This window comes from Paroedura picta, chromosome 3, assembly GCF_049243985.1.
Source record: "Paroedura picta isolate Pp20150507F chromosome 3, Ppicta_v3.0, whole genome shotgun sequence".
NCBI lineage: Eukaryota > Metazoa > Chordata > Lepidosauria > Squamata > Gekkonidae > Paroedura > Paroedura picta.
Window position 1 is genome coordinate 142,979,206 of NC_135371.1, and position 72,089 is coordinate 143,051,294.

The 72,089-nt window shown below is 43.5% G+C and overlaps 1 long non-coding RNA gene across 1 annotated transcript; it reads left to right on the forward strand.

The window, feature by feature from the left end:
• Positions 1-27,049: 27,049 nt before the first annotated feature.
• Positions 27,050-30,216, forward strand: LOC143831340 (uncharacterized). The gene is made up of 3 exons (XR_013228836.1): positions 27,050-27,153; positions 28,283-28,356; positions 30,018-30,216. It is a non-coding gene; the product is annotated as an uncharacterized LOC143831340 (long non-coding RNA).
• The last annotated feature ends 41,873 nt before the right edge of the window (positions 30,217-72,089 follow it).

Consider the following 72,089-nt stretch of genomic DNA (forward strand, 5'->3'; position numbering starts at 1 on the left):
ACAAATGTATCTGGGGTTTTTTTTGTTTTTTTTTAGAAGAACAGTTGCATTTCCAGGAAACCCAAAAACAGCAGATGGGCTGGAGCAGATTGCTCCCAGCAGTTGACTGTTTTTAGCCTTCTTCTGCTGTCCCTTCGAAAAGGTAGGCGATTAAGATTCAATTTGACCAATTCATGCACGGATCAGGGCTGATTGTTGCAAAAATCAGTCGCCAAATCCAAATCTGTATTTCCCGTAAGTTTAAATGGTCAAATTGCTGTTGTCTGATTCACCCAAATCGCAAAAACAATCTTTGGACCCGCAGGACCCCACCAGCTACTGCCCAGTTTCGCATCTTGTGTTTCTGGGCAAGGTGGTAGAGCGGGCCGTGGCGGACCAGCTCCTAGCATTCTTGGAAGAAACTTCAGCCCTCGACCCATATCAGTCTGGCTTTCGTCCTGGCCATGGGGTGGAGACTGCGCTTGTTGCTCTGATGGATGATATCCGGCGCCAGCTGGACTGAGGCGGCTCCCCCATCCTTGTGCTTTTAGATCTGTCGGCCACATTTGATGTGGTCAGCCATGAGATATTGGTACACCGCCTTGCTGGGACCGGAATTAGGGGGACTGCACTTCAATGGCTGGTCTCCTTTCTCCGGAACCGGACACGGACGGTTGCAGTGGGGGAAGAATTGTCGGACCCCTTTTGTCTGATTCTAGGTTGCTTGCATTTGTCTTGCAGAATCCTTGCTTTGGTGGTGGACCTGTTTTTCTGGTCTGGTTGCTAGGCTACAGTGCACATCATTTTTGTGAATTATTTGGCTCTCTTACCTGATTTTGGTATAGTTCGATTGTGTTTTTTGATTAAAAAAATAATTTTAAATGCTGTTTTAACTGTTCTGATGTTTTTATTTATGCTTCTTTTTGTGACCCTAATCAGATATTTTAAATAAAATGTTTTAAATAAAATAGTAGTACTACATTGTCATAGCTAAGGATCAAGGAGTCACAAATTTATATCCTGTTCATGATATAAGTTGTCCTGCACTACCATTGGTCCACACTACCTTAATTCCTGCTATGACAACTTTGCCCTCTTTACTCCCTCAGACTCAAGATTTTCCCTTAATTTTTCTCTTCCTTTCTGATTGAGTAGCCCTTTCCCCTATTTTTTCCCCATTTCCTGAAGATCTATGGCTATTCCACCCTGTCGTATTATTATAGCCCAGAAGATTACGTTTCCTAACTTAAGCTTAAGCTTCTGAAATGGCATGTGAGAAGTTGTATAACATTCAAAAATAAAATCTTTTATTTAACTCAGTGGGGGAAAAGTCAGATGACCTCAGGGGCAAAAGATCTGAGGTAGCTCAATAACAATTCTGAGGTGATATTTTCACAACTTAGAGCCTCTTGTGGCGCAGAGTGGTAAGGCAGCCGTCTGACAGCTTTGCCCATGAGTCTGGGAGTTCAATCCTAGCAGCCGGCTCAAGGTTGACTCAGCCTTCCATCCTTCCGAGGTCGGTAAAATGAGTACCCAGCTTGCTGGGGGGTAAACTGTCATGACTGGGGAAGGCACTGGCAAACCACCCCGTATTGAGTCTGCCATGAAAACGCTAGAGGGCGTCACCCCAAGGGTCAGACATGACTCGGTGCTTGCACAGGGGATACCTTTACCTTTACCTTATTTTCACAAACTATAATTCATGGGTTTCTAGTAATTGAGAGTTTTAAACTTATCATACATCTTAGAATCTCTGAGATGAGAGAGTTTTGTTATAGTGTTTCCTAAATGCTCTAGTAAACTTTATTGAGTTTAATTGACTCTTCAGGTTTCAGAACCCAGGGATACACTACCAAGCACCCAAATTCCTTCTCTGAGCACACTAGGGATCACTCCATCTTGAGGGCAATCTCTCTGTCAACTGGGAAGGAATCTTCTCTAACATGGGGATTTCAGTGATCCATCTACTCCTCTTTGCAATCCTTCCCTGTCCTCAGTCAGTATAGACTGTTTTTAGTTTCAGTCTCCTCAATAAGAGTTAAACTTACATAAGCAGGGTTAAATTCAAACTGAGTTCCCTTCAATGGTCTATTCCAAGTCTTTTCTGTTCAACGGATGCTAATCAATCAAATTATTTTGAGTAGCTTGTCACTCAGAGTTCTCTGGCTCAGTGATGCATTAACCCTTTACAGTCCATTACATGTTTATACAGCACCTATGAGCTCTTAAAGTATAATTTGTCACACCTGCTCGCAATCAATATTTTCAATATACTTTATGATAGGGATAGGTGGTTTGGCGAAGCTGAAAAATACCCATATCAATGCTGATTTGGGTACATTTATGGTTCTTCTGAGCCAAACTGCCCATTCCCTGCATTTAAATCGTCCAAATCAGGGTGGCTGAATCACAGGGCCTCTGTCATCATCAACCATTCAGCACACTGCCTGCTCTCTTTAAATGTGTCCAGTGTTCTTAATAGCTGATGATGAAAGGTGTCCTGCCCATTCCCTTTAAATCCCTCCCCACCTATCAACACCAGCTTTTTAGTGTACTGTATAAGACTTTATTGTTTCCAGCCATAGGGCATTACAATGCCAGCAATATCATATCAGTTGATATAAAAAAATCAGTAAAAGAATTAGAACAATATATGCAGTAGTCCATATATGCAAATAATGAAACAAAACTAATTAGAGGGTTGGTATCTGAAAATAAAAAGACCATTTTGTCCAAATTCGCAGGGAAGTTCTGGCCATTCAAAAATCTCTCAATATATTTGGTTCTCGGCTCCAAGTATAGTGGACAATCCAAAACATAATGATAGAGGTCTTCTACAGCAGGTTCTCCACAAATACATAGGCGAAGATCAAAAGGTACACTAGAAAAACAGCCTGAGAGTTGGGCTGATGGCACAGCTTGAAGGCATAAATATGCAAACAACATTTTAAGTTTTCGTACAGAGATGTTTACTAAATAATCAGATCTGCAATGGACTGTTTTGAATAATTTAAACAAAGGGGGAAAATTAGATTTTATTATTGTTTGACTATCCAATATGGCATCCAGTCTCTCATATTAGACCCATTAACTTGTGCTCTTAATAAATCATCTGGGATGGAATACCGTGATCCTATTTTATCATAGCATGCAAGTCGAAAAGGATCAATATTCAGGGCTAGCTCAAAACATTGGTTGAATATTAAATTGGTAGTGTTTTTTCCATGTTTTGTCCAAAATTTTAACAAAGCTAAGTGGATTCCAGCCCTGATCGATGGAAGTCCTAACTCTGCATGCATATGTGCGGCAGGAGTTCCTCTAGGTAAGGCCAAAATATGTCTAAGGTTCTGAATTGCTTCCAAACTAGAAATCATGTGATCCCTTCCATTCCCAAACTTCGATACCCTAGAGGAGATGGGCAGCTTTTTAATGGGTACTCTCTTCTTTCCTTCTCAGGCAGCATAGATGCTGCTGCCTGGGAAGAGGGTTGAAACAGAAACTTGTACACAAAAAGCCCTTAAATGTTTTGCATTCGGCCAAATCAATTTGGCTGAATCCAAAAAAGTGACGGGGTATTGGTGCATTTCAGATTTCCCTCCCACCTCCGAAATGAGAGCAATTTTGTGATGGAAATATCCAGGTTAATGAAGAAAACACAGTGGGGTCACTCAGGAAAGAGGACAGGACTATCTGGTCTTATCTGGCAACCTAATGGTTACAACAACTCAGTGAGAAAGCTGGGGAGGAAGACTAGTTGTCCCCTATAATTCTCTGTATCGGAGTCAGAGTTACAGGCAGCAAAAGCAAGGAGTACAAAGGAGGGACAGGAAGTGATTAGGAGACCAAAAAAGGATTTGGGGGAGGGGCTATGATGTTCTGGACCTAATACAACATTCTGTTTAACTTAAGCTGAGTCACTCTTTTCTGAGTCAGTGATACCACAAAAAAATATTGTTCTTACCTATCTGCATTTCCATTACCAAGCACAGCCATAGCTGATTTTTCATTTATTTATTTTATTATTTATTTTCTTATCATCTATCTTTCTCACTGAGACTCAAGCTGAGACTCAGGATAAAGCAATCCCTTTGAAGAAGAAGAAGAATTGGTTCTTATATGACACTTTTCTCAAAGCGGCTTACATCCGCCTTCCCTTTCTTCTCCCCACAACAGACACCCTGTGAGGTGGGTGAGGCTCAAAGAGCCCTGATATCACTGCTTGGTCAGAACAGCTTTATCAGCGTCGTGGCAAGCCCAAGCTGGCTGCATGTGGAGGAGTGCAGAATCGAACCTGGCTTGCCAGATTAGAAGTCTGCACTCCTAACCACTACACCAAACTGGCTTTGGGTGAATGAAGAGTTTGGCAAAATAATTTAAACCTGTATTCTTCTTAATAGGCGGTAAGTGTTAAAATTAGGTTTCCCATATATTTTTATTTATGTTATTTGTATTCTGCCTTTTTCACTGGGACACAGAGTGATATGAGATCAACACCATAATAAATGACTCTTTTCCAGTGAGTTCCCAATAGTTGCCTTTGTGTTAGCACAAGCATCTCAATTTGTACAACTTCCCCTGTATTTTACAACCCCAAGTTTTCAAACTCCTCTTTTGTTGAGTGTGTGCTCACCCAATCTGTTTTCTGAATTATTTGAGGGCTTACTTGTGGGGGAGATAATTTGTCATCTCTGTGACTGCGGCTTGTTGCCTTGGAATCCATCTCTAGTCACGATATAATCCATTCCTTGTTCCTTGGCTGTGACTTCAAAGAAGAAAAAGAGTAAGGATGAGTGTTTTGAGTGAACATTGTTAATGGGTGGAGCAGTTGTTGTCCATAGTTATATTTCCCTTTGCTATCCATTTTCTTCTAAAATGAATAGTGAGAGCCTACTTAAGATATGGTGGGATTTTTTTCCTACACATATTCCCCCTTGCATTTAGTGGGAAGTTACACATGGTTCTGAACGGGGATTTTTCACTCTAACTGCTTCAGTTCTTTGTTTTCAATTGAGTTTTGTAGATTCATTTTGACATATTGTATGGTTTTATAGATTGTTTATATGGCATTCTGTGTGCAATATATTATCTAATCAAGTCAAGATTATTGTATGTGGCCAGAGACCATCACATAACCAGACAGACATACATATCTTTATTATAGTCATAGACCAGCAAAACCAGAAGAAAAAGGAGAAAGTAGATCAAAACATCAAGATGCTGTCTGTTCCACTTAATATTTCTGTTAAGGCCTTGGAGGAGGAGCATGTCTCATGGCTTAAGAGCCACTCAGCGGCACTATCAGTCTAGCATATCAGTCTGGCTTCTGTCCTGGCCACGGGGTGGAGACGGTACTGGTCACCCTGCTGGATGACCTCCGTCGCCAGCTAGATAGAGGCAGGTCAGCCGTGCTGGTCCTATTGGACCTCTTAGCGGCCTTTGACATCGTGGACCATGAGATCTTGGTCCACCGCCTTGCTGCCACGGGGATAGGGGGCACAGCCTTGCGCTGGATACGCTCCTTCCTCCAAGACCGGACCCAGAGAGTTGCAGTGGGGGAAGAGTTCTCACGTCCTTATAGACTCCCTTGCGGGGTTCCCCAGGGCGCAGTTCTCTCCCCTAACTTGTTCAACATCTTTATGAGCCCTCTGGCCCAGCTAGTGTGGAGAGCAGCCAGAGCAGTATTTTAAGTGAGAAGGGGCTTTTCTGTGGCCTCCCTGTCAGCCAACTGCTTGGCAGAAGGGGAAAGTTCCCCCCCTCAAAAGGAATGCTCTCAGGCTCCCCTCAGTCAGGGCCTGTCAGAGACTCTTTCCCAGCAGTCCTGAAGAGAGGGAGAGGGAGGGAGCACACTCACCAGCCACCTGCCAGCTCCGTCAGGGTTCTGAGCAAAGTTACAGTTGGACATGACAGTTAGGACAGCCTTGGGGCGAAAAGGGCTGGCACAGCCTGTCCAAGCCTCTGTTCTCATTCCCCTTTGCAGCCCTACTGACCTCCTCTCCCTGTGGTGGTCAGGAGCAGACTGGCAGCCATGTCTCCAGATTGCCCTGGAACTCTGGTCTGTCCTGGTGAGGGCCCAATTGGAAGGTGCTTCGCACCTTTCGATTGGCCCCTCCGCTTGTCAGTCCAGAGCCAAGGGGCCGATCCGGGAGTTTTGATCATGGACACAGCCCACCCCAACACCCCTTACTGTTTTATTAAGAGGGAACAGATTGTTTTTTTTGGGGGGGGGGAGTTCTCAGTTCAGTTCTGCCTCTTGTTTCACCATGCTGATCTGCTCTTTTCTACTGCTCCAGAATGACGAACGGTCTGTCTTGATCTACCTCACAAGGCTGTTGTGTGTTGACTGCAGGAGGAGTGACAATCGTGACGGCACTCCCCTGGCCAAGCTGCTTGCCCTTCCGTGACCCCTGTGAAAGGGTCATTCGACCACCCCAAAGTGTTACAACCCCCAGGTTCAGAACCACTGCTCTAATACATTAGTTTCTGATTGGAGTAGAGCTGATCAATTAGCATTTAAATTTTTATGTCCAACAAGGCTTGAGTCACTATGTTTAGTAACTGCTCTGTCCACTTATGCCACCTGAATCCAGAAGATATATAAATAATGGATTCTAAGGTAGGATCACAACAATTCCACCATCAGAATTTAAAGGGCAATGGTCACTTTCTGTATTATAACCAACCTTGAAATAGTTTACTTGATGAGACAGCAAGGTGGAAGAAATAGTTATATAATCAATTATGCTAGCAGAAGAGGAGAAATATGTGTAAATAATACCTCCCAACTTGTCAAACTTAGTCCCATGCAGAAAGTCTTATTTCTGCAGATCCTATACATTCTGTCCTATATTTTTACAATTCACTAATGGAATCTCTCTGTCCATTAGCTAAACCCCCAAAGGCTAAAACCAATAAATCCACTTGGTTCAATAAGGACTATCTAACCAAAAAAGCAAGCATTATGATACTCATTAATATCCAAGGGGCAAGTGGATCAAGATCTTTATCTTAGAGCTAAAAAGGAATATGATTCGTTAGTTAGAACCAAAAAATAACTTCTATAAAAGAACTGGAAAGCATTAAATGAAATATTAAAGTCACCGGATAGTTGCATTTTTTGGAAAGCACTTACTAAAGCCCTTAACAACAATAATAGCAGTCCTGAATATTCCATCACAGCACTTACACGGGAAGAGTACTTCGTTAAACTGTTCTCAGGCCCAAACTTGGATGAAACACCTTTGCCTGAAAATGTACAGTGTATTATGCCCACTTGGAGAAAGGTGGATCCAGCTGAGATCTCATAACTGATTAAAAATGTGTTACTTCAAAAATCATCTGAAGTTACTTCAAAAATCATCTGAAGTTACCACCACAGTTACTTATTCAATTTGCAGATCGGTGGGCATCACCACTGGCAAATTTATTAACATTAATAAACTCATCAGACCAAATTCCAGAACCCTAGTTCAATTCCACTATTTCTCCCATACGTAAAAAAGGAAATATCAATTCTCCAAGAATTTGCCATCCAATTAGTTTATTATCCATAATAATAGAAAAATTGTATGTAAAGCACCTGTCCATTAAACACTCAATAATATATTGTGACTAGAACAAATAGGATTCTAGAAGGGCTGCACTATGCTCCATCATAGCATTGTTATTCACTTGTTATTCACATTGTTCACATTGTTCACATTATTCACATTGTTATTCACGCTGGGAAATACTCAAACCCAAAGAGGAAAATTATTTGTTGCATCCATAGATGTCAAAATGGCTTTTTATTCAATCCCAAGAGATAAATAATGGCTGAAACTTGCCAATTTAAATATGGATTACCATCTCTTGTATCTACTAAAACAACTGGACTGCAACAAATTTTGCCAAATCAAATATACAAAAGAGGGGGAATTAACTCCTAAAATCCCTATTAACATTGGGGCGAAACAAGGATGCATTCTTGCCCCTCATTTATTTAATCTTTCTCAGTGACCTCCCTGTCTACGTCAAAAAAGTAAATAGCCATCCCCGACTAGTGGTTAGTAGATGTAAACCACATTTATTATATGTGGATGATATTGTTATCTTATCAAGAAGTTGAGTAGGCTTAATCAGATATCACAAGACTTTCATAGAAAATAACCTCAAAATAAACTATGAAAAACTTAGATCCTGGTTTTTACCAAGATCCATTATGCATGGGGGGAATAGCGTGCATTCAGGGTGGAATGGCGGCGACTAAAATCACTGATAACGCACAGAGCTGGCTGCAACCGGCCGCAGATTCGGTGCATGCCGCCGAAAAAGCCGCCTTAGCGAAATGTGGAAGAAAGCACAGCTTCCCGGGTGACCAGGGCGCAACCAGAAGCGGCACCGGGGTGACCGTGTGCATAATTGGGGAGGCCAGAGGGTCGAAGGCGGCGCGACCGCACAAAGTGGCTGCCGGAACGAACGGCGGCGCAGGCCAGGGGGAACCCAAGGGAACACGGACGGAAAGGCAGCCGGAGAGCTCACAGTGGAGAGTGGCCAGGGGATCGCCATGGCTAAGGATGGCAGAGAGGCTGGCCACCCATCTCTTACCCATCCCCAAACCCACCCCCCAACCACAAACGAGAACGGAGGCGAGGTCTCTAGGAAAATACAAAAACTTTATAAAACAGTGTAAAACAGTGAGGAACAAAGCAGAAATATACAACAAAGGCAAAGCATAACAATACAAAACAGCTTAAATGTAGGGGGAAAAATATAAAAGGGGAAACCTATTGGGCAGAGGAACCGGGGCAGCAAAGAAGGGGAGGGGTGAACTGGGAGTAAACTGATGGGAAGGGGGAACATGGGCCAAACAAATCCCCCCCCAAAGTCCAGCCTTGCGGAGGCAGCATCTGCAGCGGGACCTCACATAGGCGCTGAAGATGGGCCGGCATCCGTGCAGTCTGTCGAGGCATTGCAAGGGGGGAAGAAATGGATTCCATGAGGGCGATGGCTGGAGCTAGAGGGCCATGACAGCATGGCGCCACAGCACACCCAGGCCAGCAGCCCGGGGCCTGGGTTCGCGCAGCTGACGTATGCCGCCATACACATCCTCCTGCCAATGCAGCATCCATGTGGGTGCTCCTGCATCTGCACACATTAGGTCCAGGAGGTCACCGTGCGGTGGGGGTGGCCCCAGGGTGTCCACCTGGATGGCGCGGAGGGTGGCAAAAAAGGACACCTGGAGCCGCTCAAACTTTTCCTGGCATTGCCGGGGCATCCAGGAGTACCCGGTCACCTCTAGATATTCTGAGGCCTCCCGGAAGATAGCAATTGACCAGCTAGTTGGTTATCAAGCGGCGTGCGTGACCCATGGACAGGCAGTGGAGCAGAAAGAGCTCCACTGCTCGACATTGCCAGCGAGTCCTGTCATGCCGCTCTCGCCAGGTACGCAGCATGGTTGAAAGTGACCAGCCGCCCCATGGCGTCCGGCCCAGACTCTCGCGAGGGGCACCGGGACTGCCCCCATGTTCCCTGAAAAGCTGGCAGCCCCCAGACGCAACGACGCCTAGGCGGCACGCCCATCACAACCACGCCGCCTGAGCAGATAGTCGACCACGTATAGACCATGGCAACGCCCTGTCCGAGGACACCCGCCCCACCAGCTGAGGGTCCCCCTGCCCTGGTGGACGACTACCCGATGCCCAGCTCATCAGCACCGGCGAGCAGGGGGGACGGGGCCGTAGCTGGAGGGAGCACGAGGTCGTGGCCCTGCTGGAAGTCTGGAGCACCCCAGACATCCAGGAGGCCCTGCACGCATCCCACAGAAACCGGGAGGTCTTTGAACGCATCTCCAGGGACCTCTGGGCACGATAGCCTGTCTGCAGCGCCTTGGAATGCCGGACCAAGACCAAGGTGCTGTAGCAGGAGTACTTTCGTGTCTGCAAGCACAACAACCGGATGGGAGCCAAGCTCTCCACATGCCTGCACTACTGGAGGCTGGCCAATATCTTGGGGACGCGGGGCAGTGGGCGGCCGCGACGGGTGGCACGGAGCCTCAGTGTGCAGCGGGTTCCCCAGCAGGCCGAGACAGTGAGGCTGAGTGGGTGGCCCGAGGCCGGCCGCCAAAGAGACCAGCCTCCGCCAGCAGGGTCCATCCTCCGCCAAGTGCGCCCTATAGGCTGTGGGAGGTACCACTCCTGGGTGGGAGGGCGACTGGGCATTGGGGCCGGGTCGGCTGCCACACGCTGCCAACCCATCCCCTTTCTCTGATGCCCACCAGGGCCATCTACGGCGGTGGCGGCGCCTGGGAGTGACAGCGACCATGGCAGGCAGACGGACGAGGAGTCGGCTGGAACCCAGGAGACCATGGGTACTGGGGGGCGCGATGCAGAGGGAAGATGGGTGGTTTGGAGTCCCCCGGTGCCCAGGGGCTATGGCGGCCTGCTACCCCGGGCCAAGGGTCCGCCTTTTATGTTGCCCGCAGGTGCGGTGTTTGGGGACAGCCCGGACGGGAGCCCATTTTCCCCGGACGTCGCCTCTGAGTGCAAGCGGCAGGGGGAGGACTCTGCAGGTGCATGGCCCGGCGCAGGGTTCCAGGGAGGGGGGCAGACGGGACAGCCACTGGCCAGCAACCCAACCCTATTTGCATGCAGTGGACAGCGGTGGGGATGGCGGCGACGAAGGGGAGGGGCCGGGCCTGGACCTTAGGGCGCTCTCAGTCAAGGAGCGTCTGCAACGGGAGCGGAGATGCCGCCACCGCGTCGCACTCCTCACCAGTCAGGGAACGGCTATTGGAGCAAGGGCGGGAGGAACGCTTCAGTCTGGGTAGAAACAGGAATGTATCCTGTCCAGACCAGAATATGGATATGTACGTCAATGTACTGGTTAAAATTGCTTTTTTCCACAAAGGGTTTGCTTTACCTAATGATGTCTGAATCATTGATTGTGTCGTGGATATCCACTCTTGAGAAAAAACTTTGCTCATATGGTCTATCCAAACAGTTAATACTGTCTCTGGGTTTCAACCGAGCAAAGGAAATGATAAAACAAAGAATCCTAGATATCCATCGCCAACAGGATTTCAATCAAGTAACAAATCCACTTTTTCCAATGCCTCCACTTAATAATTTGAGGCCATTACCTTATTTATCTAATCTTGTTTTCCCATAACATAGGAGATCATTTACTCTCTTACGATATAACATGCTCCCATCCACTTTTAGGGAAGGCTAATTAAAAAAAACACCCATCTGTGATCGTTTATGCATCGGCCAGGATGGGAGCATTGAGACATCTGAACATGTATTACTCCAATGTAGGCTATACGATCAATTCAGGGGAGAACTTATATCTTCCCTACAGAATAAGCCCAACTCAGAGGCAATCACAGACACGTTGTCAGACAAAAGCACAGAAATAACTTCTGTTGTGGCCAGATTTGCTTGGAGAGCAATCAAAACAAGGAAGAGCTGGTTGGATTCAGAGCAACTTAGGTAGAGATAGTCTCAATTAGGGTTGTGCGATTTGGCTGCCGAAGCGGCCGGACGGAACGGCCGCTTTGGCAGCCGAATCGCACAACCCTAATCTCAATTGCTTGAGATAATGCTTGTGAGTTTTAAAACCAGAATGATTCTTATAGCTGGAATGTTTTTACCTTTTATAATATTTAAGTTATCAATGATTCTTTTATCTTGTTAATGCCAAATGTTTTTATGTACCTTGTAATTTGCCTACTGGTCTAATACCGTAATAATAAAGACTTGACTTTAGGAACTGGCCGAGCAGCGCCGTTTCGAGACTGCCCTGCTCAAGCTCAGAAGGGCGCAGGATGAGCGGGAATGGCAGGAGTGGGCAGAGTTCCAAGAAACAATGGCTGGTCCAGCAGCCTCCCTCGCGAAAGCAGAGGTGGCCCTGGAACGCATTGCGACAGCTCTAGAGCGGATCGCTCCCATGAGCGCTGACCCTGCCGCCGCCGCTGACATTGCACCAGCCGAGGCACCCCCTGCAGCTCCCATTGCAGGGCTTGCAGAGGCTCCGGTTGCCATGGCACAGGGGGAGGAGGAGGCAGAAGGCGAGGGAGCTCCTGGGGACCCCCCTCCACAGTGCAGGGCACGGGTGGCCGGCGGGTGTCGCGGACAGGGCGTGGGCAGCGACAGCTGTAATCGGCGCGCCACACAAATAAATCGTCCTCCCGTCAGTGGGGTGGCCCTTTACTTCACTTGTCATTCGCTCCTGTCATTCACCTGGCGCCCCTTCAAGGCCTACGCTCAAACATGTAGGTAGCCACGGCGTCCCTGACATGTTGACCCTGCGGCTGTGTGTACAGGCAGTCCTGCCGACTGGGCAGCCCCTCCTCCGTGACCTTGATGGTCTCCCTGGGTGGCATTTCCAAACAGAGTTCATGGCCATGTGCCTCACAGATGTTGTGCAGGATGATGCAGGCTATAATCTGTGGGATCACGTTCGCAATGACGGCCTGCAGGCAGGACAAAACAGTCACCTTAAAAGAACTTGCCCCCCCCCGGGTTTTGCGGTCCTCCACCAACCCCAGGTCCATAGTAGGGGAGGGGGTGGCAATCTTGATCCAGGAGGCTTTCTCTTACAGGGCTCTCCCAGCTTCTGACATCCGGGGAGTGGAGTGTGTCAATATTGAGTTGGACTCAGTCAAGAGCTTGGACATCTGGTCTGTATACCGCCCGCCCAACGCACCACCAGATGCCCTGCTTTGCAGTTCCCCAGGCTTATAATCTTGGGGGACTTCAATGTTCATGCAGACGCGCCGTCCCCAGGACTTGGCTCGGACCTAGTGTCATTCATGGAGACACTGGGGCTCTCACAACTTGTTGCCGGGCCCACCCATCAGGCCGGCCACACCCTCGACCTAATTTTCAGGGCTGCGATAGAGGTGGTTCTGGATACGGCCTTGGCTGTACCATGGTCAGACCACTGCGCCCTGCAGGCTCGGATCAAGACTCCACCCCCTCCCCAGTTGGGCGGTGGGCGTAGTTTTGCCCGCCCAAGGAGACTTATGGATCCAATTGGTTTCCAGAATTCTCTGTGGGACCTGAAACCTCCTGGCATCTCGCTGGTGGCCATGGTGGAGGACTGGCATTGTATTAATTGTATCATGTTTTATTGTAATAATAATAATAATAATAATAAAAGGTTAATAATGAAACAGAAAGTTCAGTTGATTTTGGATATTTTGCTTCTTATTTCCTTACTGTTCTGTCAGAGATAAAGTTATAGAGATATTGCTAAGCATTGGTTATAAGACAACAAGGGAGTATTGGTTAACTATTCATAGCTAAAGTTAGTCAGTCTGGATTGACAGCGCTTAAATTAATTGTTGACACCTAGTTAATTTTGTGGGCAGTTTATGCAGAAAAAGAAAAGGAAGGAAAGGAAGATACGCAAGACAATAAGATCACCTGTCAAAAAATTAACAACAGATATTATAACTTTTTGGAAAAGGAAAAGGGAGATGGCGGGAGCTGCTAAAACCAAAAAAAAAATAAAAGAGTTTAAAGAAAAGACAAAGAAGGTTGAGGGAATTGAGGTGGCAACAGAGGAAGAAGATTCAGAAGAAGAGAGATTATTGGGAATGTCACAATTGATTAGACTACTAGAAAAACAAAGTAAGGATATAAAGACCTCAACAGAGAACTTGCTAAAACAACAATCCAAAGAAATCCTTAAAGAAATACAAAACTGTAGACAAGAGCTAACTGAGAAGATTGAGGGACTGAAAGTGGTAGTTGAGGATAATACAAAGAAATTAGAAGAACAGGAGAAAGAGATTGAAAGCCTACAATCCTGAAATCGGTAGAGGAAAAGCTGGAGATTTTAGAAGTGGAGAACAGATCTAGAAATTTGAGATTCAGAGGAATTAAAGAATCCTTTGGAAGGCAAGATTTGAGATCAGAACTTACAAACGAATTACAAGAATATTTATCAGGGGAAGAAATCTCTCTGGATAAGATTTATAGGATTAATTACAAGGGAGAAAAACGGAATGACCAGCCAAGGGATATACTGATTAGTTTTATTTGTATTAAGACTAAAAATGCATTCCAACTGAAAAATTATACAGAACCATTTAAGATAAATTTTAAAAAATACAAAAGTTCCAGGATCTTCCAGCTGAAACGCTACGTAACGAGAGCTCAATATTATTTCTTAAGACAAATCTTAACAAGTAAGAATATAAAGTATTTTTGGAGAATTCCATGTGCTTTGGAGGTGATATTGCCATCGGGTAGGGAAACTATAGAAATGATTCAGCAAGCACAAGACCTGGCAGATACTTTTTCTTTGACAAAGATCAACAACAAACACAACAACGACCAGCAAAATAAAAGTATAAATAGTAGTGAGATCCTTTGGGTACAGTAGATTATTGAACTGTATAAAATTTGTTATTGAATATGGAAATGTTGAAAATTATTTCTGTTAATGTTAATGTTTTGAATATTTCAAATAAAAGACAGAAAATTTTTAACCAGCTTAAAAGATTCAAACCGGATATTATATGCTTACAAGAGATGCACATGAATATTAAATATCAACATTTATTAAAATCGAAAAAACTAGGACAAGAATTTATAGCCTTAGCAAATGAAAAGAAAAGAGGAGTAGTAACATATCTAGCAAACTCAAACTTGAAAGCAGAAATTTTCTGTCAAGATAGAGGGCCATTTTATATTGTTAAAGATTACCTTAATAGACGGTCAAAAGTTAATATATATGGCCCAAATAATAAAAAAGATAAGTTTTATGAGGATTTTTTTCACAACACTCAGAGATTGTAGAGAACAATCTGCTTATTATTGGAGATTTTAACGGAATTTGGGATCCAAATCTAGATAAATCCAAGAAGAAAGCCGGTTCAAAATTCCCAAAAGCAGCTCTGAGGAATTTCTCACAATTTGGATTAATAGATGTCTGGAGAGCAAGACATCCAAAGAAACGGGAATATACATTTTTTTTCTCATAGACACTCTACATACTCCAGAATAGACCAATGTTGGTCTTCAGCACATTTACTGCCAAAAATATCCAGAAAAGAAATATTAGCCAATATGTTTGCTGATCATAATCCTATTTGGATGGAGTATGTATATAAGAGGACAGGGAGAAGGAGATGGAAAATGGACCATTTTATTTTGGAAGACTCCAAGATTAGGGAAAAATGTGAAGCAAACTTGCAGGAATTTTTTCATTTGAATATTACTCCAGAAATGTCATTGGCAACTGTGTGGGATACAAGTAAGGCCTTTATGAGAGGCATTTTATCTCATGCAAATACAAAAAGGCTTTTAAAAAGGAAGATCTGGAGAGGATCTCAAAAACTCTTAGGAAACTAGAACAAGAACATCAGGTACGAAAAACAAAGAAAATTGCCAAGCAGATAAGATTACTTAGGTTACAAAGAGATCATATTGAAATGGAAGACATGAGAAAAAAATTGTAGTATCTGAAACAAAAAGAATTTGAGTGGGGAGACAAACTAGGTAGATGGCTGGTGCAGAAGTTAAGAGTGAAATCACTAAAGCAAAGTATAAACAAGCTAAAAATTGAAAGAAATGAGTACATGAATGAACTTGCAATACAACAATGCCTTACCAAATTTTTCCAGCAGCTGTATCAGCAAGAAGAAAATCGGATAATGCTATATACTGTAGAAATATACCAATAAATCAATTTATGGATTATTATAAAAGAATCTTAAATCAGAAGATAACAACTCAAGAAATACATGAAGCAATAAAGTCAACTAAAGTCCAAAAAGCGCCAGGGCCAGATGGTCTAGCATCAAACTATTATAAGAAATTTGCACATGTGGTTACTCCAATACTGCTACAATTGTTAAATGAAGTAATTGAGGAAAGAAATAAAAAATTACCAGAATCATGGAATCAAGCTTCCATTTCACTAATTTTTAAAGAAGGTGGAGATCAATTTTCACCTCATTCATACAGGCCTATATCGCTGTTAAACAATGATTATAAAATCTTCACTAAAATATTAGCAGAAAGATTTTAAAAATGTATTGGAGAAGTGGTGAATCCAGATCAAACGGGCTTTATGCCCAGAAGATTAATGAGGCACAATATAAAATTTGTTTTAAGTGCAATGGATTTTGCCAAACAGCAAAAACGTCAGGTTGCATTTCTTTTTCTAGATGTTGAAAAAGCATTTGATAATGTTCTCTGAAATTCTTAATGGGGACGTTGCAAAGAATGGACTGTGGAGATATTTTTTTGAAGCAAGAATTCTAGTAAATGGCATGCTGATTCTAGTAAATGGCATGCTGATGGAAGATATCATTGAAATCAAGAGGGACAAGACAGGGCTGCCCACTATCACCGTTACTGTTTAATTTAATTTTGGAAATGCTAGCAACAAAAATATGTTTATCTGATGATATAAAAGGGCTTAAAGTAGGAAACGAAGAGTTCAAACTAAAATGCTACGCTGATGATGTGGTGTGTGTTGTAACTGATCCCATGACTTTGATTCCAGCATTGTTTGATTTACTAAATTTATTTGGTAGACATGTGGGATATAAGATCAACAGGTCCAAGACTAAAATATTTCTACAAGGAATGACGGAAGATGAAAAAGACCTCATTAAACAAATATCTAGATATGAAATTAACCCAAAATTGATACAATATCTGGGGATATATCTAGATAAAGGTTTGGCTGATTTGATGAAAAATAACTATGAAAGAACATGGAAAACGGTTCAAAGCGACTTGGAAAGGTGGGCAAAGATGAAGATCTCGTGGTCAGCTCGCATGGCGATAGTAAAAATGAACACACTCCCAAAACTTAATTTCTTATTCCAAGTTTTGCCTATAGCGCTGGGCGACAAACAGATAAATAAATGGCAATCAGAACTACATAATTTTGTCTGGGCGAATAAAAAAGTTCATTCTAGATTTAAAACAGATTTTAAAATGCAGGATAGTATAAAAATGGAATACACAGAATTTGAGGAAATTATTCTGCAACAGAAATCGCACCTACAAGGCCACAAGATATTTGTTATATTGTGTTATATTATTACAATACTAGGAAATATGAAATGCTATGGAATGTATTCACATGTTGATATTTATAATGATAACAATAAATATTATTATCTGTAAAAAAATGAATAACTGGTTGACAAATCGTACCCAGAGGGTACTTGATAATGGTGGAAAAGACTGACAAGTGGAGTACCCCAAGGATTTGGCCTGGGGCCTGTGTTGTTCAACATATTTATAAATGATTTAGATGAGGGATTAGAGAGGATACTTATTAAATTTGCCGATGATACTAAACTGGGAGGGGTACCAAACACAACTGAAGACAGCAACAGAATACAGGATGGTCTTGATAGGCTTGAGAAGTGGACTAAACTGAATAAAATGAAGTTCAATAGGGACAAATGTAAAGTTCTGCATTTAGGTAGGAAAAAAACAAATACACCAATATAAGATGGGGGAGACTTGTCTTGGCAGTAGCATGTGCGAAAAGGATCTAGGATTCTTAGTAGACATTGAACATGAGTGAGCAGTGTGACTCTGTGGCGGAGAAGGCAAATGGGATTTTGGGCTGTATCAAACGGAGTATCGTGTCCAGATCACGGGAGGTGATGTTACCGCTGTACTCGCTCTGGTTCGGCCTCACTTGGAGTACTGTGTTCAGTTTTGGGCGCCCCAGTTGAAGAGGGATGTTGACAAACTGGAACGTGTCCAGAGGACAGTAACAAAGATGGTGAGGGGTTTGGAGACTAAGACGTATGAAGAAAGGCTGGGGGAACTTGGTCTGTTTAGCCTAGAGAGGAGATGACTGAGAGGGGATCTGATAACCATCTTCAAGTATTTAAAAGGGTGCCATGTGGAGGAGGGAGCAGAATTGTTCTCTCTTGCCCTAGAGGGACAGGCCAGAATGAATGGGATGAAATTAATTCAAAAGAAATTCCATCTAAACATCCCGAAGACATTCCTGACAGTTAGAGAGGTTCTCGGTGGAACAGGCTTCCTTGGGAAGTGGTGGGTTCTCCATCTTTGGACATTTTTAAACAGAGGCTAGATAGCCATCTGACGGAGAGGCTGATTCTGTGAAGACATAGTGAAGGGGGTTGGACTAGATGACCCATGAGGTCCCTTCCAACTCTATGATTCTATGAACTGGTCTAGGTTTAAAATGTTTTGGCTGGCTTCCTTCCTTCATATATAAGCTAGCTTTAATGCATTTTAAAGTCCCCAGTCCCTCTGGAAACACTGCAGAATGAACACCTAGGATTTTTTTTACTGCTGGCATTCTCTTCAGGTCCAAGTTACATGTTTATTCCCAATCAATTCTCAGTTCCTTCAACCAGTTCCTGCCTAGTAAATTTGGTCTATTCCCCTTTATGACCACAGCTTGTAAATCCCGCTGTTGTCCTTTATACTTCACTGGGATCCACACTGACCCTACTACAGGAATATTTCCCCCAGTGTATGTCTGCAATTTTTCCAAGGCCTTGAGTCTTACTTTCCTCTGTTGGCAAGTCTTTTCATTAATTACTGTCACTGAAGCCTCTGTATCTATTTCCATGGACACAGGTTCACTATTCAAGTCCACAGTGACTGTATAGGATGCTACTCTTTGTGCCTTAATACAGGGGTAGTCAACCTGTGGTACTCCAGATGTTCATGGACTACAATTCCCATGAGCCCCTGCCAGCATTAGCTGAACACCTGGAGGACCACAGGTTGACTACGCCTGCCTTAATAGAATACAGTGTATGGACCAGGCCTTCTTCCTTTTCAGCCTCTTCCAAATAACAAGCTTCCAGCTTCTTCCCCTTCTCGTTAGGAATGGATAAGTCATTCTGTGTGCTTTGTTGAACCCTCTGAAATCTTGCCCTACATTGTCTGGGTAGATGCCCCACCTTCAAACTGTTGTGGCACTGGGAAACTTTATGCTGGCAAACCAAGGCTGAGTGATTCCCTCCACACCAGAAACATCCCCCTTGGGCTTGAGGCTCTTGCTTCTGAGTTTGTATTTTATGTAAAGAGTCCATCTGCACCTTTTGGGTGTTAAGTTGTAAATCCTTGACATTTTTCATTACAGCCTCCATGGCTGTTGCCAGTTCTACAACTTTGAGCCAAGTCAGATTGTTTTCTGACAATAACTGCCATTGAATTTTCTCATCCTGCACTCCACACACAAGTCTATCTCTAAACATATCCTCCAAAACATTTCCAAAGGAGCAATGTTCTGTAAGTTTTCTGAGCTCAGCTATATAGCCTAATATAGATTCGCTTTCTTTCCTCATTCTGTTATGGAATTTAAAACTTTCCACAATGATATTAGGCCTTGGGGTATAAGGTTCAGTCAAAACCTTTTGCAAATCTGGGAGACTTTTGTCTCCAGGCTTCTCAGGATGCACAAGGCCTTGCAAGAGGGAATAAGTATTGCTGGAACAGACACCGGGAGATATTGCTTTCTCTTTAGCAGCATCTGTGATTCCATTAGCCAAAAATAGTAATCTAATCATTCCATATATAGTTGCCATTCCTCCTTTTCTGACTCAGACTCCTCAATTTTGCCATGTGAAGCCCTGTTTGCACCCTCGTCTATACTCACAGGAGCTGCAGAACACAACATCTTTATTTGCAACCTAGCTCCAACTAACTTAGGAAAGTGAAAGCAAGGAAAAAGAATAAATTGAGGGGTGGAGTTTCCCTCCACTCCTAATAAGGTTTCAGTTAACTCTTTACTATCTAGCTTACTACGCAAACTTGTGTGATTGCAGAGCCAAATTGTAGGATGTATTACTTTCATTTTATTACTATCCTTTTCGTACTTCACTTCAGTGAAGTGTTTCTAAATTGGTTTGGGACCGAGTAAAAAATTAGCTTTGCCACCATGCTAGTAAATTGATCCATAGTAATGCTAATTTCACATAGTGATTTAATGATAATGTCCACTGTATTTGCTGTCAGTGAAGAAAGTTTTCAGTGCATTGTTGCTGTCAGCCTCTCCTGAACTGAGCAATAGGAAAATTGACAGGTTCTTCAACACAGCTTTCTTGAGGGGTAAGAGGCTCAACCGGGGGGGGGGGGGTGTATTGGTTTACCATAGCAATGTTAAATGCAGTTAAATGCAGTTAAATTACATGATCTTTTTTTTTTTTTTTGCTTACTAGCAGAAGAAATTACTGAGTACTCACGGTGCATTGTGTTTTTTTTCCCCATTACACAGCTGAATTGAGTTGAAGATAGACAAGTGTAACCCATTTAACCAACTGGCAAGAAATTCTTCCAATATCAGATGAGATTTAAAAGTTTGGAGTTCGAGAGATTACAAAAAGTTAACAGCCTCTATAATTATATTTTTGCGGCTGTTGCATTTGGCTTTTACAGCAGTCAGCTGTTGCTGCAATTTATCAGTGGTCCTTAAGTAATTATAGCCATATAGCAGTATATCATTACTTTCAGAATCCACTTTTTTAGAAACAGTCTGCAGCAATTAGTGAGAAGGCATGAGAAGACCAAAGGTGATAAAAGTGAAGAGAATACAAATAAAAGATACTTGCAAAGAGAATCACAGCCACAGCATCTGCTTTGTTGCCAATATGCTATTTATTTAATAGCAAATCTAATTTGGGGTGGATTAAAAAATCTGTAAGAGGAAGAAGTATATGTTTCTCAAAAGCTTTAAAAATGTCAAAAACCTGAAAGGATAGAAAGAACCCAAGCAGTTAAAGTGACATCTGTAAACATGTTGACATCACAGGAAAAACAAGTGAATGGCATTTCAAAATCCTATAGAAACTCAACAGTGAAAGATGGTTAACAGGAAGAATATCAGGAGTGGAGAGGGAGGAAAGAGGAAGGAAGGAGAAATGTATGTGGGGGGGGGAGCTGATGACTGCAAAGAAATAGCAGGTGAGGGGAAGGACATACCACGTGAGTAGTTAGGTGGGGGGTGGGGGCTTAAAGCATGGAATGATTGTGCCTAGTGAAGGAATAGATATGGAGAGTGTTAAGTGACTGAAAACAAAAGAAAATTCATGGAGCTGAGAGCGAGAGTGACATCCTCCTCTTTCATCAGAAGTTCAATATGGAGAAAGGACATATGGAGGGAGGCCTAGTGAAGGTCGCTGGGAAGAGGACTGTGATTTCTCCTGGGGAGGTCATGGTTTCTCTTCAGATCGGACCCTGGCAAAATGCTGAAGGTTCCAAAGCCTCCTATTGGTGGAATATCCCCCACTCAGGGCTTATTGCTGCTCTTGCTCAGGATACCACACCCTCCCTTCCTTTCAGGCCTGCTGTGAAGGAAGCCTCTCACAGCCCCTGACTGAGAGAAATGCAGGGGAATCTGTGGGCACGCATGTGCATCCCTTTTGAGGGGGGGAAACTTTCCTCTTCTGCCTAACCGTTGGCTGACATGGATGCCACAAAAAAAGCCTCTTCTCACAGTAATGCTGTGGCCAGCCTCGCTGCTGGAGGGAAGATGCAGCCAAGCCATGTGTATCTCTTTTCCAGCACTTTCTGAACATTTGAAGCCTACCACATAAGGTTGCTGTGCAGATGAAAAATAAGGCCCTACTGCACAGGGTTGTTGTGCAGATGAAACGGTTAGGGAGGGTACTTTTGCCTCCTATTTCATCTGCACAACAACCCTGTGCAGTAGGCCTCAAGTGTTTTATCTCCACAACAACCTTTGTGGAAGACCTCAAATTTTGCACGACAACCATGTCCAGCCTCCAAACAGTAGTTTCTGCCTAGGAACTGATCTTTATAGATGAGCAGTAATCCCAGGAGATCTCCTGGCCGCACCTGGCGGTTGGCTACCTCTGAGTTGTAAATATTCCTTGAGGTTTGAAAGTGGGGTCTCAAAAGGGGTAATGCCTCCGCAGCCACCCAAACAGCCACATAGTGCCCCCAGCCTATTTCAGCTCAAGAAAACATTGCAGAGATGAGATAAGTTTGCCAGATAGGTTTAGGTTCGTGTTCTGGAATTCCTCACTTCTTAGATGTTCTTGCACCTGACTTGGGTCAGGACTGTGGTACATAGAGAGACCTCCTCTTAGGGTTGCCAACTTCCAAGTGAGGCACAATGTAGAATCATAGAGTTGGAAGGGGCCATACAGGCCATCTAGTCCAACCCCCTGCTCAACACAGGATCAGCCCTAAGCATCCTAAAGCATCCAAGAAAAGTGTGTATCCAACCTTTGCTTGAAGACTGCCAGTGAGGGGGAGCTCACCACCTCCTTAGGCAGCCTATTCCACTGCTGAACTACTCTGACTGTGAACATTTTTTTCCTGATATCTAGCCTATATCGTTGTACTTGAAGTCTAAACCCATTACTGCGTTCCTCTGCAGCCAACAGAAACAGCATCCTGCCCTCCTCCAAGTGACAACCTTTCAAATACTTAAAGAGGGCTATCATGTCCCCTCTCAACCTCCTTTTCTCCAGTCTGAACATTCCCAAGTCCCTCAACCTATCTTCATAGGGCTTGGTCCCTTGGCCTCAGATCATCTTTGTCGCTCTCCTCTGTACCCTTTCAATTTTATCTATGTCCTTCTTGAAGTGAGGCCTCCAGAACTGCACACAGTACTCCAGGTGTGGTCTGACCAGTGCCATATACAATGGGACTATGACATCTTGTGATTTTGATGTGATGCCCCTGTTGATACAGCCCAAAATGGCATTTGCCTTTTTTACCGCTGCATCACACTGCCTGCTCATGTTTAGTTTACAATCCACAAGTACCCCAAGGTCTCGTTCACACACAGTGTTACCTAGAAGCCTATCCCCCATCCAGTAGGCATGCTTTTCATTTTTCTGACCCAGATGCAGAACTTTACATTTATCTTTATTAAACTGCATCTTGTTCTCATTTGCCCATTTTTCCAGTGTGTTCAGATCTCTTTGAACTCTGTCTCTATCTTCCGGAGTATTTGTCATTCCTCCCAATTTGGTGTCATCTGCAAACTTGATGAGTAGTCCCTCTACCCCCTTATCTAGATCATTAATAAATATGTTAAAAAGTACCGGGCCGAGCCCCGAGCCCTGAGGTACCCCGCTACTCACCTCTCTCCAGTCTGATGAAACACCATTGACAACAACTCTTTGAGTGCGGTTCTCTAACCAATTCCCTATCCACTTAACTATCTGAAAATCCAGATTGCAGTCCTTCAACTTATCCATCAGAACATCATGGGGAACCTTGTCAAAAGCTTTACTAAAATCCAAGTAAACGGCATCAACCGAATTTCCCCCGATCCAGCAAACCTGTTATTTGGTCAAAAAAGGAAACCAGGTTGGTCTGGCAGGACCTGTTGGAGACAAATCCATGCTGACTTCCTTGGATCACCAAATTGTCCTCCAGATGTTTGCAGATCGCTCCCTTTAATATCTGCTCCATTATCTTCCCCACAACAGAGGTCAGACTCACTGGTCTGTAGTTTCCCGGGTCATCCTTCCTCCCTTTTTTGAAGATCGGAATAACGTTTGCTCTCTTCCAGTCCTCCGGGACATCTCCAGTCCTTAAAGAGGTTCCGAAGATGATGGACAAGGGCTGTGCAAGTTCTCTGGAAAGTTCTTTGAGCACTCTCGGGTGCATTTCATCCGGACCAGGGGATTTGAACTCATCCAGTGCAGCTAAATGCCTCTCGACAACCTCTCTATCCATGTTAACCTGCCACTCAGACACTATCCTTTGGCTACGGCCATCTCTAGATGTGCCTAAACACTTTGACCTCTGGGAAAAAACAGATGTAAAATAGCCTTTCTGCTTTTTCTGCATCCTCCGTTAGAGTTTGTCCATCCGCACCCAACAGTGGGCCTATTGCCTCCTTTACTTTACATTTGCTCCTCACATAACTGAAAAATCTTTTCTTGTTACAATAGGCTTCCCTGGCCAATCTTAGCTCACTCTCAGCTTTGGCCTTTCTTATGATTGATCTACAGTGCCTAGTAACCTGTAGGTACTCTTCCTTAGAGCTCTGTCCTTCCCTCCATTTCCTGAACATTTTCCTTTTCTTTCTTAGTTCCTCTTGAAGTTCTCTGTTCATCCAAATAGGCTTCTTAGAGCTCCTGCAGTGTTTTCGTCTTTCAGGGATAGTCATTGATTGAGCATGCAATAGCTCTTGTTTGAGTACCGCCCACCCTTCACATGCTCCCTTCCCTTCCAGCATTCTCGTCCATGGTATGACACTCATCATGTCTCTGAGTTTATTAAAGTTTGCCCTACGAAAATCCAACATCCGCGTCTGGCTACAAGCTTCCTTGGCTTCCCATCTCAAAAGGAATTCTATGAGGACATGGTCACTTCCCCCTAGGGTCCCCACCTCCTTCACCTCATCCACCAACTCTTGCCTGTTGGTCAGTATTAAGTCTAGTATGGCTGAACCTCTTGTGGGTTCATCTACCATTTGATAAATGAAATTGTCAGCCAGGCAGGTCAGAAACTTGCATGACTGAGGATGCTTCGCAGAGTTTGTTTCCCAGCACACATCCGGGAAATTGAAGTCACCCATGATGACAAGGTCCTGCCGCTTGGATATTTTCTCAAGCTGCTCACAAAGTGCAGCATCCACATCCTCTCATTGGTCAGGCGGTCGGTAGCAGACACCAACCACCACACTGTTTGTTTTCCCCTCGCTTATTTTCACCCAGATGCTTTCCACTGTAGATATGCTCTCCTTCACTAGAATTTCCTGACAGGTAAGCCCTTTCCTCACATACAGTGCCACTCCTCCACCTCTTCGATCTATTCTGTTTTTTTTCTGAACAGTTCATATCCATCCACCATTACATTCCATTGTATTAGTTTCCTTTGTGTGTCAGGGCTAAGTATCATTTTGGGCCAGCTTCCATAAAGACTTATGAAATTACATACAATTCTTTCTTAATTTTTTAAAATTGTTTTCTTCCCAAATGCATCCCTCCAGCATCATAGTCATTTCAGGTAGTGGAAAAACACAAATGAAACATAAGCATTCCATTATAGAAATAAATAGATCCAAAACATCATTTCTCCTGCCGCCCCCCCCCCAAAAAAAAAGAATCTGGTACTGCAGAACAACAACAACAACAACAATAAAAACAGATGGTTATGACTAGTTTTTGACTGATCATTACTGCAGCTAGGTATTCTCCAGCTTTCAGTGGATATAATTTTGGATGAATAAGAAGTGTTTAACTTCAACACTAATCAGTATTGTTTGTTTAACAAATAACCCACATATTGAACTACAGTTCTTATTCAAAAACTCTTGACAGGCTGGCTATGATTGTGGTCAATCTATCTTGGGATGAAAACTGAATTGTGCTATAGTTCAAACTAAATTTAGAAGGATCATGGGGGAAATACATGGTGGCTAATGCTGGTGGATTGACTCCAGATATTATTTTTTATAATCTTGTTTTCTGACAAATAATTATTTCAGTTGTCTTTTGAAAATAGAGATATATCCAATTTCGTGGTAAACCTTGTGACCAGAGCTTAAAGCCTCATTCTGGCAATTTGGCATGCTGACACCATGATGACATTTGAACTGTGTTGTTGGAATATTGAGCTCTCATTCTATGGATTATTATTGTGGATTCAGACCTAGATCTTCCACTCCAACACAATCCATTCCAATGTCTTGACTTTCAGAAGCATAGAAGGCCAACTGTACAATAATCTTTAACAGCTCCTCATGGAGCGGATAAAATAAAACAGTAAGGGCTCCGTCGGCGGGCCCTGTCCGGAATGAGGAAGGGTGCTGGTAGGCCCCTTCCACCAGACTGACAATCGGAGGGCCCTCCAATTGTCAGTCCGGCAGCAAGGGACCAATTGCGAGCCGCGCAGAGCGCGGCTCACAATTGGTCCCTTGCCACCAGGCTGACGAATTGGGAGGAGCAAAGTGCCTCCCGATCCTCCCCCCTCCGCGTTCACCCACAGCCACCCGCCCCCATTGCCTGCCTCACCTTGGACAGAACAGGTCGCCGCGTCGCAGGACCCACCAACGGTGGCAGCGGAGCTATCGGCGGCTGCGCCTGTGAACAGGACGCCTCGCCGCTGCCCCACGCACGCTGGAGCACCGCCGGAGGCAGCCGGCACCGGGGCACACGCCAGTGGCGGCACTGGCACCGCCGCCCACTTAAACACCACCTCTGCCGCCGCCCCACACAGCCAGCAGCGGCTGGCGACCCCAGGTCTGCAAGTGGCGGCAGCCGGCACCTGTGCACGCTCCAGCGCCGCCGCTGCCTCCTGCTGTCCCGCCCGCTCACTACACACATTGCCCACTGCCCCACACTGCCAGGAGCGTCCAACATCTGAGGCACTGGCCGCGGCGCAGCCGGCACCCTCAGCCACAGCGACGGGGGAGATGCCGCCAGAAGAAGACCGGCCCAAAGCTAAGTAGGTAGCCAGCGAGCCAGGGGGGCGGGGGAGCTGCTGCCACCTCACGGGACGCCTTACGGCCAACCGCAGGTGCGGGTGCAGGGCGCGAACACCCTAGAGACGCCCCACCCAACTCACCAGGCCTGCTAGCGTCCGCTGCATTTACCCTGCAGCAGGCTTTATTTCTAGTACTGTACATAATACAGGGAGCTTGTGAGTAATGTCAGGTTTTTTTCCTTGTTTGTTTACTTGTTCATCTTAATTAGTATCCTAGCTTTTCACTGTTAGATAGTCCTCATTACATTTTTTTTTAAGAATCTGTTCCACTATATATTCCTGGTAAGGCCTTGGAGGAGGAGTGTGTTTCCTGGCTTAAGTGCCACTCAGCGCTTCATTCATTCATTCATTCATTCAATACATAGCAGAGAAGCAACATTCATGTTCACAGGCAAAGGCAAAATGGGCCAGAGTATTTAAAATGCCCCATGATGTGCAGCAGAAGAATACTGTCATCTCTTTTGGATATGGCTAGTGTCAAACTTGTCAAAATATTTGGCCAAGACTGAAAAAAATGATGTGTTTCCCTAATGGTTGTTACTATTCTCCACAATGTTAGTAACATTACAGTTAAATCTAGTTAAGGAAGCAAAGCTTTCAAAGTACGTTTCTTCTGATTGGTGCTTTCTGCTCTTCATCTGTCGACCCAGGTTATATTAAAAACTGCATGAACTGACCTCCAAGCAACTGTCTAGCACTGGGTGGGAACGATGAGAAAACAAAGCATTTTCTCTCAGATCGCAACCAAAAGCATGTAAGCTCCAGTTTATATTCCTTAATAATCTCCAATAGTTAAAGTTTTGTTAATGTTTTCATTTTTGGCCCCTCTACATGCTGAGAGTGAAGAAAAAGACAGTTTTTAAAGTGTATTTTAGCCACAGCTGTTTCCTTCTTCCTTCTGATAATGATTAAACACCTTGTAACACAGGCAAGGGAAGAATGAGGTCTTCCAAATAAAATATCTCCTGTCTGAAACTCTACAGTAAAAATGATAGTTACTCACTCAAACAAGTTCTTAGTATTGTCAGCAAATCAAATTGAAACCATACATGGGGAGATGTCTATATGTTCCCAGGTGAACTGATCATTCTGAAAATGTCAACTGTATGAAGGAATGGTGTGTGTGTGTTTGATTAAGAGAAGATATGAATACTGCAGGAGTAATGAAGAATATTGTGGGGAGAAATCAAGAGGGAATAGAGGTGTTACAGAAAACTCAGTCTGATGGCAAATCCAAATATATGTAACCGTTCGGTAAGCAGTATACATAATTGGTTAAGGACTAAGTGGGTGGAAAGTGGGCAGGGCTGGTCCAGGTGAAGGCACCAAGAGGAAGGTGTGAAGCCCTGACCAGGATTCCAGCCTCACGCCTGTTTGCAGTCCATCTATGAGTACAGGGGGAAGGCCGCGCCATGGCTGGGGGAAGGGGGGAAGGAGGCCTCCCCCCCGAGCCCAAAAGCACACCCCCAGCCTTGAAAAGGAGGCCGTGCATGCACTCTGGGCCCGGGGTGTTGGCTGCGCCATGGCCGGGGGGGGGGAGGGCTGGGAAGGAGGCCTTCCCATCGGCCCCAAAATCACACCCGTGGCCTCGAGGAGGCCCCGTGTGCTTGTGGGCCTGGGGGAAGGCGGCACTGCAACCGGGGGGGAGGGGGAAGGAGGGCTCTTCCCAGGGCCCAGAAGCACATCCAGGGCCTTGAGGATGATGCGGGTGAGCTTGTGGGCCAGGGGGGAAGGCTGCGCCACGGCCAGGGGGAGGGGGGAAAGGAGGCCTTCACCCCAGCCCCAAAAGCACAACTAGCGCCCATTGTATTTACAAGTACAACGGGCTTTAAATCTAGTAATGATATAATCCTCAGGAAGATGTCTGAACTTCTCTCTTACAGTATAAAGATCAAGGCCTACATTTTCAACTTCCTATGCTGGGTTATTGGAAACACAGAGAGAGGTGATACAAAAGGTATTTTTAGCAACTACTGCCTCCAATACAAATGCATACAGTGACTGATAGATACAGTATTTGCTGGCGTATAAGACTACTTTCCCCCCCTGAAAAACATGCCTCCAAGTGGGGGGGTCGTCCTATACGCCAGGTGCACTTCAGTTGGGATAGACATAGCTGCCCATAGTGGCCCATAGTACTGGAATGTAACGTAACAAACTCTATATTTTGAGTGGAAATGTTGGGGGGTCGTCTTATACGCCCAGTCTTATATGCCAGCAAATACGGTAAATATTTCTAGATCAGGTTTTCGCAACCAGGGTTTCATGAAACCCTGGGGTATCTTGACTGCCCTGGGAGGGTTGGAGTTAATTTTTAAATATATTTTTACAGTTTCTTAAACATTTATCGGCTGATATAGCTATATAGCCATATATGGTCATGTTGACCCACCCTCCCCCAAAGTCCAGTAATGGGCCTGGAGGGGGTGGAAAGGGAAGGGGCCCCAAGTAGGTGTGTACATAACTATACTTACCAACCATACTTTGCACCAGTGTGCTACTTCTGGGGTTTCTTGAAGCCTGAAGAATGTAATGTTAAGAATGTTGAAAATGTTCAGAAAAGTTTTTTTGATGCTGTTTTGTTTAATATCTGAGTTTTGAAATTTAAAAACTGGTTCTCTGTAGCCTAGGTCAATCAAGTTGTTTAGCAGTGAGGGGAAACACTCTGCATATTCACAGAGGCATTTTCTAGACAGCTTCAGATGACTCTTGATGACTGGATAGGATACAGACTTTGATGAGGCCTTTCACATGCCCTGTAGACCCCTGCCCCTTGTGGCTGATCTGAAGGTCAGATAGGGCCCCCTACCAGGAGAGAAGCAACCTCTACCTCTCAACTAAAGAATTTCTGGAGGGGCTGAAGGAGGCAGAGGACCCTCTGCTGAAGAAAATATCCCTGGATCCATGGGAGCCCACAAACTACTGTCCTGTCTCACATTCAGCATTTCCAGACAAGGTAGAGGAGAGGGCTGCAGTGGTCCAACTGACAGCATTCCTGGAAGAAGTTTCGGTCCTATACCTAGCCCAGTCAGGTTTCCAGCCTGGCCATGGAGTTGAGACAGTACTGGTTGCCCTGATGGATGATCTCCATCACCACCTGGACTGAGGTGTGTCAGCGCTGCTAATATTACTCAAACTCTTGGTAGCATTTTACACTATAAATTATAGGCTGCTAGCTCATTGCCTTACCTACGCAGGAATACATGGGACAACCCTTGATTGGCTGATCTCCTTTCTCTTGGGCTGCAGACAGAGGGTAGCAATCAGAGAAGACCAATCTCATTGCTGGCAATTCCAATGCGAGGTGCCACAAGAAGCGGTTCTCTCCCCAATCCTATTAAATATCTTCATGCACAAATAAGCTGGCAGATTTTGCCAAAATGGCAAAATTGACGCTGATGGTCAACGGGAAAACTGAAGAAACCTTTCAATGGGCCCCCCTACCTGAACTATTTAAATAGATAGTAAAAGTTGTACTAGAAGGAGGCTATTTCTAATACACTGTCACTATAGTGTGTATAAGTAATATGATGTACTAACTATGACTATTCTATTTCTTTTCTTATCTTTTGAAAAATATATGTTTAAAAAAATATCTTCATGCACCCTCTCACCCAGCTGATAAGGAGGTTCAGACTGGGAAGTCATCAATACACAGATAATACCCAGCTTTTCGTCATCATGGACCCTGATTCACCCCCAGACTCATTAGCCAGATGTTCGGAGCCTGTGATGGACTGGCTCAAGCAGAGTTGTCTGAAGCTTAATCCTTCAAAGATGGAGGTCCTGTGGTTTAGCAGAATAGGCCCAGGCGAGGGAGTACACTTGCCCCACCTGGATAAGGTGCAACTACCAGCTGCATACGCAGTCAGAAACTTGGGCATGATCCTCAACATCTCCCTCTCCATGGAGGAACAGATCACAAGAGCAGGAAGGATGGCATTCTTCCACCCATGCCAAGCTAAGCTACTAGCACCTTACTTGGACCCAGAGCATCTACCCATAGTGATCCAGCCAACATTCACCTCTAGGCTGGATTTCTGTAATTCGCTGTACATAGGCCTACCCTTATCTGGAAACTACAACTGGTCCAGAATGTGGCAGCCAAGGTTCTTGGAGGGCCCACACTGAATACCAGATCAGGCTTAACTTCAAGGCCATATGTGGTCTGGGCCCTACCTGAGAGACCGCCTCTCCAACTATGCCCCCCACAGACCACTATGCTCTGCAGGCACAAATAAACTATTTATCTCTGGCCCAGGGAAGCTCATCTGGCCATGACCAGGGCCAAGGCTTTCTCTATCCTGGCCCCTACCTGGTGAAATGAGTTCACAGAACAGATGAGGAACCTGCCAGAACTAAAACAGTTTCACAGAGCCTGCAAAACAGCTCTTCCACCAGGCTTTGGGTCAGGGCCAATGAAGCAATACCACCAATCAGAGCTCCAAGACTCCTCCCACCACCAACTACATCTTGGAGACAGGGGAGCAAACAACAGCGCTGGAAAACACAAAATAGTGAGCTGCAAAATCAGAAAGTTATACTTAAACATTAAAATGTTAAAGATTCTATTATTATGAGCTTTACTGTCATAATTATTGAGAACACGAAATATTTCTATGTTGTATTATATCATTAATTTCACTGTAAACCACCCTGAACCACAGGGGAGGGTGGTATATAAATGTAATAGATGGATGGATGGATGGATGGATGGATGGATGGATGGATGGATGGATGGATGGATGGATGGATGGATGGACTGGAGACCACTTTAAGAATGTTTGCCAGAAAGATACCTTTGTTTTTATTCTGGGGTTCCCAAGAAAGAAGAAAATTGTGCATATGTTTCTATGCAAAGAAAAGGAACCCTGGGGGAGGTGGAGGATCACAAGACCTTTTACTTACATTTTTAATGGGAATTGAGTCTTTTTTCCCTATATGCAAAACTTAAGTCTGAACATTATTTTAAATATGTAAAAAAAACCCATCTTTGTCAGCAGGCTTTGACATAAATTGGGCATTTTTTAATCCTCTCTTTTGTAAATTGGACTACAAAGGATTTCTATAATCTCTTTTTATTTGTTTTTATTTACAATATGCACATTCAAATAGTTATGAGACCTAGGCTGCATCCACCCTGGTGTGGTCAAGTTGTTAACATGATGTGCTGTGAAATCACCTTTGCAATGGAAATTCTAGGGGGCAAAGGACATTCTGTTCTCCCTCCATTTTTAGCTTTGGTTTCCCATTCCTATTCCACAGACATTGAAGTTTTTCCCCAGCTGCGTTCCCACATGACCCTCAGGATTCTCCACTCACTATTTTTATTATATTAACTAGTATCAAAGCCCATTTAAAAATGGGCTTTGAAAGGGGACCAAGGGGTCAGGGAACAACCCCCCCAGCTCCGCGTCCGTTCCAGCAATGGGAATGAAAAAGCCAGCCAGCCCCCCCCCCCGCCTGTAGGGAAAAGCCGCCACCCCCTGCCCTTGGCACAAGGGCTGGAGCTGAAGAACCTCAGGGCTCGGTGCTCGGTCCATTATTTTTTAATGAAAAGCATGCCTACTGGATGGGGGATACGCTTCTAGGTAGCACTGTGTGTGAACGAGACCTTGGGGTACTTGTGGATTGTAAGCTAAACATGAGCAGGCAGTGTGATGCAGCGGTAAAAAAGGCCAATGCCATTTTGGGCTGTATCAACAGGGGCATCACATCAAAATCACAAGATGTCATAGTCCCATTGTATACGGCACTGGTCAGACCACACTTGGAGTATTGTGTGCAGTTCTGGAGGCCTCACTTCAAGAAGGACGTAGATAAAATTGAAAGGGTACAGAGGAGAGCGACGAGGATGATCTGGGGCCAAGGGACCAAGCCCCATGAAGATTGGGAATGTTCAGCCTGAGGAAAAGGAGGTTGAGAGGGGGACATGATAGCCCTCTTTAAGTATTTGAAAGGTTGTCGGAGGAGGGCAGGATGCTGTTTCCGTTGGCTGCAGAGGAAAGGACGCGCAGTAATCAATTTAAACTACAATGATATAGGCTAGATATTAAGAAAAAAAATTACAGTCAGAGTAGTTCAGCAGTGGAATAGTCTGCCTAAGGAGGTGGTGAGCTCCCCCTCACTGGCAGTCTTCAAGCAAAATTGTAGAAAAATGGGGGAAGGTCTTGCATCTATGGGATGGCTGAAATGTTGGAAATTCTTGGTGCGAAAGCAGCCCAAATATGCTTTGAGACTCTTTCCTCTTCACAATGCACTAGAAATGATTTCTTTTGCTTATGGGGGATTATGCTAATGTAAACGAAGGTTTGTCAAGTCTTTTCAAGAGAGAAGGGAAAAATGAAGCCTTCTAGCTTCTTAAACTCTTTTTAAAAATCAGTTTCTCTGCTTCTATTGCCGTTCAATTGCATAATCCTTTCGTAATGCTTTTTAAGGAAACAAACTCCTCAGTAAATGATAATGACCCTGGATATGCAAAATGCAGTTAATTCTAACATTACAGCTGTTTTAATTGGTCTATTTAGTTTTGCTTCATGGCATTAGAAATGTTAATATATGCATTATAGATATATGAGTCACAAAGACCATCGTCTGCAAGGCTATTAAATTTGATTTTTTTAAAAAAATTCCAGGCATATGTGACAGAGAGGAGGAATATGATGAACTGGATGAGGGGGAATCTGGGAAGTCTGAAGGCAAATTTTTGCTTGCTTCTGCATAATTGTGAGGTCTTAGCTTGGATCCCCTGAACCAATAAAAAGGGAAAACAGAGAGAATTTGAGAACTCTACTACTTCCTTGAGCCAAGTTCAATAAATAGATTAAGATGTGCTAGCCTGACTGTAATTGCAGTCCAGTAACACCTTCAGGTCTAACAAAAATGCGTAGCCGGTTATGAAATTTCGTGAGTCACTGCTCACTTTTTTCAGATGCTACCAGAATGTGAGTCCATCTGTCCTTATGTCTTTGAGAGAGAAGTAATTTCAGATCCTGAATGACAGTAGCAGGTGAATGACAATGCCAGGTGGGACTGCTTTACGTGTGGCCTGCAGAGAAGTAGGTGTGAAGAAATCAGCATTTGTAATGAGATAGAAAACCCAGGTCCAGGAGGATGCACTGCCTTGAGCTTTATTATCAGTTTCAGTTCAGCAGGTTTTCTAGCTAATCTCTGTTTTAAATTCCTTTGTAAGAGAACTGTGAAAAGATTTGTGTGAGCTACTAACCACACAGGGTGGGCTGCTAAAGGCAATGTGATTGCTGTTTCTGAGGAGGCTGCAGTTGCTTCCCAGTTTCTAGTTCCTTAGTTGCACGTTGCGGTTTCATATTCATGAATCCAATCATAAATATTGGAAGCAGTTTAAAAGCTCTATACCCCAAAATAAGCACTGAACCACCACACACCATATGCCCACAGCCTTTTCTCTTCTTTTTTTTTTAATGAAGGAGTTACAAACTGGCATCAGATTACTTTAACACTCTGCTACAGGCAGTACTATCAATTTCGGTTTTGAAAGGGGCAGGTGAAAGAAACTGAAATCTGACCCCAGTTTGCACAAAGTGAACAGAACATCAAGTAAACAGTTCAGCCTTATTGATTTTGAACACTACTATTTTTTTCCCCTTCTTCAGAAAGATTCTTTCTCCCACGTTTGACTTTTTTGTTGAGAAGTGCCCCTGAACCTTGGAACACTGAACATTCCCATGCACATCCGTACTTAATTTCTTTTTTGGGAGGGGGCAGGGGCGGGGGGGGGATCCACGGGGGGAAGCATAAAATATAACTGTGGGAAGTTCTATATTTCTAGCTTTTCTGGACCTTCTTCACTATATTCTCAACTGTCCTCTGTACAACAACCTGAGAACGAAATTCGTTAAGAACCTTCTGCCCACTACTAGAGTCATAGCGAAATCTGAGCACTTAATATGCTTGCTATCAAATACCAACCCACATATCTTCAACAGAATTGCCCTATTTGCTCTTGCCATCAAGAAGATTAGGTCTAACTATATAAACAAATTGTGTTGTTCTAATAATGCTAATCCAGATGCTGTATTTATTAGCCAATTTCAGTCTAGTGATTTTAGAATTTAATTTTAATGTTATCTGTTTTTTTTATATATGTGACTGTATTGTGATGTCGTATAGCTAATACAATAAAATCTATCTGCATACATAATAACAAGCATATGGGTTCAAGGGAGAGAGGTTATACTCTATAATCCCCTTGAAAGTTTCTTGATTTATGCAGAGGATTTACTGTTGAAATACCTGCTGGAGGATAAGTATACTTTGTTTTGCAAAGTTTTACCACATTATGATTTGTAATTAGAATTCATTTTTAAATAACATGAGCTGCTAATGTGTACTAGCTAATGATGTATTTCTTATTATAGATATATGAGCATGTGTATTTCTTATTATCTTGCTTTTATACTTAGGTTGCATGGGTTTTTTTTTTTTACTTTAGTTCTTAACATTATAATGTAGTTTTATATATGATGATGTTGTGCACAGTATTTACTTAGAAGAATTTTCCCAGAATTTTAATTTTGCTATTTTTTTTTCCTAATGTTATGCTGGAATTGTACTGGTCAATGGCTGTATCAATAAAGTGCATCTTTTTTGTGTGTGCTTCTGAAGAGATTATTTCTTGTTTTCCATTGTGGATGTTTTTCTTGGTTTGTTGGCTTTTCTGGTTTCCTTCAGTTAGTAGATTACTTAGTTGGTTGTCAGAGGCAGGATGCCAGAGTTTAATTAACAGAGTACATAAATCTTACACAAGTTGTCTAAGCAGGTCAAGGTCAGTTTTCCAAAAGTAAATTCAGAAGTGGCAAGTAGGCATATGCAATTCATTATGGATAATCCAAATGGTACCTGAATCAATGTTGATTCAGACACTTTCCTGAACAAATCTAGTCCAGATTGCACTTTCCCTTAAGTCAGCCTTTCTCAATCATGGTGTCATGAAACTCTGGGTTTTTGGAGTTTTTTTTATAGTCCTGGGTTTCCTGTATTTATGTGTGTATTGTATGTGTGTGTTAATTAATTTCCTGTAGTAAACAGATCAAGTGAGCATATTTCTAAAGTATTGGAGACAAAAATTCTCCAAAACAAAAATTCCCTACTGACTGTATTTCCCTAACATTTTGTGAATGTGTGTCTTACTTTCAGCCTGAAAACAAGGCAACTGTTTGAGGTTTCTGGGTTCTAGAGTTCCCCATAGAAAGCTTCGTAAGAAGACCTGGCAAAATTCCTTTTACTCTTCTTCTGCTTCAGTCTAAACATGATTCAAGTTCAACACATTGTGCTATACATGGAATATAGGCTTGGTGCAATAGCATTGAGAGCTGCAGCTACCATTATCACAGAATCACAGAATCATAGAGTTGGAAGGGACCATACAGGCCATCTAGTCCAACCCCCTGCTCAATGCAGGATCAGCCCTAAGCATCCTAAATTATCCAAGAAAAGTGTGTATCCAACCTTTGCTTGAAGACTGTCAGTGAGGGGGAGCTCAACACCTCATTAGGCAGCCTATTCCACTGCTGAACTAATTATGTTTTAGTTGGATTTGGATTCTAGTGTTTTCTCAGAGGACTGTGCTGTCCATTTGAACAGATGAGTAATCTCAGATACCTTATCTAGTTGATCAGGTAGGACCATAAGTGTGATAGGAAGAACATTGAAAATATCCCAGCAATACTGGATCTAATGAGAGTGATGTTCTGAACCAGTTGATGGGATTTGTGCTCTGGGAAACAGAGTTAAAGCTTCAGGGAAGGGTTAATGGTTGACTATTGGAATTTGAAAGTAAAGGAAGAGAGTTTGGAATTGGGTTGAAGCAACAGGAAAGTTCAATAGACAGAGTCCTGAGTCCAGGGTGTAAACTGCACGGAGCTTTTATTCCAACCCCAGATTGATTCAGTCCCTGCCCTCTGCACAGAATGCGATTTCTGTTTTGATTTGGGGCAACTTTAATTTTCCCTCTGCACCAAGGAGGATTGATCCGGAGTCACCCTACCATTTCTTCACCATATCCAGGAGTCCTTTTAATCCTCGATATTGGAATATTGCGGCTCAGAAAGCATGAGAAAGCACTCCCTCTGTGGTAGAGCAGTTCTGATTGGCCAGCTGACTCCGTGGTAGAGCAGTTCCTCCCCAGCTTCTATTATGTACATACTTCCATATCCTTCCTCTTAGATTCTGTTTATATTCACCTCCATTTCTGTTTTTTTCAGCCTGAATGAACTTCATTCTTGATCACCTAAAAAGTAGATCTTGTGTCCCTCAGTTATTCAGCCATGCTAGGATGAGTTTATACCCACATACAGATTCTGTTCCCGAATGTTTTAATTCTACTTGAGGACCCCATTGCAGTTCAGAAAGTGGGAAATTCGGATTGAAGATCCTTTGCAGTTGTGTCTAGCCCCAAGGAAACTATTACAATAAGCTCTAGATTAATAAAATAAATAAGGCTGCATGACTTAAGGCTTAAAAATGTTAACCATATATTTTCCAAACCATTTCCCCCAGTAACAGGACAGATTTAAGTACAGTATTTGTGTGCTGACCCTGTTGTCTAGATGGGGTGGCTAATAAATAAGAAACTGAAAATCACATAAGAAACTGAAAAATGAGATTTTTGTCATTACCTAGACAGAAAATAACTTCCATCCCAAAAATGGAGAGTTGTCTGAAGGCACCCTAGTACTTTCTAGGAAAGCCAGCCATGAATCATATTTTGAATTCTTCAATTAATGGCCTACAAAGACTTGTTTTGTCATCTCACCCATTCTTTAATCTTTATTCCTTTCCAGTTCTCATTTTCTTTTTGCAAGACATTATTTCTTTCTCTGTTCCATTATTGCTTGCTTTTAGTCACAGCGTTCCAAGATGAAACACTGAAATCTGTCCTTAATCTAGGCATCATGCTTAATATTGTTTTTCTCACTGGAAAAAAAGTGTTGTCAAAAGTGAAGGATCTTTGCATAGTTTCAGTCTTGATTGTGAATAGTGAGTGAGCTTGGCTTCTACAGTTAGCAATCTTGGCTTCTCAAGAGGTCCTGGACTCTACCAAAAAAGCAGAACTCAGCAAGTTGTGCTTGATGGATGTATGTATCATTGTTTGTAATGAATGTTCTTTTATTTTTAAATTTATTTTATTTATTTATTATATTTATATATCACAATTTCCCAAGGCACAGGGCAGTTTAAATAGAGCTTAGTGAGCAGGGAGTAGTATAGATAACTTAATAGTTGTAAAATGTAACAATACAGTGATGAGAATTAGAACAGTATGATGGAACTGTGGAACAGTAGAACAATGGTGAGAAAAGTAATTTAAGTACAGCATATGATGGCCCCGTGGGTTGGACAAATAGGTGGTGGTTTTCATGGGATGAAGGCTCAGGGGCTAATGGAAGGTAATTTGTTTAGGTCGACCTCAACCAAATGCCTGGTGGAGGAGCTCCCTTTTGCAGGCCCTGCAGAATTGTCACAAGCCTAACAGCCATTGCTTTAATAAACAACAAAGGTGTCCACAGAAATTATAATTCGAAAGTGACCTACACCTGGTCTTTTTTGCATGCAGGTAATATGGAGCATACTGAGTGGTTCTCCTTTAAATGCTTAGTAAGCATGGTTTGATATGATTGACTTTTATAATGCCTTGACTTTCATGCTTCAGCCTATAAATTTGTCTTCTGTATCTCTAAGCATTCACCCCGCCCAAATGCCAAGATGCAGGAGACATTTTTTCCAAGAGCAGCAGCTGTCTATTTGGCTGACTCTACTGGCAGTTGCCTCTGGCTTTTTGAAATTATCTCCAAGTTCGTCATGTATTTAGAAGGTATGTTGAACACTTTAGGCTGTCTCAGTGTCTTGGACACTCCCTGTCCCCCTTTGACTCACCTTTCACATCTACAGAATGAATTGGAATTCTTTCTTAGCCTTTTTTTTCTTGTTAGAGTCATGAAGCAAATATGAACTTGACACCAAAAACTGGGAAAGAAGGAAGAATTGGCTGAGAAAAAGAAAAGAATGTCCTGGTTCTAGCACTTACAGCTATCTCCTATGGAACATTTTCATATCAGTCTCATACTTGTTCAAAAAGTCATTTCCATGACCCTGCATTAGTCAAAGGCAGACAGGGAATTCTACACAGTGTCGAAATCAGGGAGTTAAACCTGATGCCTTTTATGTATGATTTTGTACAACTTCACATCTGCCATAATACCAGAAGCGTGATTTAGGTTTGCATTAAATATCTCAATTAGGTGAACTGTTAAATTTGGAATCTTTAATGCTAAAGTGATTGGCAAGTGGTCACTTTCTTGGTAGATCCCGATTCTTAAATAACCTACATAGTCAACAATTTTCATGAAGCTAGGAAAAATCAATAGTACTAGCTCCTAAGTTTGACCAGAATGCATACTTGCCAGGAATATCATCCTAGAGTAAGCTGTTCAAGATAAATAAATGTAAGCTGCTGGCTAATTGTACTAAGCAGAACTCTCTTAAATTTTATTTTACATCCTTGGATTGGGGGAGCAAAGGAAACTCATCAGAGCTGGTGTACCATTGTTGCTTAAGTACAACTCATCAAAGAGGCTGGCTCTGCCATAAAAATCACCAATAACTATTTATTTATTTTTTCAAATTCTAGGCTGCTGCTCCTGGTCCGTCAGGCTTAAACATAAAATAAAAATAAATACAGTAAAAGTCCATAAAAGAAAACCCCACTCACATCCCCATACCAGTCCTCCTGCTCCCCAGGCTGACTGCAACATACCCTGGGAAATATTATCTTTGGGCACATCAGAATAGGGGCTAAGCTCTTGCTTTTGTCTGGTCTCATCCAAATGCCTGGAGGAAGAACTCCATAGCATAGGCCCTGTAGAACCAGGTTAGTTCCATTAGGGCTGTCAGCATTTCCGGGAGCTCATTCCACCAGGCATTGGGCAGGTTGGGCCAGTGATCTCCAACCTATTTGCATTCACAGAGCAGAGTGGGGCATAGGGAGTTACATGGTCCCTAAGGTACAATGGGCCCAAACTGCGAATGGCCTTAAAGGTCAATGCCAACACCTTGAACTTGATCCAGTATTCCACTGGCAACCAATGCAGCTGCCTCAGCACCATCTGGATGTGGGCTCTCCACGGTGTTCTAGTGAGAACCCTAGCAGCATTTTACCCCAGCTGTAGGTTGCAGATCAAGGACAGAGCATGTTTCCAAAATCCAGCCTGAAGATGACCATTGCATGGATCACAGTAGCTATGTGTTTCTGGTTCAGACAGGGAACTATAAGCCTCAGTTGGAGTAGATGGTAGATGCCAGCTGGGCTACTCTAGTGACCAGGGCCTCCAGTCACACCCATTTCCCTCATTGGCAGACATTCCCTGTCACTCAGCTATTTCAGGCTACCTTGTGCAGCCACCTTTAATGTTTAAAAGAACAGCATAAGGCAGCCTCAAAAAATTAAAGGGAAGATTTAAATGGTTGTTGGCCATTTAAACTTAACAGCTTGATTGTTCCATCAATCAGCTGTTAAATTTAAATGGCCAGCAGCCATTTTTAATTTATTTTTATTTTGTTATATTTATATACCACCCTCCCCTGAGACTTAGGGCAATTTACATGGGATGAAAAGAATTATACATTGAACTCAATATTACCAATAAATTAGAATATAACAATGCTGACAATAGTAATAGTGACAGAAGATAACAATTTAACAGAATAATAATCAAACAGGTGCATAGTATAAATTCTGGTACATGGATTTCAGGGAGGGAGGTTCAGGGGCCCAGTAGGTATTGTAGATTCCAGCCAGCCTCAACCAAATGCCTGGTAGAGAAGCTCCCTTTTGCAGATCCAGCGGAACTGCTTTAGGTCCATCAGGGCCCTGATCTCCTCCAGGAGCTCATTTCATTAGGTAGGGGCCAGGACAGAGAAGGCTCTGGCCCTGGTTGAGCTCAAACAGGCTTCTTTTGGGCCAGGGATGATTAGCCAGTTGATGTTGGTAGAGCTCAAGGTTCTTTGAGGGGTGTAAACAGAAAGGTGGCCCCTCAGGTATAGTGGGCCCTGACTGCATATGGCCTTGAAGGTGATTGCCAAAGCTTTTAACCTGATCCAGAATTCTACTGGTAGCAATTGTAGTTGGTGGAGGATGGACGGGATTGTGTTAATTGTGTTAATGTGAGGACCCTGGCCACTGTATTTTGGACCAGTTGTAGTTTCCAGAACAAGGCTAGGGGCAGGCCTATGTAGAGCAAGTTGCAGAAGTCCATGTCACGAATCCCAGTCCATGACCCGAGTTTCACCTGTGTCCCCCGGGAGTCTCCCAGGCTGCTGCCATAAAACCATAAATCGCCTATATGTTCCTATCCTCCCTTTGCATACTAAAGTGTCTGCTAGTACAATGTGTTATCTCTCCCTGCTCTCAACGACCTTGCTGGTGCCTACAAAGTCTCAACAAATGTAGTCTTTACAGATGAAAGCAGGGAGCAGATGGCCCTGCTAGGAATCAGTGTATTTTCCCGCTTTTGTACCACTCATCCCCCCTCCCCTATTTGGTCTCCTGTATTTAGGGGCTATTGATCCTTTGTCTCTGCCTAGAAGTTTGTTCATCAAGCTTTGCCTCTAGTTGCCTTTGCTTTAGTCTTTGAATAAAGCTTCCTTTTGGATTTCACAAAACCTGTAGTCTCGAGGACTGGCTTTGCAAGGACTTGCTTAGGGCATCTTCTGCCTGGTTCCTGACAGTCCAGTCTAGAGGTGGCCATCTGATGGATCACTGTAGCTAGGTATTCTGGGGCCAGATAGAGTGCTAGTAGTTTGGCTTGGCAAAGATGGTAGAATGCCAGCTGCGCTACTCTCGTGACCTGAGTTTCCATTGAGAGGATCACGCCCAAGTTCCTGGCAGAGTGAGCTACTGAGAGCTGTACTCCATCCAGGGTGGGCAGGCATGCTTCCTCACATGGTCCCTTCCTACTCAGCCACAGGACCTCCAAAGGAAGGGAAGTGAAAAGCAATGCTGGCTGCCATCTGGAGGACTCTGCATGTACAGGAGAGGGTGTTAGGTGTTCAACCCCCTCCTCGCACAGTCAAAGCAATCCATGGAAAGTCTTCTCCACATATCAACTATGTTGTGTGTTCACCCTCCACCCCCCATGCACACACATCCAAAATAACCCATGGAACCCGCCCTCCCCTCACAGCCCAAGCTGATTCTGGGGAAAGAAGGCTCTCGATGGGATCAGCTGTTTGCTGAAAATAGAAACAACCTGTTATACCCAAGAAGAGAAAAGGCAATTAATCCAAACTTTTTAATAATAACAACAACAATATTCAATAAACACCTGAAAATTGGAGGCATTGTGCAAACAACACTAGCTCAACTCCAGAAGACAATGTTGCTTAAAACAGCAAGAATGCTGCAAAAATATGTTTGCAATTCCCAAGAACGTATCTAGTATTCAAATTACCACATACCACCTACCAGTCAAATATCTGACTGTGACAATTATTAATAATGATGATAATGTTCATAATAATAAATGCTAATTGGTAAAGTAACCTCAAAATGAAGTTGGTATTAGGAGGGGTTGCAGTTTCCTGCCCATAAAGAAAAGCATATAATAGGACATGACAGAATGGAATAGCTGTGGGATAAACTTGCCGGAAAAAAGGAGGGGGAAAACAGGCATACAAAGCTGCTTGAAAAATGATTCATGGAGGGCATTGTGTGACTAATTGCTATTCCTACTGACTGAGGTTTCATTGTTAATAAAAACCCCAAACTTACGGTACCTCAACATGAACAAAGAGTTTTGCTTTCAGAGGAATATAAACCAGTTCAAGGCTGGGAGGGCGGACAACACCTGCTGTGCTTTCAAATACAAAAACTGCTGAATAGGATTAAAAATGCATCTAGGTGACCATAAAGAACAAATAGCTCAAGAGGTACTCTTTGATAGAACTTGCTGGTTTAGTATAGAGTCACCTTTGTTTTATCTGTACAAGAAAATCCATTTGATTCATTTTTTGGGAGAAATATGTTCTTGATGATATGATACTAGATCTACCCAAAGATAAGAATTTGTTAAAACCACTTATTTAAGTGGAAAGAATTAAACTTTATTCTCCTTTGAGATCAATTGGTCTTACAGTGCCATCCTGATCAGAGTTGCATCTTTCTAAGACTTTAGTATAGTTAGCAGGATGTAATTATGCCAACAATTGAATCAACTGAGATTTCATTGCTTGATTAGCCAATGCAATTTTTTTTACCACAGAATGCATTGTGGTGTTTGCCAAACTACTTTCATAAGAACAAGTTTTGCATATGGATAATAGAATGGTAAGAGTCTCTTGTGGCGCAGAGTGGTAAGGCAGCCGTCTGAAAGCTTTGCCCATGAGGCTGGGAGTTCAATCCCAGCAGCCGGCTCAAGGTTGACTCAGCCTTCCATCCTTCCGAGGTCAGTAAAATGAATACCCAGCTTGCTGGGGGGTAAACGGTAATGACTGGGGAAGGCACTGGCAAACCACCCCGTATTGAGTCTGCCATGAAAACGCTGGAGGGCGTCACCCCAAGGGTCAGACATGACTCGGTGCTTGCACAGGGGATACCTTTACCTTTAATAGAATGGTGTCTGGACTTGACCAATAACTATATGGCCAACAATTTGAGAACTCAGACAATCAAGGCAGGATAAAATTAAATGAAGGATATTCTAACTTCTAACCATGACCTATACCACCATTGAAAATAAAGAGGCTGTGGTTTGATTTTAGAAGAAGAGTTGTTTCTTATATTCCACTTTTCTCTACCTGAAGGAGTCTCAGAGCAGCTTACATTCGCCTTCCCTTTCCTCTCCCCACAACAGACACCCTGTGAGGTAGGTGAGGCTGAGAGAACCCTGATATTAATGCCAGTCAGAACAGCTTTATCAGTGCTGCGGTGAACCCAAGGTCACCCAGCTGGTTGTATGTGGGGGAGCATGGAATCAAATCAGGCTTGCCAGATTAGAAATCCGCATTCCTAATCACTACACCAAGATGGCTCTCTTAGTAGTAAATCAGGATTTCCACACTTAGGGCTGTTCCGCATTCGTCCAAAATAGCACTACAGTTTTGCCATTATGCACAACGCCGTTGACAATCTGCAACACTCCTGAAACCGATCCGCAAAAAGCGCTTCGTTGTAGCGCTTTCAGGGAAATCCCAAAAAGTGGATTCACCCTCCGGAAAGCGCTACACTCCTGCAACCAATCTGCAACACTAGCGGGAAAGTTCTCTGTGTTATCATTGTTGCAGTTTCTGCAAAGTCCCTCCCCCTGGCTCTCTCCTCTGATCTTCCAGCGAAGCGATCGCCATTTTTTTTCTCTGAGCGAGCGGAGATCAACGCACCGGCAAGCCTTCGTTTACCCAGCGAGGCTTCCCCGGCTGCAGTCCCTCTGTTTAAAGTCACAAAGAACAAGCATCATAGAGGCCCGTTTGCTGGTTTATTTTCACTTTATTTTTCACACTGTTTTCGGCCGAAAATCGCGCCCGTGAGGGGGGGGATTTTTTTTTTCACTCGGGGGGAGCATGGCAACGATGAAACGGCAGCTCAAACATCACCTGCTAGCTGGATGGGTCTTTCCGTTGCAATGAATCAACGCATATTCGTTGCAACGGGTGTGTGTGTGTGTGTGTTTTTTTTAAACCTTCCTTAAAGGGAAAGGGGCTGTTTGGGAGCATGATAACGGCCACCCATTGGCTGCTTGACAGCCGGGGGCGGGACACAGCTCAGCAATAGCGCTCCCTTTCTAGCGATTTTTGCCGAGACTGGAACCCTGTGGGAAACGATAGAAACGCAACTGGATTCCACTACAAAGGCAGGTATGCATAACAACGAATTCCACTATTTAAAATGGCGATTTTTCGTTCAGCAAACAATTTGCTACATGGATCCCGGTGTGGAATGGCCCTTAGTTTACCATGTATTGTTCACATATACTATGCCTAGTGCTGTCATGTAAGAGCCAAAAACATTTTGTTGAAGTTCTCAATAGAAAACATGCAGCCTAAACCCTTTCACTCCTTTGCACAGTTTTCCTTATGTCTAAACAGCTTGCAAGCAACCAAATGATGCAATCATACAAATGGTTTCAACAAATTCTAAACTTCCTTTATTCTGCAATTAGCAAACTTTTGACAATCTTCCAGCAGGCAGAGGTATTATCAAGGCTCCTCTGAACTGAATATATTTTTATATATATTCTTCTCTTATTCAAGCTGGTTTGTTACTTTCAAATACACTGTATTTTTATGAAACATAGTGAATGTCTTCTAGAAAAAGAAATCTTCTTGAAGTTGGTTAATTGAGAGCACATGATCCATCTGTATGAAATCTAACCATGAACCTATCTCCTGCCAAATTAATATGACTGCATTAGATATGTTTATCTCACATAACTCCAGAACTCCATATTTTTTGTTAATGATGAAATTGTGATTCCCACGAGATTCCACAATGCATGTTCATGGTTGGAGTGGAATCTGTTCACTCTCACAGGAATTCAATGGCTTCTACTGACTGAAGAACCTGAATGGATCTTGAAGCTAAGGGATAGGAAATAACTGATGCTTTTTAAGTCCTTGATAGCACTGAAGATGATTCAGGTTTTGATATTTACTAATATGAAGGGATTGAAAATAAACCAATGCAGGAATACTTGTGTGTGTGTGGGGGGGGGTGTAGAAGGTAATGATTACGTAATCTTTACCTTCATGCCACTTTTCTTTTGCAACTTCTCTTTCAGTTGTTTTTCCACATGAACTGCAATCACATTTCACAACAGAAAATTAAGAATTATTTATTGATTTACCCAAAAGAGACACAGCATCCATGGAGATTTTCAGATCATGCTAAGATAAGGTGACCAGATGTTAACATTAGTAAAGTGGGATACCATTGACCGGGGGGGGGGGTTCTTGATTAAAAATTTGGCCTATATAGAGCAACAAAACTGTTCATAAAACGCATAGAATGCAAAAATAGTATTGTAATATATATATTTTTAAATTTCAACATAAGTACAATTTGCCAGGTGCCCCTGGATGTGCCCTCCAAAAGTGGAACAATCTAGTCACCTTATGCTAAGAAGAATGAGAAATTTGAAATAATTCCTGCCACCTAGGTAATGGCTGTTATTCACATTTACTGTTTAGTCTCTAGGAGAAGATGAAACTAGGGCACAGCTTGCGCACTTCAGTTGATTAATGGAAAATCTCTTTCACTTGAGCAAGGGTGGTATGTTTTGCTCAGAAACTCCTCAAGGAAAAAGAAGTAACTGGTGTGTCTTAAAGAATACCAGCTGTTATTGACTAAATCTAATAACAACTGGGTGGGGTCAACATGTCAACCATAGCTGAGTTAATAATTATTGTTCTTCAACTTTCCATATGGGGTAGGCCAATAACTATGGAAGACATCAAGGATATAGGAAAATCAAGTGGGTTTGTGTGTATGTATTTGGTACCACCCAACATTGCTAGTTTTTATTAACTGACACAGGTTCCAAAATTAGGTTAATCAGCTGTGTAAAAATACCATGTCAAAACACTTTCAGAAGGTCTTCGGTTTTAATCAAAACTTTTAAGCTAAAATGTTTCAGATATATTTAATGACCTGTTGATAACAGCCCTTCAGTTTGCTCAAAAGTATGCTAAAGTACATACAGTGTAGACTGATGTTTTATTATAATTATGCCATAAAAGGTATTTGATTGATTGATTTATTGAAAACATATTACAGTATCCAAGTGCATCATGTATCACAGAAGAGTTTTGAAGATCCAGGGAACTGATGTCTTCTACTCTTAGATGACTGAGTCTAAGCACTGAAACAACAGCAGCAGTGAGTAAAGAGTAAAAATCTTCACTAGGCAGACATCTGTCTGAGCCTCTCAGTTCAGTGATTGGCAAAAGCTGGGTGGGAGTTGATACTCTGGCTGTAGGCTAGAGGGGAGACAGTTCAGTTCTGTCTGAGACAGGCCTGAGAGAGGTCTGATTCTGATCTCAGCAGAAACTCCTCTAAGGAGAAACTCTAGTGAAAGAGAATAGTTTTCTATCGATAGCCCATCCACACAATCCCTGGACAACTAGAGCAGTTATTTGGCAGAATTTTGGAAGTCAGGTAGTTACTCCCAAAAAGGCCAAAGTGGAATCCTTCTAGGGAAGAGAGGAAGCCTGCTAGTCAAAAAGGGAAAATCAGAGGTCTACTTCCTAAGATGTGTGTGGGAGAAAGAGCTTCAGTTACCTCAGAAGGCAGTGGGATATTGGTTCATCCAGGAAGGGGGGGAATTGTGGTACAGGCTAGGAGTGCTCACTGTCTAAGAATCAGAGGTAGTTTAGAGAAGAACACAAGAAAAATAAACAATTTTGGGATAAATACAATAAAGAAACCTCCCAGTTTAAAGAAACTTTAACAGTTGGAAAGACTGTAATTAAGACCTAGAAACTGTGAGATAACTGATTTGTATAAACAAAATTGATCCATCAATTCCATCTAGCCTTCACCTTTTTGTAAATAAATTCTTTAAGCTGTTGGTTGGTAAAAATGCCTGAGTGCCATTCTGACCAAAGAAAGAAAGAAAGAAAGAAAGAAAGAAAGAAAGAAAGAAAGAAAGAAAGAAAGAAAGAAAGAAAGAAAGAAAGAAAGAAAGAAAGAGACAGCTCAAAACATTCACAAGTATTTAATAAAGCCAAAATTATTTAAAAGAGAATGGGATAGTGAATTTCATTTGTTAACAAAGAAAACCACACTGCAAAGGCTAGCTCAGTATCTGAGGGAACAACATGGAGCCAGCTTGGTGAACTGGGTCTGATTTCCCATTCCTCCCAGGCAGCTGGGTGGCATTCAGCCAGAGTGGGGCATGGCCAGGAGGGTCCACAACCTTGGAGGGGGCAGAATGTGCTGTATCTATCACCGTACTCCATGTGCCTCAGGTCCTGTGCTCATAGATAGTTGTACTCAGCAGGTGTTAGACAAGTGGGTAGATGGTGGTGTAAGTGGGCAGATAGTTGGTTAGGTAGGCAAGTAGACATTTGGTTAGGTAGCTAGATAGCTGGTTAAGTAGGCAGGCAGAAAGTTGGTTAGGTTGGCAGATAGGTTAGAAGTCAGAACACCGCACCTACGACCCAGGGAGTGTGTTGGGAGTTACCACCCACCCAGCCCCTCCAAGCTTGTGGACCCTCATGGTTCTATGTATGGGCACCACTTGGCCCCTGTGGGGGCTTCCAATGCCCATTTCAGTCATCATCCATTAAGTCCATAGGAAACCTTGTTCCTCTCTAAAACTATGACATGCTAGATGCAGAATTTCAGCCAAAAATAATCTTAGAGGGGGCTCCACAGTGAATTTCACATGTACAGCACCCCAGGAAACAGCTAAACATTTAACTAATTCAAGCAAACCAAAAGGTTCGTGAACATGGGGGATGGGGAGGGTCCATACAAGTTCAGGGTTTGGGGTCCGTGTCTTCTGCCTGACCTTCAAGCATGCACAAATGCAACAAACTTCCATTTTCCAGGTTCATACCTATTTGAGGCTCCTTCAGGTAATAAAAAAGAGGATTCAAAACCTGGCATTTTGGGAGGGAAACTTACCTCAGGATGAGGAGTATAGAAACATTCATCCTTATGACCTATTCAGTTCATATAACTCAAAGAATATGATAAAGACAGAAAATGGGGCAATCTGTACCCTTTTAAATATATTAATACTAGAAAAAAAGCCCGCTGTACTCTAAATACAGCGGGCGCTAGCGGTTCGTTCAGCCCCCCGCCTCGGTGCGGCTTACCTGGAGGCGAGGGGGGCTGGAGTCCAAGCGGGTCAGTGATCGTGTTGGGCGGGCGGTGGCGGCTCCGGTGCTGCTGCCGGTGTCGCCACCACCAGAAGCCAGAGAGCGACAGAGGCGAGCGGCAGAAGCTTCTGCCGGGCCCAGGCGCTCCCTCACAGCAGCATTCTCTGTCTGTGCGGCAACTCCCCAGCCGGGGCAAGTGGTCGCTTGGCCCTGGATGGACACTCGCGGGGCCCAATCAGGAGCCGCTTCGCTAGTGAGGGTGTGCCAGCCAGGCAGCCATCCAGGTAGTCAGCCACAAAGACAAGCAGCAGTGGCGTGTCGGGCAAACCGGCCGCAGACGCGCCACAGTGGAAGTGAGTGAGGGATGTTGGGGGAAGGATGCCTTGTTGCATGCCTCTGCCAGTGGATCAGGCTAGAACACTTACTGAGGGCATGCTAGTGAGAGTGCGCCAGGCAGCCTTCCCCCACCACCCCGCACAAAATCAACCTGCAGCGGTGCCAGGAGCCATTGGGGCAAGCAGGGTCTGAGTGACATGGCAATATAAGTGGGTGGGGTGGGTATGGGGCTCATCCCCCCCCAGTGGATCTGGCTGGGGCAGGAGATCTGGCTGGAGTAGCGGGGGTGGCAGCGCGAGGGGTGGCCTGTGGGGAAGGCGGCAGGGCAATGGGGCAGTGGTGCATGTTCTCTGTGTTGGCTGTGGGTCCGACCTTTTTTGTGAAGGCTGGGCGGGCTTCGTAGGTGGCTCATGGGTGCTCTCGGCGGTGCAGTCTGTTTCTGGGTGGCACCTTCACAACCGACATAAGTTGGCAGGCGTGGGCAATCCCTCGGCAGCGGGCCAGTGCCACCTCCTCTTTGTGTCCACCAGCAGTGGCCAGGTGGAGCGAAGGGGCAGTGTACAGGCATACTCCCAGGCAGCGAGGCTTGTCTGTAGCTAGGCTGCCAGGGAGGGCTGTGAGCATAGGGGCTGGCCCAATCAGGGTACAGCAAGCTGCTCTGCGCTGGCCGCACCCTGATTGGCCCATATCCAACTCGGACACCCGCTTGGACTCCACACACATGCTCCTCCCACACAGCCATTTCAGAATTATATAGAGGAATCATGGACAAGACATGTTGAATGGCATAAACTTACATTGTTGTTCTTAAATAACCAAACCATTTTCCAACTGTAGTTTGTCGGGACACGGTCCTCGGTGGTTTTAAAGAGATCTTTGATTCCAGTCTATTGGTATTTGTCATTTAAACCAGGAAATGGTTGATTAGGACAAACTGGAATGTGTCCAGAGGAGGGCAACAAAGATGGTGAGGGGTTTGGAGACCAAGACATATGAAGAAAGGTTGGGGAACTTGGTCTGTTTAGCCTAGAGAGGAGACAGCTGAGTTGGGATCTGATAACCATCATCAAGTATTTAAAAGGGTGCCATATGGAGGATGGAGCAGAATTGTTCTCTCTTACCCCAGAGGGACAGACCAGAATGAATGGGATGAAATTAATTCCAAAGGAATTCCATCTAAACATCTGGAAGAAGGTCCTGACAGTTAGAGAGGTTTCTCAGTGGAACAGGCTTCCTCGAGAGGTGGTGGGTTCTCCATCTTTGGAAATTTTTAAATAGAGGCTAGATAGCCATCTGACAGAGAGGCTGATTCTGTGGAGGCAAAGGTGTGGCAGGTTACAGTAGATGAGCGATTGGGATGTGAGTGTCCTGCATAGTGCAGGGGGTTGGACTAGATGACACATGAGGTCCCTTCCAACTCTATTATTCTGTGATACAATGATTCTATGATTCTAGGAGATGGACAACTGTTCTCCATTTGGTTTGGTATTATTTCTTTACTAGCGTGAAAGGAATGCAATAGGTGCTAGCGGAGGGCCTCCACAGAGGGGACGGCTCACAGCATACCTGAAGTGGCAGATGGCATCTGGGGTGAGGTGGCCAGAGGCAGGGGGCTTGGAAGGTGGAGCTGGAGCCGCTTGTCATACGGGCTGCCGGGGCATGGCGGCGCGTGGCAGGCAAGTAATCTGTCCGGGTGGATGCTGGGGCGATTGCTGGCTAGGCAGGTGGGATGCTGCAGCCATTTGGAGGGTCAGCGGGTAAGGTGGGGTGGCAGAGCAGGACCATGTCCAGGAGCGAGGCAGCGTGTGTCAGCAATGGTGGGCAGGCAACTCATGGGTGGCTCCCAGAGGTGGGCAGTCCCCGTGGAGGCATTTGGGCTGGCACAGCAGCCTAGCTGAGTGGCTGGGTGGCATCTAAGGCTGGGCAGGGGAGCAGCACTGTCATCGGCGGTGAGCCAGTGTGTAGCCATGAGGCTGGCCAGGTACTGAATGGTCACCCATAGCTTGTACATGGATGTTCAGATTGGGACCAATAGAGTGATTGTGTTTCTTCCAACATACATACTTTGTCCAACAGAACAGAGCTCATGAATGCGTGACAACTTCAGGGAACCATTAAATGCTATAAACAGCCAATCCAATCTCTGAATAATGCCCTACACATTACTTTCCTTATGCTGCAGAATGGGTTTGTTTGTGTGTGTTTGTTTGCTTCCTATACGTATTAACTGTCTTAATGTTAATGTTAAATGTTAAATGTCTTAAAGAAGATCCTTGGTTTGGATGGAAAATTGATGTGGTGCCCAGAACAAATAGAAGTCTTCTGGTTATTCACCCCCATTTTTTTAATCAGAACATATTTGGCCATTTCCAGTTGAGTTCTGATTCACAACTTTGTGTTTCATTTTCTTTTCTGTGTCCTGAGTTGCCATACTAATTCTGTTCACACCAAATCGCTGACATTCCTTAAATCTTGGCCAAATTCTGATGGAAAATTACTATGAAATTAAAAAAAAAAACCCAATAATTGAACAAAGACATTTTTTTCAGAGCTGGGCATGATGCTATGTCAGTCACATTACCTACTTTTTAGACAATTTCAGAAGCATGTACACAACTTTGCCTGTGTATGTCTCTGGAGGACATCCCGGGTTGTTTTACTTTATAGAGTTAAAGAAGGCAGACAGGACAGGGGAAAAGCAATGTGCATATCCTGAAGCTTGTATGTCCAACAAGTGAACCCTTAACAATGTTATGGGGAGGGGAAAAAATAGGGCTACAGCAGCAGCTGCAGGTCTGTTGGAGGAAGTGACATCTGTTTCAATTGCTCAAGAGCTTTTCTAAGAGAAGCAAATTATATTTTTGGGACTGAGCTATTATTACCAATCTTTAGTCAGCACAGCAACAGCTTCTTACTCTGCTCTCCAAATCCCCCCTCCACACACACACACATCATTCACTGAGGTACTAAATAAAAACCCTGGGAAGATTAATATAGATCAAAGGATTAATATAGCAGGGGTCTATTTATCTCAGCTACTGGCTATGGTATGTGAAGTCCATTCTGCAGTTTCTCCCTCTCTTTCAATTCATTATTGAACAACAAGGCATCCTCGGGAAAAGGATCCTGAAGCTATGGTAGAAAGCTCACTGTAAACATTATCCCAGTGATTATAGAAAGGCAGGGTGAGACAAATTCACAATTAAGCAGCTTTTCAAGCCACAATTGGAATGAAAACATTCAGTATCACAATATTATGTAGAATGATGGAATATCCATATTTACAGTGCAATCTTATGTACATCTGCTTAGAAGCAAGCCCCTTTTCGTACATCTGGAACAGAATTTCAGATCTATGTGTATAGGATTGCAAAGAATATTTATTGTGGACTAAGACAGACCATCTCAAAAAAGATATCGCAGATGTAGAAGGGGGACAGTACTAAGGGACAAAGAAAAAGCTTAAAATAAACATTTAATTCTCAGCATGGCCAAATCTGTAGATAATTGAATCTGGAGAGTGGAGCCAAGAACAGAAGATAGCTCTCTCGACAAATCTGAAAAATGACTCAGAAAAATCCAAAATCTAAAAACCAAGAATAATAACTGCATCTTAACACACCTCAAAATAATAGAAGCAGTGTCTGTAGGTTTAACTGTCCTCAGAAACTGTTGCTAAGCAGCAAAACAGTATTGCCAGCCTTCAGGTCTTGGCAATTCCATAGGAATCCTTTATTTACTCAGTATTTATTCCTACATTTGGTATACAACATTGTGCATGAGCAGCTCACCAGTGTTTCATTTCTTCTTAATGTTTGTACCTCCCCTTGTTGTTCCATGCTGCTGAACCATATTACACATAAAGCATTGGGAGGGGGGACAGTCTTGTGATTGTACAGTTATATAAATATTATTTTAATGTAATGTTATATCAATGAATAGGAATGCATATATGAGCACATTAGCACAATATGGCCACAAAATAATTTTTATACAGTTATTAATAGAAATACATTTTTGCACCATTTCAGTGTCTCTTCTCCTTTTGCATCAGCCATGATTTCTAATACTCCTTCCATAGATTCCTCAGCTTTTTGTTACTTTGCACAGAATTTTGACGTGCAAATACTGTAAACAATTATTTCTGTCAGAAGCTGTGGGGTAAAAGACAACGCATAAACTGAAGCTTCAAATGGACAAATGTGATCTGGCCACAATGATATATCACATCCAAATTAGATTACTGTAATACAGCCTGTTTCAGTTTTAGGGACAGCTTTTATGCTGCTTATGTCTAATGGCTTGGTTTTTAAAAAATGGCTTAGGTTTATATACATTATGTTTTTTTAACTGTAAGGCTCCTCAAACAGGACTCTGAAGGAGCTGCATAGAAATATTCAAAATAAGTTATAATTAGATGTAACTCTCTTATATCCATGCAATTATATTAAATTTATTTCTTTTTCATTTGAATATTTGACATCCTCAAAAACAACATATGCTAATCTAATTCAGCCCTTACATCTGCATTTGTAACAAGCCTCCAAAACAGCCATATATCCTCTTTATTTATTTTAATTAATTTTAGTTCTTATTTGCAATAATCAGTTGGAATAGTAGAAGATAAGGTAATTTGGAATGGTAGGTTAGAATGTATTTCTTGCTGGCAGAATTTAAATATGCAAGGGGGGCAAAGCACCAACCTGCTTAAAAGAATAAAATGGTTTTATTTAGAAGAGAAACAACTTTGCAGAGAAAGAAGAGAGAGCCCTAATTATCTAACTGTTATTCTTATTTTATTCAGTTCTGGAGGCAAGCAGGATCGAAGTGGGTTCAAAGGAACAAGAAGTCTTCAAATGAGTCACTCGGGAGACTAGGACCAATTATGCACAGTGGTGGCCACACCGGGCTTCTGCTGGTTTCTTGTGGCAGGGCAGCAAGCCTCGTGGTGGTGGCAGCAGGAGGGCGGGGGAGTGGGGGTCCCACTGTGAAATAGCAGCATACCATTATCCCACCATCATGGGGGGTGTAAGAATGCCACATTCAGCTCCACAGCACCGCAAAGCCGAACAGGGAATTTTGTTTCCCTGTGGCAGCCCTGATGTTGATATTCTCTCAGCCCTGCCTATTTCATGGGGTGCCTGTTGTAGGGAGAAGAAGGGAAGGCATGGCCAGGTAAGCCTTGAGATTGCCTTTTCTGGTAGAAAAAAATTGGGGTATAAAAACCAACTCTTCTTCTTGTATTTGTATGCTATTTTACTGCCGTTCACAGATCTCATCAGCCATTTTAATCCAATCTCAACTATAATTGCCCAGTTACTTATGCATCCTGATTCTAATTGATTTATGTAAAATACCTTTTAGCGGCAGAAGCCTTCCCAATCCAGCCTTTCATTATACTTTTTTTTTTTTGCTTGTTAATCTTACGTACAGTGACATGTTGTCACTCTGAACACTGCATAACCAAGGAGAGTATTGCTCATTGTTACGTGATGTAATATGACCTGTTATTTGAAAATCCCCCCTTCAAGGATCACTGCCTTGTTGTGGCAAGGGGGCTTGCGTAGTTCAGTGAAGCTATGAGCTATGCCGTGCAGGGCCACCCAAGACGGACAGGTCATAGCTGAGAGCTCTGACAAAAGGTGATCCACTGGAGAAGGCAATGGCAAACCACTCCAGTATCTTTGCCATGAAAACTCTATGGACAGTTCCAATAGGCATAACGATATGACGCTGGAAGATGAGCCCCTCAGGTCGGAAGGTGTCCAATATGCTACTGGGGATGAGCAGACGGCTAGTACGAGTAGCGCCAGAATGAATGAAGCGGCTGGGCCAAAGCCGAAAGGGCGCTCAGTTGTGGAAGTAACTGGTAGCGAAAAGACAGTCCGATGCTGTAAAGATTTTTATTCCATAGGAACCTGGAACGTCAGATCCATGAATCAAGGCAAGCTGGACGTGGTTAAACAAGAAATGAGAAGACTGAACATCGACATTTTAGGAATCAGTGAACTAAAATGGACAGGAATGGGTGAATTTAATTCAGATGACCATCAGGTATACTACTGTGGACAAGAATCTCGCAGAAGAAATGGAGTAGCATTCATAATCAATAAGAGAGTAGGAAAAGCAGTCTTGGGATACAATCCCCAAAATGACAGAATGATCTCAGTTCGAATCCAAGGCAAACCATTCAACATCACAGTGATCCAGGTCTACGCCCCAACCACTGCTGCTGAAGAGGATGAAGTTGATCAGTTCTATGAAGCCCTACAACACCTTCTAGAAGCAACGCCCAAAAATGATGTGCTTATCATCATGGGGGATTGGAATGCTAAAGTAGGAAGCCAAAAGATAACCGGGATAACAGGCAAGTTTGGCCTTGGAGTACAAAATGAAGCAGGGCACAGGCTGGTAGAATTTTGTCAAGAGAATACAATGGTCATAGCAAACACTCTTTTCCAGCAACCCAAGAGACGACTCTACACATGGACATCACCAGATGGTCAACACAGAAATCAGATTGACTATGTGCTCTGCAGCCAAAGATGGAAAAGTTCTATCCAGTCAATAAAAACAAGACCAGGAGCTGATTGTGGTTCAGATCATGACCTTCTTGTTGCAAAATTTAGGCTTAAATTGAAGAAAGTAGGGAAAAGCACTAGGCCACTCAGGTATGAACTAAATCATATCCCTGACGAATACACAGTGGAGGTGACAAATAGATTTAAGGAATTAGATCTGATAGACAGAGTGCCTGAAGAACTATGGACGGAGGTTCGCAACATTGTACAAGAGGTAGCAACTAAAACCATCCCAAAGAAAAAGAAATGCAAGAAATCAAAATGGCTGTCTGAGGAAGCTTTACAAATAGCTAAGGAGAGAAGGGAAGTGAAAGGCAAGGGAGAAAGAGAAAGATACACCCAATTGAATGCAGAATTCCAGAGAAAAGCTAGAAGAGATAAGAATGCCTTCTTAAATGAACAGTGCAAACAAATAGAAGAAAACAATAGAATGGGGAGGACCAGAGATCTTTTCAAGAAAATTGGAGATATGAAGAGAACGTTTCATGCAAAGATGGGTATGATAAGGGACCAAAATGGTAGGGACCTCACAGAAGCAGAAGAGATCAAACAAAGGTGGCAAAATTATACAGAAGAACTATACAAGAGCGAGCTTAACATCCCTGATGACCACAATGGGGTAGTTACTGACCTGGAGCCAGACATCCTGGAATGTGAAGTCAAATGGGCCTTAGGAAGTCTGAGCAACAATAAAGCTAGTGGTAGTGACAGCATTCCAGTTGAACTATTCAAAATCTTAAAGGACGATGCAGTAAAAGTGCTACACTCAATATGCCAGCAAATTTGGAAAACTCAACAATGGCCACAGGATTGGAAAAGGTCAGTTTACATTCCAATCCCAAAGAAGGGCAATGCCAAAGAATGTTCAAACTACCGCACCATCGCACTAATTTCTCATGCTAGCAAAGTTATGCTCAAAATCCTACAAGCTAGGCTCCAGCAATATGTGGACCGAGAACTTCCAGAAGTACAGGCAGGATTTCGAAGAGGCAGAGGAACTAGAGATCAAATTGCCAACATACGCTGGATCATGGAGAAAGCTAGGGAGTACCAGAAGAACGTCTACTTCTGCTTCATTGACTATGCTAAAGCCTTTGATTGTGTGGAGCACAACAAATTGTGGCAAGTTCTTAAAGAGATGGGAATACCAGAGCATCTTATTTGTCTCTTGAGAAATTTATATGCAGGACAAGAAGCAACAGTGAGAACTGAACATGGAATCACTGACTGGTTCAAAATTGAGAAAGGAGTTCGGCAAGGCTGTATACTGTCGCCTTGCCTATTTAACTTGTATGCAGAGCACATCATGAGAAATGCGGGATTAGAGGAGTCACAAATTGGGATCAAGATTGCAGGGAGAAATATCAACAACCTCAGATATGCAGATGATACCACTCTAATGGCAGAAAGTGAAGAGGAACTAAAGAGCCTGTTGATGCGGGTGAAGGAGGAGAGTGCCAAAGTTGGCTTGAAACTCAACATCAAGAAAACAAAGATCATGGCATCCGGCCCTCTCAATTCCTGGCAAATAGAAGGGGAAGAAATGGAGATAGTGACAGATTTTATTTTCCTGGGCTCCAAGATCACTGCAGATGGGGACTGCAGCAAAGAAATTAAAAGACGCTTGCTCCTGGGGAGGAAAGCTATGGCAAATCTAGACAGCATCCTAAATAGCAGAGACATCACCCTGCCAACAAAAGTGCGTTTAGTCAAGGCTATGGTCTTCCCAGTTGCAATGTATGGCTGCGAAAGTTGGACCATAAGGAAGGCCGAGCGTCAAAGAATTGAGGCTTTTGAACTCTGGTGCTGGAGAAGACTCTTGCGAGTCCCTTGGACTGCAAGGCGAACAAACCAGTCAGTCCTAGAGGAGATCAGCCCTGACTGCTCTTTAGAAGGCCAGATCCTGAAGATGAAACTCAAATATTTTGGCCACCTCATGAGAAGGAAGGACTCCCTGGAGAAGAGCCTAATGCTGGGAGGGATCGAGGGCAAAAGAAGAAGGGGACGACAGAGAATGAGGTGGATGGATGGAGTCACTGAAGCAGTAGGTGCAAACTTAAATGGACTCCGGGGAATGGTAGAGGACAGGAAGGCCTGGAGGATCATTGTCCATGGGGTCGCGATGGGTCGGACACGACTTCGCACATAACAACAACAACATTTGAAAATCAAAGCTACGCATTGACTATCAGCTTTTCTTGTTATCCCACATGTAGGACAGCATACAGTTAAGTGTCATATACCTAAACTCCTGAAGACTATTCATCATGGGTGCTGAATATTTCTCTCCAGCTCTTTATCCTTTATTGCAATTTTAATTCAAATGCCATCTGCTTGGTTAGCTATGCCTTGGAAAGGCTTAAAAACATCATGTGAGCTTAATGGATCACAGAGGCTCCTCTACATACACTAGGAACAGGAAGCTCTGAGCAACCTGAAGGCAATTGGGGATTTGCACTTCTGTTCCTGCAGATTATTCACAGCCCAGCCAACGTCTGCTACATTAAAGGCTTCAGTTTCTTCCAGTTTCGAACTCTTTATTGTCTGCAACCCAGAGGAGTAATTTATAATGTTTTCACTGATCTATTTATTTGTTTGCATCATGATTTTCACCTAGAATAGAGGCAAAGCGGGGGGGGGGGGGACAGGAGCACTTACAAACTACATCTAGACAGGTCCTAGACAGGTTTTCTGACTTTTCTAAAAGCATGTCACAAATCCTAGGCCCAGGGGCTTTTGATTCTTTGTCTTTTGCCCTTCTACTCAAATCCAAGGATTTGCACCTCTGAGGATACCATAGCTTTAGAAGAACCTGAACAGGAAGGGGAGAAAAATCAGGCTAAAGGTGGTCTCAAAGTGCCTTCCCTTCCTCTCTACACAACGGACACCCTGTGAGATGTGTGGGTCTGAGAGAGCTCAGAGAGAGCTGTGACTAGCTGCACATGGAAGAGTGGGGAATCACCCTCCCCTCTCCATTTCCTGCTCCAAGTATTTTTTTAATGGTGTGATCCATGTTGCAGTGCTACCACAAACCTACACTGTCAAAGGTAAAATTAAATCTTCTTTCATAGGATCATAGAATAATATTATATGAAACACGGCAGTGATACTTTTTATTTAAAATGCATTACCACATAGCAACATTGAAGTGCCTTTAAATAATTTTGGGGCTTGAGGGGGAGGAATGCTTGAGTCCATGAGATAACTGCTGTGCTGTGATTGGTGGCTTGCTGTGATTGACAAGCCAAGGAGCAGAGGGAAAAGTTCATTTTCCTTCCCCTTGAAGCCTCGTCAGGAGGCAAAAAGCCACAACGGGGCAGAGGAAAAATGCAGGAGGGGTCTCCCCATGAGGAGGGCTGGAAATGTGAGATTTACCATCCTGTGTTTGCAAGCAGGAAGCCACTCGCGTTTTACCCCTCCATGGAGAAATGATCACACACTTCCTCTAACCTGGTAGCTCTGAGAATTATATTCAGAATCCTCTTAGTGGCTATTAATAGCCTTGCCCGAGCCAAATTTACGCCACCAGAGAGCTAGAGACCCGAATTCTTATCTTCCTTCATTATCTATGGACCACTGCATATATTGTTTTAATTGTTTTATTGCTTTTTTGATATCAAGCACTATGATATTGCTAACAGTGTAATGGCCTATGGCTGGAAACAGTAAAGTCTTATACAAGTAATGGCCTTGCCACATTTTTTTTTTTACCACCAAAAGTTTCTAAATTCCTTTAAGGGCACTCATTTGTAGAAAGCATTACAGGAATCTACCCTCCAAGTAACCATAGCATGGATCCACATGGCCAGGTAAGCATAGACCAGAAAAGGGGTATCTTCCAAGCTAAGTAGAATTTGCAGAATGCCTTTTTTGCAGCTGCATCATTTTGTTTGACTGCAATAAAACTGAATCAAGTATTATCCTAGGCTCTTAATCAAGTGGGTTAGTGTCAGCGGGATCCTATCACAATTGGGGAGAACCAGGTCCTTGGGACTTCAACATTCCCAACTAACATTGCTACATAGAATCCTCTTCACTTGTGAAATCAGCACTTCATTGAAATAGAGCATCACTAATATCTTCTAGCTTCAGTACATGTAACCAGAAACCCAAGTTTGTTGAGACATGTTTGCCCATGCCAAAGTTTGAAAGACACATGTTGCTTTATACACACAAAATGGTGATCATACATATTAGGAGAATGTCAGTCATAACAAAAGGAAAAGGCTTTTATTTTATTTTTTTCCACTTTCGTTTTTGAGTCTCTCATGGGTTGTTTTTGAGATTCTTTTCTAAAATGTTCTTGTTTCCAAAAACACATTGAAATAGTAAAACAAGTTGAGAGAGTAAAATATTGGTATCTGCCAGTTTGAGACATATTATAGTTGGACATAAATGTGCCAGTTTTCCTCTACAAACAAGAACATTATAAAGGAACTAACTCCTTTATGTCAGATTTGCTTTCTGCTTGGCAAATTTGGTGGATGCATAATCCCTTAGCAAATAATCTTCACGCTATAATCAGGTGGGTGGCAAGGTCTGTTGCTTGACAATTTTTACTTAACTACAAGATGAGCCAATAATAGCATAAACCTAGTCATTCCATTAATCATCGCCACTGTTAATTTCCTGGCATTTTCTGTTTCTGGTTAGTAATAATACATGTGACATAACAATATTTTTAGCTATGAACAGCAAAACATGGCAGGCACCATTAATGTGCAGGTAATTGGCCACCCGTTGTTTGGGAGGCTAGATTTATCCATCAGACAAGCCATGGGAATGTGATTTTCTGATCCTCCGTGATAAATGACATTCCTATTATTTTTCGGTGCTCTCATGATGCTGTATGCCTGTGTATTTGAAGATTCTATGGACTGCTAAGGATTTCTCAAAACAGGTTCCAACATTGCCCCCATAGCAGCTTGCTGAACAGAACAGAGAATGACAAGAAATTAAACAAGCATACAAAGATCCTCCTAGGGCCAAGTTCCAAGGGGATTTTTTCCCCCTGCACATATGGATGAATACGAAATTTTACCATGCAAAAAATAATGGGGTAGTCTGCCATTATGATGCTCCCATCTCAGCAGCCAGGGATTTCTCTGAGATCCACGGAACCCAGGCCACCATCTCCATGTATCAAGCTAAGAAGAGATGGAACTGAATAGTGACGAAGAAGGTCATGATGTGCAGCCTGCTTAAGCAGGGGCCCAGGGTGGTGAGATGACTGTGAGGGAGACTTCTGTTGCCAAGATGGAAGGACATAGGTGACCCCTGGTGCTGACTTTCTGATTTCTGTCTCCCCACCCCAAGATTTGACATTTGCAACTTATGTCAAGGACCTCTTCTGCACCCTGACTGTTACGAGGAGGCAGCCAGGATGGCATGAGAGGAAATGAGGGGTCCAGCATTAGGCATTGACTTAGGCACTGTGGTCAATCTCCTGGATAGTGCAGCTGCCAATGAGTGGAGGACATGCAACGATGTGCTGGCACTGGTAACACCCTCCATCCTTTATTCATGTGGATTGTGGGTGGCCTTTGTTCTGTGTGGGCAAGGAACCAACTTTGAATGTAGGAGTGAAACTTGGAAGCCAGCTCTACTCTCTGTTGCCCAGAATGTGTGAGGGATCTTTGGCCCTTTAAAGGAGAGGAGGGGTGTGCAGCTGACAATGAGCAATGCTCCCTGCCCCTGCCCCTCTTGCTCCTAGACTGTGATGGCCACTTGGCTAAGCCCCATGACTGCAGAACCCTAATTTGTTTTGACTGCCCTGTCCATCGCAGCCCTGCTGCCTTACTACAACACCTCCATGGAACACAGCACCATGCTGCTATCTGACGGAAATCATTCTGTTGTTAATGATAAGGTCAATGAGAGTGCCTCAGCAAATATGGAGTTGTTTTGTTGTGGTTAATTACCACTAATTAACCTCTTTCAGTTTTTCATTAACATCTCATACAATATGATAACTGAGCCCCCACTCCCCAACCCCAATGTTTTTAACAAAATTCCTAACACATTTTCCAAACCTAATGGTATATGTGTATCTTTCATAGCACCTACTGGGGGTTACTGTGAAGCAAATATTCAACAATGGTGATATTATAGACTTATCCTCAGGTTGAGCTATGAGCCAAATGAACCAGAGAGGCTGCAGACACTCCCTTTGCAACTAATTCTCAGTTCCGCATTGTGAAAACTTAGCCAGCAGTATTAAGATCACAGTTCTGACATTTATTTATATACTAGGGGCCAAGCCCTTTGCTTTCCGGAATACAATGTATGCTAGACTAGGCAGGGGCTGCTCTCACATGGCAGGGATCTGCAGACTCTGAGCCTTGGAGGGAAGTGGAAGGAGTAGGGGGTGTTCAGGGGTGGGGGACAGAAGGTTATTGGCTGGCCGCTGGACAGACAGGCAAGCTGATTGGAGGAGGAGGCACTCAGGGACAGGACAGCCGCCCTGAGTGGGTAATAAGTGCTTAAGCCATAAGATACGCTCCTCTTCCAAGCCCTTACCAGAAATATATTATGTGGAACAGATTGTTTGGTGTGTATGTAAGAGAGATTTGGATGTGGTTTGCCATTTTCTTTGTCCGTGTCATGACCCTAGTTTTCTTAGGTCGTCTCCCATCAAAATGCTAATCAAGGCTGATCCTGCTTAGCTTCTGAGATCTGATGAGATCAGGAATACCTGTGGTATCCAGGTTAGGGCTATAGTTCTGACAGCAAGTATTTCTGCTAGCACATTGGTCTTTTTAACAGTATTTACTTATTTACTTACTTACTTACTTACTTACTAACTTACTTACTTTAATCACCACTCCTGGCCAGCCTGCTTGAGGCAATTTACAGGTAAGAAAAAAACTCCTTATCCCACCCCATCCTACCCTACCTATCTCCCCTTCTGTCTTCAGGGGGCTGTGGCGCCCCATGGCCCATAGGAGGGATATTTGGAGGAGAAACCAACAATCCTCTGCCACCCGGACTCAACAAAATGCCTGGTGAAAGACCTCTGTTTTACAGGCCCTGTGGAACTGTGAAAGCTCCTATAGGGCCCTCAGCTCTTCCAGGACCTCATTCCACCAGATAGGGTCAAGACTCAAAAAGGCCCTGGCCCTGTTCGAGGCCAGGTGTATGAACCAAGGACCAGGGACCTCCAACAGGTTAGAATTCACAGAGTGTAAGGCTCTGTGAGAGGCATAGCATATAAGGTGGTCCCTCAAGTATGCTGAGCCCAGACCTCGGATGGCCTTGAAGGTAAGAACCAAAACTTTGAACTTGATCTGGAATACAATTGGCAACCAATGCAGCTGACACAGCACTGGCTGCATATGGGTTCTCCACGATGTACCTGTGAAAACCCTTGCCACTGCATTTTGCACCAACTGCAGCTTCTGGGTTACAGACAAGGGCAGGCCTGCATAGAACAAGTTACAGAAGTCCTGGAGGTGACCCTCGCATGGATCACAGTGGCTAGGTGCTCCTTGGACAGATGGGTGCTAGTAGCCTCACTCGATGAAGATAGAAAAATGCTGTCCAGGCTACCTTGGTGACTTTGGCTTCCATTGACAAGGAGGCATCAAAGATCACCACCAAATTCCTGGCTGAGGGCAAGATCTCCAGACAGGGGAGATGCACTTCCTGGTCTGGCCACAGGACTTCCATCTTGGAAGGGCTGAGCTTCAGGCAGCTCTGCTTGAGCCAGACCATCACTGCTTCCAAAAAACTAGCTAGTGTTTCCAGTGGGGAGCCAGGCCAACTGTCCATTAGGAGATAGAGCTGGGTGTCATCAGCATACTGATGGCAACTCTGCCCAAAGCTCCAGACCAGCTGTGCTGGAGGACACATATATATTGTGACTGACTAGACCCCTGTAACCAAATTTTCAATATGATGATGATCTGCATCTGGAATCAATTCACTGAAGGATCCTACAGCCTACATTGTCCTGAGAGATGGTGTAAACTGGCAGTTTAACATGTACGTTTTATATACCACTGCCACTAATGGCTAGAAACTTGAGCCATTATACAAAACTCTTGTTGCAGTCCTAAAGGCAGGGGAGGAGGCCGGGAGAGAAAAGTGTTCAACCTAAGTGGGTTAAAACATGCTATAGCTTTATTGATTACAGTGGTAAATTATTGATACAGCAACGGGCACAAATCCAAGCATTGGGTGAACTGTTTACTAATGGAAGCCCCATCTTCAGCCCATCCACTGGGGGTAACTTGGAATGGCAAGTAAGTGAGCATACAAACCTCTGCAGGTTTGTCATGTTGTAGTACTGGGCAATAACCCCTGTGCTGCTGCTTGAATCCCAGGACCTATTGTGGGGATGCCTTCCTGGGCGAGTCAAGCACACAGGTGCAGCCACCCCCCAAAAAACTGAATATGGCACAATGCCAGAAACCACCCCAAAGCTGTAGCAAGAAATAAATCAACAAGGTAAACTGCCATGCAAGGTATATGCATCCAAGGTGGGAGGGAGGGATGTTTGGAGCTGACCAAACTGCAAGCCCAAGTAACATGGACTGATAAAGGAAGGTGGAGCATGTCAGAAGGAAAACTGCATTCTTGAGTTCTGTCTGTTTCCTAGCCAGGAAACTGCCTGGATCCCCACCCCAAAGGCTCCCAAAGTTAGGACAAAGCACCCCAACAGCTGCCCTGGCTGAAGGATGGGACAGCCCTTTTCTTGCCCAGCTCCTCACTGTGAGGGTAACTCCATGGTCACTGCTTCATTCTGAAGAAAATTGTTCTGATAGTTTAATGATTGAAGGTTTGCTACTTGAGATCTTTCCTTTGTTGCCTCATAGACTACCAACAAAGTCTCCCATTAGGCTTTAACAGCTGGCAGCACAGGAACTGAGAGTGGAAACTGATCTGCTGAGAAGAGAGCTTATTTTGAATATCCTTTTGGAATGTGCTTAATCTCAGTGGTGTTGGCTATCCCCGTCAAATGTATTTCCCCTCCTAGTTTCTGGACGGCATTCACATCTGCAGCAGTATGAGCCAGCTGAAACAAGAACTGGAAGTGATACTGGCAAATTCAGCAGAGGGCACTCTGAGTCAGGGTCAGGGTCTGCTCTGCCAGCCTGATGCTCTGTAGCTCTGTGCCTCATTTGGCATTTGAAATACCTGTATTTTGTTCATCTGTTGCAAATCTGTTGGCAGTCTGGACCCCAAAGACATCCACTTGGCCTTGACCAGAGCCAGGGCCTTTTCAGTCCTGGCTCCAGCCTGGTGGAATGAGTTGTCAGTCGAGGACCCTGATAGAACTATCACAGTTCCAAGACCCTCCAAGCCTATGTATGAGATCCAAGGGGATAGTAAAAATGGACCTTCCTCTGTTCTCCTTTCAAGTTCCTCTCCTCCCATTCCCTTTGCCAGTGATAGATGCTACCTGCCATAGACATTGGGTGGGTGAACTATAATGGCTGGGATGTGGGGGGAGAGATGTGCAAGAGAGATGACAGGAAAGGCTGAGGGCGCTCTTGAGGGCAACCTTTGATTGGTGTTCAGTGTGGGAGGGCCCTCTCCAGGTTAGGGCCAATCAGAGGCACACCAGCTCCTCTGAGTGACGCTGGGGTGAAGGGCCCTCCTCCTGATGGCCAATCAGAGGGCCTGCAAATTGTAAAAAGTACTCATCACATTTTATTGTATAATAGAGAGAAGATATAGATACTCTCTTATCTTTCTCTACAATCTTTACCTACTGATATTGTGGCCCAGACAACATGCTTTTTAAAACAGGAAGCAATTGGCCCTAAGTGAGGGGTACATTTCACCAAATGGAAAAAGGCCTGGAAAAAACTAATGAAACTGGACTGCGTTTTTCCTGTGTGCAGAATATCCCCCTTGCTGAGAGAGGGCTATGCAGCCCTCCTCAGGCGACCTGCTATTTAAGCTGCTCACACAAGTCTGCACCCTGGAATCCAAGGTCAGCTTCATAGGTGACTCTTTTGCTGGAGGGAGCAGCAAAAGATGCCAGTTGTTGTGGCAGTGGCCGGCGCTTGCTTCTACTCAGTTCCTTGGGAGGCTTAGATGCCCATGTGGCCACTGGCAACCATGCCCCTCCAGGAGAAAGCCTGGCTGCCCCTTGAAGCTGCTGCCACTTAGTCTCTCAGCCCCCAAGAGAGGAGCCCAAAAACCCCAACCATGAGGGCTGCTGGCTCACCATGGTGACTGAGCAGCAATGAGCTGAAGGTCACTCTTGGAAGACAGACGGTGGGTGAGTCCCTGGGATGACTGTCGCGGGGTGTGGGGGTGGATGGAAGTGACCTCCTCAACTCAGTGTGGTTAGGATGGCAGGCCAGAGCAGGCTGGGAGTTACTTCTGGCCAACCCATTGCGACAGCAGAGAGGCAAGTCCCAGGAAGTCACTTGTGTGCTGAAATGAGCCAGGGAACAGAGGATGCCATGCTTCTGGGGGAGGGGGGGGGGTGGAGAATGCCACTCTGATCTAGGGAGGTTTGTTACTCCCCGGAAACTGGTGCAATGCCCCAGAGTCCACCCTCCAAAGCAGGCATTTTCTTCAGTGGAACTTGTTAAATCCATGGGTTCGTAGGAAGAATGCCAGGCTAATGAACAGCTTTTTTATTAGTGATCTCAGCAGTGAGTACATTTTGTAGGAGGCAACAACAAGATAGGGGAAACTCCTGAGAAAACCTCAACTTATATACACAAAACAGATAATAGAGTTCCCTGCCAGTGCACGGGATAGGACAGATTAGCATTGATTGATTTAAACTGATTGGCTAGATAAGTACTGATTCATTTAAATTGATAGGCTCAGGCAGACTAGATTCTTGCTGTGCATTGGTCAGTTCCATTTCTGCTTGGATCTTGCCTCAGACCTCAAGCTCAGCCCTCAGCCCTCTGCAGACCCACATACACAACAGAACTCATCTCTGTTGCCTGGAGATGAGCTGTGATTCCAGGGGATCCCCAGATCCCACCTGTAGCCTGGCACCCCTAAATGTCAGTGGGGTCAGTGCTTCAGAGTGCCCCCTCCAAAACAGTCATTTCCCCCTGGAGATCTGATCTCTATAGTCTGCAGATATGCTCTTATTCCAGGAGATCTCCAGGCCCCACCTGGAGGTTGGGACTAATCCTTGTGATTTGAAGATAGAGCCTCAAAACAGTGCAATGCCTCAGAGTCCCCCTACCCCCTCCAAAGTGGCCATTTCCCCCTGTAGAGCTCATCTTTATAGTCTGGAAATAAGCAGTTTGTGATGACATGCATGTGTATGTGTGTGACATTCTCCTGGCAAAACCCACACCAGAACACCCACTAGTAAACTGGCTGAAGACACTGCAGACAGAAAATCCACCAGTAGAGTTTATAGCACTAACAGAGGCATGCAGACAGCTAAAATGGATACTACAATTAATGCAGAACTTTGGAAGTTTGAGTTTTCCTGCAAAGCTGTTAGCTGCTGTCCAAAATAAATTAAGTGTTATGCCAGAGCTTTGGTAAAGTATAAAGAGATTCATATACGATCTTCCAGCAAATAGGTAGATTTGCATAGGATCTGCTTGTAAATGGATAAATTCCAATATATTCCAATCCCTTTTTGTAAAAAAAAAAAGAAAAAAGAAAAACACTCATGCAATTGAGTGTTATCTTTGAGCTGCTTGAGAGGATTTGGGAGGACTGTAGAATATTTTATGAGGCTTTAGTTTAAGACAGCTATACATATGTAGGTGGAATACTTTACTAGGATCCATCAACCAAGACAATGGAGTTTTATATAGTTCCACCAAGATTTCAGTTCCCTTATTAAGAAATAATCTTTTATACTTTCTTGTTTTAATCTGTACTTTAAATTGTATATTTCTAACAGAAAAGCAGCCTGTATGCTTTATAAATAGCAAATGCATACACATTTGGAGCAGTTTTTCAGCTGTATGAAATTAGGTGCTACTCACAGGCATACTTTTTGCACATAGTCAATAGTAATTTAAGGTACAGGAAAACTGAAAAAAAATTGACAAATCTCTCAGGTGAGCATGCCGAACACTGATTGAAAATCTGTCTTTCTGTTTCCATTTATTTACACATTTACATCAATATAGCAAATTGTTTAGAGAGATGTACTTTGAAAGATTCTTTTCACTTGAACACACAATTTAATATCAATAGCAAATAAATGAAAAAAATACATAAAGAATTATTTCACTCTTTTGAGCAAAATACATGGAAAAGCACTAGATAGCTCTCATTTTACAACTTGGATGGATATGTCCCTCAAAGCAGGGGTAGTTAACCTATGGTCCTCCAGATGTCCATGGACTACAATTCCCATGAGCCCCTGCCAACATTTGTAGTCAGCAATTGTAGTCCGTGGACATCTGGAGGACCACAGGTTGACTATCCCTGCCTCAAAGGATGGGCCACAAACACCAATTAACAATTAAACATGAGTTCTGATTTGTTGATCAGCATCAGGTTCCAAGCCACATGCCCATTACCAAATGAATCACAGTAGATGAGAATACTGAAATTAAAGAGAAAAAGTAAGGAGAACAAGTAACAAGCACAATGTGTTATCGATGGATATTCAAAGCTCTTTCCCAAACATTTTCTACTAGTGGCATATAAAAACCAAGCAGCATATAAGAAACAACTCTTCTTCTTCTAGTTTCTCCTTAGATTTCTTTAGTTCTCTGAAAAGATAATTCAAAAATATCTTCCATTTTACTCAAAAAGCTTCCAGAACTATCCCTCCTCCACAGCTTGCCAAACAGCCAGCTCTCTGTAGGATTGGACAGGGCAGTTCAGCAGACCCCATTACAAAGCCCCACCCCCCAATCCTGCTCCTCTGACTGACAGCTGGGTAAACCAATATTTCTTTTATATGTTGGCTCTTAAAAGTCTATATTAGCCTATTATACTTCACCCAAAGAAGGCCAAGAAATTAAAAAAGAGAGAAAGGGGGCTAACCCAGCAGCTGTATATACTGGTTCCTCTATGGTTCCCATCGTCTGAAGAAGAAAAAATACTCCAAAGTCCAGAATCTTCTCAAAAGAGGAGTTATGATTTGATGTCTGTCAGTCCATGGAAATAACTCTGTTACAAATCATAATGGTACAAGGTATCTCACGTCATGTAATACACATCATGTATTAATTTCTCAGAAGGATCTGCCCATGGAAAGTTTGCTCATGGAAAGCGGGAATGCCCTTAGATGGGGTGGTTCAATCATCCAATTGGATGGGACCAAGTTTGTTGTACTATGAATTTAACCTTCTTTCAAAGAAAAACTTAGGAATTTCTGCAGAAGTCACAGCTTAAAAAGAAGATAGCTATATATAGGTAAGACAATGTTCAGATGCTGCTTCATAATTTTCCACTATCTTTTTAAAAAGGAAAACTGAGCCTCTTCTTTTCATTGTATTTCACCTTGGTTTTCTGTGCACGTAGCTGAAAAGAATACATTCAGCATAAGGAGAGAAGTGCTTAGTAGGCCCTGGGCAAGATATATGTAACCAGGCCCACTTTCCTATTTTGAGTCCCTGTTGAGAAGAAACACAGACTACAAATGAAGTGAATACATAAATATCTTAAAAGACCTCAAGAGTTACTTTAGTAAAAGCTAAAATGATTGGTTAAGATAAGGCTGAGTGTTTTGTTCATATTTAGAATGTAAAAACTGAATCTCATGGGCCATGTTAGCCCATTAAGAAAAATCAGAAACTCAGAATCAGAGAACCACTTAATTTATTTGGATAAAAAGTCACAGATAAATTTTGAATTTTACTTTTCAAATTAATTTACTCAGAATTTGCTCAATGGTTTGCAGGTGAAAATTAGCTTGGGATGTAATCATAGGCTTTAGAAATCCTTTGAAGTACAATATGTCAGAAAAATTTAGACTCTTTCGTGTACTAATCTTGGAGCTTCATCTAGTAGCACTGAGCTATCTCAGCTCTGTTTTAGCTTTTTACTCTGAAGGGTAAAGACAGAGACATCTGAATTCCTGGTCTTTACCAGAACAAATGGAATATTCTGGGTTCCAAGAATGACCAGCCCTGGGAGCAGGAGAATGTTTTGGACCTGCAATGACCCTTGTGGATTATAAGCTAAACATGAGCAGGTAGTGTGATGCAGCGGTAAAAAAGGCAAATGCCATTTTGGGCTGTATCAACAGGGGCATCACATCAAAATCACAAGATGTCATAGTCCCATTGTATACGGCACTGATCAGACCATACCTGGAGTACTGTGTGCAGTTCTGGAGGCCTCACTTCAAGAAGGATGTAGATAAAATTGAAAGGGTACAGAGGAGAGCAACGAGGATGATCTGGGGCCAAGGGACCAAGCGCTATGAAGATAGGTTGAAGGACTTGAGAATGTTCAGCCTGGAGAAAATGAGGTTGAGAGGGGACATGATAGTCCTCTTTAAGTATTTGAAAGGTTGTCACTTGGAGGAGGGCAGGATGCTGTTTCCGTTGGCTGCAGAGGAAAGGATGCACAGTAATGGGTTTAAACTACAAGTACAGTGATATAGGTTAGATATCGGGGGGGGGGGGAATTCACAGTCAGAATAGTTCAGCAGTGGAATAGGCTACCTAAGGAAGTGATGAGCTCCCCCTCACTGGCAGTCTTCAAGCAAAGGTTGGATACACACTTTTCTTGGATGCTTTAGGATGCTTTGGGCTGATCCTGCATTGAGCAGGGGGTTGGACTAGATGGCCTGTATGGCCCCTTCCAACTCTATGATTCTGTGACCCATCCCCAGAAAGACAGAATTTTTATTACTCTCACATCCCACTCCCAATACCCCTTCCCCTTTACATTTTTGGCAAAAGTAAAGAAATGTTACCCCTCAGCACCAGGATTTTGATAATCAGTTTGGGATCATTCCAGTTACCCCAGCTTCTTTTTTGGCCTCTCTGCTTCTCTGCCTGCTGTGCTTTTGCTGTATGTGCATAACAATTTCAGTAACATATTGATATTTTATCCATGAATGAAAATTGTTTTGGTCATCATACTACATTATTTGGAACTGTATTTTTTTTAGAGATTTCACATTGAGTCTATGATAGAAAATTACCTGGCAACTAAACTGCATCTTATTCCTTGGACATTCATTGTTTAGATATGATATATTGTATCTTGGAATGTGCTGTTTTAACATTCATCGATTTATGGATTAAGGTGTTCCATCCTATGGATTTCCACAATATACCTCATTTGACTATAAAAGTTTGACCTCAACCCCTTTTTTAGATGGTATAAAGACTTCCATGGACTTCAAAATAGAAAAACAAAGGGGATTTCCGCATGCAACAAATGTAGTATGAGCCGATGAGTCTCTTGTGGTGCAGAGTGGTAAGCAGCAGAAATGCTGTCTGAAGCTGTCTCTCCATGAGGTTGGGAGTTCAATCCCAGCAGCCGGCTCAAGGTTGACTCAGCCTTCCATCCTTCCGAGGTCGGTAAAATGAATACCCAGCTTGCTGGGGGGTAAAAAACATAATGATTGGGGAAGGTACTGGCAAACCACCCTGTACTGCCCTAACATTGGACTCTGGGAGCCTTGTTGATATGTACTACTTTACTGGGATGTATTTGTATAAACACACTGGGTGAAGACTACCATTTCCTTTGCCTTTGAAGCTAAACTTACAACTTCTTCCAGATTCTTTAGTGCTATTCTACACAGCAGAAGGTGTCAGTCCACTGAGGAAAAATATCCTCCATGAAATATTGAGACAATCAGAAAATTCTGTCTTGCTATTGTTAATAAAATTATCCAATCTTCCTTTTTGAATGTTTACCAGGTGGTTGTCATTTTGTGGCTGACTGCAATTAAAAAAAGAATCTGCTAATTCCTAATAGGACTTAATCTCTATGAATAAACAAGGAAATAAAACAATAAGCTCCTAAAACTGGGATTTATCCATGAGAAAAAATTTAGAGAAAGCATGTGGGTAGCACCAGCTGTATATCTGAAGTTCTTTAAGCTTCTGTTTATGTGACATTGAAAAAAAAAAGTTGACAGTGTCTTTAAAAATGTGATTGAAGTCTGGGAACCTATTTTTTCGCCACAAGGATTTAGTAATCCGGACAAGATAAATACAGAACTGTGTATTATATATGGTGTTCACTGCTTAAAAAAGCAGAATGAAGAACAATTTCTTCTAAGTGCCTTTCACTCCTTTCTGGAAAAGGGAAGTGTTCTTATGTTCATCTTGCTCAAACTGCATCAGGAGGACTTCAAGTTTGCTTGAACATATAAAGCTGCCCGTACTATCCACTAGCAGCACCATCCTCAAGCTGGGCTTTGAACTGTCCCGAAAGTACAAAGATATCCAAGATACAGAGACCACTTCCACTTTGCCAGCATCAGCCTGGGGACTAAAATTGGCACCTTCTGAATACTAAGCAGGTGAGCTGCTACTGAAACACAGCTTCATCCCAGTAAGTGGCAAGCCTCATGTGTGGAGATCAAGGCTGGGAAATTGCCTGTGCAGGCATGTAGAGCCTGGTTCTTCGGATTTAGAGCAAACCAGCAGCAATTAAAGATTTGTATGACTGACTGGGTTACAGAGAGGTACAAAAACAGAAAAAGTGGAAAGAATTGGATTGTTGCGTAACATGTATGTAAAAGCATAAAACAGTAAAATGCCATATTTTTACAAGTTTGACAGAGTAAGAAGCATTAATCTCCCCCCCCCCCATAGGCTACTACAAATTGTATCCCCCACACACAGGTGTAATATTCTGGTGCCAAAAGCCTTTAGAATTCATTCAGGCTCAGCTTCTGGGAAAACATGGCTCAGATTAGGGTCTAATAGCTGGAGCCATTGCCTATCCATGTAAAGCTAAGTCCCACAAACTCAGCACATGTGGCTAGCAATGCAGCCTTCAATTAGGGATAAAGCAGAGTTGAACCCCACCAAGATCTGACTAGTAT